This window comes from Nomascus leucogenys, chromosome 20, assembly GCF_006542625.1.
Source record: "Nomascus leucogenys isolate Asia chromosome 20, Asia_NLE_v1, whole genome shotgun sequence".
In the NCBI taxonomy this organism is placed as follows: domain Eukaryota; kingdom Metazoa; phylum Chordata; class Mammalia; order Primates; family Hylobatidae; genus Nomascus; species Nomascus leucogenys.
Window position 1 is genome coordinate 49,240,821 of NC_044400.1, and position 72,089 is coordinate 49,312,909.

Below are 72,089 nucleotides of genomic sequence, written 5' to 3' on the forward strand. Positions count from 1 at the left end.
CTCATTTATGTTATCAATCTATTCTTTGAACACTCTTTAGATCTTCCAGCCTTAACATCACTGCTTAGAAGACATCATTTAGCCAAGAGACTGGAGTCTGCAGTGTACTCAACGTCTCTTTCATGCTTCTATGCCTTTGTTAGATGCCATCTATCAAGTTATTGGTATTTTCCCTTCATTTATGGAAGGTGCACACGGTTCACAGTTATCATCTCTAAGTTCAATGCTGCCACCATCCTGAGTGAGCTCAACACATATGTGGAAACCTTACTTAATGTGCTGTCCTAGCTGATGTGTTATTCCTTTCAACTTTGACCTCTTCCAAATCTTCTTGCATGGTGGCCTCTGTGAAACAAACATTTTTTTCTTTTTTTTGAGACAGAGTCTTGCTCTGTCACCCAGGCTGGAGTGCAATGGCATGACCTTGGCTCACTGTAAATTTTGCCTCCGGGGTTCAAGCGATTCTCTTGCCTCAGCCTCCCAAGTAGCTGGGATTACAGACACATGCCACCACACCCTGCTAATTTTTGTATTTTTAGTAGAGATGGGGTTTTGCCAGCCTGGTCTTGAACTCTTGACCTCAGGTGATCTGCCCACCGTGGCCTCTCAAGGTGCTGGGATTACAGGCGTCAGCCATGGCGCCTGGCCTGTGCAACAAACTTTTTAACAGCCCCTTTCTTTAATTGTTCGACTATAAGCAATTTACCCTTCTTACTTTTGATCTCTTTATCCTCTGGAGCTTTTATTTTATCTTCTAAATTTTGAACATTTTTAAACTGATTATATTCTTCTTTCAGACCTTGTCTTGAGAATCTACAGCTGTTTGAAAACTTGTAGGTATGTGAAGTATAAATCATTGTCCACTTCAGGAAAGACACATTGGCATAAAATCCATGGCAAAAGATGGTGCCCCTCTGGATATGCCATATTAGAAAATTTTTTAGAAAGAGTTTGCATGCATTTTTTGAAACAGCTTTTGTAATGAACAAAAAACCATATTGTCTTAGGGCTTAAATTGGCTTTAAGTCAGAGTTATTTATCCCATTAGGCCTAATGACTGATCAATTCACAAATCTTTGTTGAACTTCTGCTATAGGCAAAATATTTTAGAGGATTCTATCATAAAGAAAAATATTTAGGAAATTTACATTCTAGTTGTTGAGAAGAGACTGACAAGTAAAATTTTGAAAAAAAATGCATATATTTAGTTTCATTTAAAAATGTCTTTTACTTCTTATTTCGAATTATATGGAAAAAAGCTATCTGGCTTTCATCAGTGTTTGAGTGTATCATGAAGGCCAGGGAAGATTAATCTCTTTGTAGTGATGTTTTCCATTTGCTTCTTTGTGTTGGTGTTTGTGTTTATGAAAGTAACTAGACACATGGATGGAACTGAAGATCATTATGTTAAATGAAATAATCCAGGCACAGAAAGACAAACATTGCATGTTCTCACTTATTTGTGGGATCTAAAAATCAAAACAATTGAACTCATAGACATAGGGAGCAGAAGGATCATTACCAGAGGCTGGAAAGAGTAGTGGGAGATTGAGAGGGAAGTGGGGTTTGTTAGTGGTACAAAAAAATAGAAAGAATGAATAAGACCTACTATTTGATAGCTCAGTGCGCTAACTATAACCAATAGTAACTTAATTGTACATTTAAAAATAACAAAAAGAGTGTAATTTAATTGTTTTGTAGCACAAAAGGTAAATGCATGAGGGGATGAATACCGCATTCTCCATAATGTGATTATTTCACGTTGCGTGCCTGTATCAGAACATCACATGTGCCTCAAAAATGTATAAACCCACTATGTACACACAAAAATAAAAAATGGAAAAAATAACTAGAAAGTAACACGTATATAATTGGAGACTAGTTTATGAAAAACATATTTTGGGAACGGATCTTTGGAAACATACGTAATGGTCATTTGACAGTAAATAATTGCAATGAGCTTGGGTTCATGGTATGTGTGAAATGTCCATTGTGCTGATATCTGGCAAATAGCAGAGGTGGTGATTTAGGTTCAACCTCTGATCACACAGATTTAGGGAAGAGACTGGTTTGCTTCTCTGTATTGAGCTATCATATCTCAATCTACCAAACAGCTTGTACTTGACAGAAGAGATGATGCCCATTTTTTTGGACTGAGAATTTCCTATTTTAAACTCACAAAAAGAATAATAAAAGCCTAACTTTTTAAGTGTCTGTGCTGTTACTAAACCAATACCAACTTTACTTCTATGTTTGAAAGGAAAAGAAAAATCTCTAAGACAACACGTTATACCTTATTCCAGAACGAAACAAATCCAAGCACTAACATGGATTAATTATGCCCCACTTTTGAGGCTTTATAATTGACAAATCTTTCATATGAGTTTCATTTTTTCTTGTGAATGTATACCAAACTACTGAATTCAGATTTGGCATAATCAAAATACTGACATGAGTATGCATGAATCAAACAGCTCCCTCATCCATAGAACTCTACATTCACCTATTGGAACCTGGTACCTGGCAACCTAGGGTGAGCTTTGGGATCATGACTTAAACTAACTCAATTTTAGAGAAACTGGAGACATCATTCAGGTCTAAACATGGGAGACTCTGAAGACTATAGAATATCTCAGATTGAGACCACGTATTGTAAGCTATAGCCCATGGGACCCTATATCCATAAAGACATATAATTGCTTATCTATGTTACTAAAATTTTTACCAATATTAAAAATCAGGATTTTTAACACAAAAATCTGAATTTTGGGGGTATCAGAGAAATTGGTAACATTTACCTAAGTGGGGCTATTTATTTTAGAAACTTTATTGTTATAAGCACATGCTTCTATACCTGGCCCTTGGTTGGAATCTATTTTCCAGCTTTATTGAGGTATGATTCAGATAAAATTGTGTGTGTGTGTGTGTATATATATATATATTCATTATGTATATGTATAGTGAAATGATTATAAGAATCAAGCTAATTAACATGTGATATGGTTTGGCTGTATCCCCACCCAAACGTCACCTTGAATTGTAACTCCCACAATTCCGACGTGTTATGGGAGGGACCCAGTGGGACGTAATTGAATCGTGGGGGCAGGTCTTTCCCATGCTGTTCTTGTAATAGTGAAAAAGTCTCATGAGATCTGATGGCTTTATAAATTATCAGGGGATAATTTATAATATATAATTTATAAATTATATATTATATTTAATTATATTATTATAATTAAATTATAATTTAAATATAATATATAACTTACAAATTATATAGATTAGATCTATATAGATATATAGATATTATATATCTAAGAAGTAATTAGCTTTCTTTTGATTTTACAGGCTCATAGGTGGAAGGGAGTTGCCTTGTCTCAAATGAGACTTTGGATTCTGGGCTTTTGAGTTAGTGTTGAAATGAGTTAAGACTTCAGGGGAGTGTGGGAAGGCATGATTAATTTTGAAATGTAAGGAGGTGAAATTTGGGAGGGGGCAGGGTGGAATGATATGGTTTGGCTGTGTCCCCACCCAAATTTGGTGAATTGTGGCTTCCACAATTCCCACATGTCATGGGAGGGACCCAGTGGGAGGTAATTGAATCGTGGGGGCAGGTCTTTCTTGTGCTGTTCTCATAATAGTGAATAAGCCTCATGAGATCTGATGGTTTTATAAAGAGGGATTCCCCTGCACAAGCTCTCTTCTCTTGTCTGCCACCATGTGAGAAGTGCCTTTCACCTTCTGCCGTTATTGTGAGGCCTCCTTAGCCATGTGGAACTGTGAGTCCATTAAACCTCTTTCTTTTGCAAATTGCCATCTGAGGTATGTCTTTATCAGCAGCGTAAAAACAGGCTAATACAGCATATCACACATATTTACACTTTTGTGTGTGTATGTGTGGTGAGAACACTTAAGATCTATACTCAGCAAATTTCAAATATATAATACATTATTAGACATACAGGGGCATTTAGAAATATGACCCCTGGCCTAGGGATGTGGGGTTGGGAACATGAATAACACTAATGTATAATGCTGTAGGAAAATTCATCCTGCCAATGTTTCAGTGGATTGAGCTGGTTCTCTAGGGAAGTTCCAGCTGTCTCAGAGTCCCCTAGTTATGAATTGCTGAGTCTCACTCTGAGAGATTCAAAGGCAGTAGATATATCTTGGATGGTAGCAACGGGGAGGAGAGAGATTGGGCAGGATCTGAATTGCTTAAAAATATTTCTGTGTATATCTAATCATTATTTATATTAGAAAACTACTGTGTGTTTAGCAATCTTAGCATCTTCTGATCCCTTAATGTGTACAAAGAGGACAAAGATTACAGAGAGATTCTGTACATAGAAATTGGACTCTATAGGCCTTAGGTCCTTATTTTCCATTTATTATTTATGAAACTTGGGCCAACCATAGAACCTAAATCTCAGTAATTACACCTGTAAAATGAAGTCAGGAACTTCAATGTGTTCTATAGTACTCCTAAAATTCCTATGGAAATAATAAAATTTAAAAATTGAATTAAAATACGTGAAAAGTTATCTATGAGATAAAAACCAATATTGAGAAGATTTGATAAAAAGTGACATTTTCTTGTTTTAAAATTCTCTCTAAAGTCATGAAACATAAATATCCCATTGAAAATGTTTTTTTCTAACTCACTCGCCTTAATGATTCTGGAACTGTATAGATTACTAAAAGGTCTGATATGACTTACAGCTCTTTCAACGTTATATCGGAAAACATGATCAAATTGTACTTCAGGAGATTAGCCTGGAAGCAAATACAAGGAAAGCGAAAGACAAGTGAAAGAACTGTCACCATGTTAAAATATATTTGAAAATAAACTACAGTGAGACACTTAAAAAAATCTCTAGAAAGATTCATAGGATCTGTGAAAATATGATTTGTTTAAATTAACCATAGACAATAGAAAGTCTTGAAGACTGGAAAATAGTTAAGCTACAAAAAAAAAAGGACCAAATCAGGGAGGATTAAAATGTATTAATCCTTACTTGCTAGCACTGCCAAGTGCAATGGTATAGAAAATTATCAGTCACCAAGGGATGTGGAGTCAGCTGGCAGAATAATTCAGTGTCCTTAATTCCCTCTCTTCTTTGGAATTGAGGATAGCTATATGTGGGGACACATACATGTGTCACATTACAGCTATTCCACTTAATTATCTAGATAATCCCCATTTTAATATGTTGTAATTACATTTAAAAATGACCAAACGCCAACAAACAATATATTTTTTAAAGCAAATGTTGAATGCAATAATTTGGCATCAGTTTATTCAAATGTAAATAAAATGAAATTTAACAAATACTTTATAAGGAATAATACACCTAAGATCAATGACAATGCTCTTAAATTATACATACCAAAGAAAACAGAAAAAAAAAGTAATTGCATTCAAGTCTCCTTGTGTTGGAAACAATATGAGGATGTGTTTTGAAGTTAAGAAGACATGAATTTACAATCCCAATCCTGATATTTATTAGGTATGTAAGTGTGGACATGATATTTAATCTTTCTGAGGCTCAGTGAAGATAAAATATTTTTGAGATGGGTTTACAAATGGGAACAAATAGAATTGGTGATAACCATATGTCTGAGCTTAAGAGTCAGAAATACGCTCTCAGCCTACTTTGAGCTGTGTTTTTCTCTTGTAGGGGCATAAAGGAAGTGATCTCTTTCCTCCCTATCATAAGGATCACAGCTGACACTCCTATAACAAAAGACAAATTAACAAGAGAAAAGCATAACAAATTTAATTATAGTTATATGTGTCATGGGAGCCTTAAAAATGGAGACTCAAAGATACAGTGACAACTGTCTATTTTTATGCTTAGATTTGATGAAGAATGAAAAACCGTGTAGAAATATGGTTGGATAAAAGGGTATGACCTGATGGGAATGGACTAATTGGGGAAACTCAGCATGGTCTGTCTGTTCAGATGCTTCTTGGCCTCTCGGTACAGCATTCCTTCCTCCGGGATATAGAGTGTTTTCTGGACTCAGGGGGTCTTATGACCTATAGTCAAACAAGTCAGGTCAGAGAATTTCTTTATGGCCATCTTTTACACAGAAAGGAGGGGGAAGGTTAGGGTACTGTTTTCAGGTTTTATGGCTGGCTTTGGGGAAAAGGGGTTCTGTTTCTATGACCCACCTTGGAAAGGAAGAATTCAAGTTTCTATGACTTGCATTGGGGGGAAGAATGAGCAGCAAGAGACAGGAGGGCAGAAGTTCAGAGAAACTTTGCTTCTGAGTCTACTTCTGAGGCCTTCACTTTGGGGTATAATTTTCTGAGCTCCAACACTCATAGTGGTTTTTGGACAGAACTTAAACATTTACTTATATACTGCATTTTTTTATGTGTGAGTAGTGAAAAATGGCATTCCCTTTTGTCTAAGAATATTAGTAATAAATAATTACAATTCTCCAACCTGGGCTCTAGTCCTTGTTTACAAATAACTATTTGTGGGATTTGAGAACATCACAGATAATCACACCATACATAATTTTGTACATTGTATTGATGATAAAAAATTTGGTGAGGACATTAATGGATGCAAAGAACATATTTAGTACCAACATAAAACTGGGAACTTTTATGGTCCTTCCAAGTGGTTTCTGTAGCCCACAAAATACCAGAAGCCAATAAGAAGATATTATTAGTAGATGGGATTTCTGAGAACCAAGATTGCTAAACTGGGCAAAAAATTTTAAAATACAGGGGCACATTTCTTCTCATTCATGATAATGTGAGCTGTTAGGGTAGAAACGAAATAGAATTGCGTACTTCTACTAAGAATATAAACTACATAAACCTTGGTCAAAATTAGTCCAAGGACTTGGGCTTGAGAAACTAACATTTCACACTGCCTGGAGGAATCAGAAGGCTAATAATTTTTTCAGAGGCCCTGTACTTTAGAATGCTTCCGGTAATTCTGTGTGATACTGTCATAAAGACTACTATTTGCCCCCATATATCTATTCTTCCATAGTAATAAAGCCCCTGAATTTTATCTGGGCTTTATTACTACCAGAATAAAGAAATCTCTCAGTCCGTGGAAAAGTTGTGACAGGTAAGTAGAAGTGTTTGGTAATTTCCAGTTGAGCCTCCTAAAAGACAGCTGGCACCTGTCCTTTGCTCCTTTCCTCTTAATCTTCCCTCTATTGTGCTTCTTGAAAGATGGAGCTCTAGATGTGTTCTGCATCATGACACTGTGGGCTATCAATGATGGAAACACGGGCTAGAATGTCCCAGGATTTCATGGAGCAGAGCCACTGCTCCCGTTATGTTAGTCTGCCTACTTCCAGATTTTTATGTGTGAGAAAGATAAGTTCCATTGTGTTTTAATTCCTACTATCTTGAGACTCTGTCCTTCAAAACCAAAATTTATCCTATCTGATTCAGGAACCTTGGGATTCCAGGTGGTGAAGGCACTGGAAGTACATGGTTGTTATTAATGGCAAGAGAAAGAGATGATTCACATAACACACCTAGTACAGTGCCAGGTATATAGTGGGCACTCAGAAAATAATAGTTCTTTCCACTATCTTAACACACAGTGGCTCATTCAAATCAACTCACTTCCAGGACATCACTAACGCCTTCATGTTTGTGTAGATTCTTAATAGTTTCTTCTTGGGTCTCATCACAAATTCTCAGCTCTTCCAAGTGGTTGGTATTTGCGAGGGTTTTAAAGATATGTTGGCATATTTGTTAATACTCTTTTTGAGCAGTAAGAGCTTAAATTTCCTACTCGTTTAGTGGCTGGATTTAGTAACTTGCCTCTGAGAAATAGAACATAGAAGAAATGATTGGGTATCACTTCCAATATTAGGTTATAAGAAGATTTTAACTTCCACTTTGTGTATATCTCTCTCACCTTCTCTCTCTTAGTTCCTTTATGCTGGGGATAACAAACTTAAATTTTGTGAGCGGCACTATGGAGAGGTCCATTTGGTGAGGAACTGAAGCCTGCAAGAAAAGCCACATGAGTGAGCTTGGAAGTAGATACCCTGGCCCCAGAAAATATTTGCGATGGCTAAAGCAGTCCTGGCCAGCAACCTGGCTGCAATATCTGAGAGAATCTGGGCCAAAATAGCACAGCTAAGATTCTCCCAGGTGCCTGACCCTCAGAAACTATGCAAGGAATAATTATAGTTTATTCTTGAGTTTTAAACTGCTGAATGAATTTTGAGGTAATTTGTCTATATATATAGCAATAGATGGTTAATGCAATATTCAAAATATGTTTGGTAAAGTTAATTATCTTATTCTGTTCTGTTAGAATTCCGAATGCTCTCTTTAGTTGATCTTGCTAATGCTTGTGACTCTTGTATTTATACTGTAATTATATCTCCAAATTTGTATATATATCCCAAACTTTATATCTAAATTCAAGCAACATATTTCAATCTACACGAAGCTGTCTTTCTTATCTCAGTGAATAATGTTACTCTTCATTTTGTATCCCAAATTAACATCCAGATAATCATCTTGTATTCCTTTATCTCCCTTTCTCCTTTTCTTATCCCTGTCAAATAAATAAATTTCATTCTTAGAATAAACTCTAACAGGCCTCCTGCTCCATTAGATTTGATTTATCTGTATTTTTTATTTTAGATTTTGGGTTTTAGTAGAAAGTCAGATTAGTCTGCACCTTTTCTGTCTGCGTCATCATTACGTGAATCCTAAGACATTTAAAGCAATATTCTTTATATAGAAATACTTGAATTTCTTGCCCTTTTTGGAGAGGCAGAGGGTGTTCCTTGACACTAAAAACATTTATTTTGTAGTTATTAGTTTATTCTCATATATAAGTAACTTTAATAATATATAATATCAAACAATTCAATCATTTTATCCAGGTTTCAAGTTTTCTATGTGATATTTATATATATTACTTTCTTATATTATACGTGTTATAGTAACTGTATCTTTCACCATATAATGACATTTCTTGTTCTTAAAAAAAAGTGCCACAAAATCTATCTATTCTATTAACTTTTCTAAAAAACCACTCTTGGTTTTATGTTTGAATTCAACTTTTTAATTAGATGTCTAACTCATTATATTTAAAGTTTATATTCATCAATTTATATGTCTCACAGATCAGATTTATTTTTTAGATATTTTTCAATGTGCTTGAGGTGAGTGCTTAGTTCATTTTTTTCTCCCAGGTTTTATTGCTCTGTAATAATACAACATTTATTGCTATGGATTTTCTTCTGAGAATGATCTTGGCAGTGTCCCATGGGTTTCAATATTCAGTTTTGTTATTTTCTAAGTGGATGAAATTGGTTTTAGTTTCTCTTTAGACTAAGAGTACTGTAACTTTTTTTTTAATTTATAAAGAAAAAGAAGTTTAATGGACTTACAATTCCACATGGCTGGGGAGGCCTCACAATCATGGCAGAAGGCGAATGGATTTTTTTGAAATTATTATTATAATACTTTAAGTTCTAGGATACATGTGCAGAATGTGCAGGTTTGTTACATAGGTATACATGTGCCATAGTGGTTTGCTGCACCCATCAACCCGTCAGCTACATTAGGTATTTCTCCTAATGCTATCCCTCCCCCCTTGGCCACCACCCCCTGACAGGCCCCAGTGTGTGATATTCCCCTCCCTGTGCCCATATGTTCTCATTGTTCAACTCTCACTTATGAGTGAGAACATGCAGTGTTTTATTTTCTGTTCCTGTGTTAGTTTGCTGAGAATGATGCTTTCCAGCTTCACCCATGTCCCTGCAAAGGACATGAACTCATTCTTCTTTATGGCTGCATAGTATGCCATGGCATATGTCCGCCACATTTTCTTTATCCAGTCTAACATTGATGGGCATTTGGGTTGGTTCCAAGTCTTTGCTATTGTGAACAGTGCTGCAGTAAACATACGTGTGCATGTGTCTTTATGGTAGAATGATTTGTAATCCTTTGGGTATGTACTCAGTAATGGGATGGCTGGGTCAAATGGTATTTTTAGCTCTAGATCCTTGAGGAATTGCCACATTGTGTTCCACAATGGTTGGACTAATTTACACTCCCACCAACAGCGTAAAAGTGTTCCTATTTTTCCACATCCTCTCCAGCATCTGTTGTTTCCTGACTTTTTAATGATCGCCGTTCTAACTGGTGTGAGATGATATCTCATTGTGGTTTTGATTTGCATTTCTTTAATGACCAGTGAAGATGAGCTTTTTTTCATATGTTTGTTGGTCACATAAATGTCTTCCTTTGAAAAGTGTCTTTTCATATCCTTCACCCACTTTTTGATGGGATTGTTTGTTTTTTCTTCTAAACTTGTTTAAGTTCCTTGTAGATTCTAGATATTAGCCCTTTGTCAGACAGGGATTGCAAAAATTTTCTCCCATTCTGTAGGTTGCCTGTTCACTCTGATGATAGTTTATTTTGCTGTGCAGAAGCTCTTTCATTAGATTTCATTTGTCAATTTTTGCTTTTGTTGCAATTGCTTTTGGTGTTTTAGTCATGAAGTCTTTGCCCATGCCTATGTTCTGAATGGTATTGCCTAGGCTTTCTTCTAGGGTTTTTATGGTTTTAGGTCTTACGTTTAAATCTTTAATCCATCTTGAATTAATTTTTGTATAAGGTGTAAGGAAGGGGTCCAGTTTCAGTTTTCTGAATACGGCTAGCCAGTTTTCCCAACACCATTTATTAAATAGGGAATTGTTTCCCCATTGCTTGTTTTTGTCAGGTTTGTCAAAGATCAGATGGTTGTAGATGTGTGGTGCTACTTCTGAGACCTCTGTTCTGTTCCCTTGGTCTATATATCTGTTTTGGTACCAGTACCATGCTGTTTTGGTTGGAAGTCAGGTAGTGTGATGCCTCCAGCTTTGTTCTTTTTGCTTAGGATTGTCTTGGCTGTACGAGCTCTTTTTTTTTTTGTTCCATATGAAATTTAAAGTAGTTTTTTTTTTCTAATTCTCTGAAGAAAGTCAATGGTAGCTTGATGGGAATAGCATTGAATCTATAAATTACTTTGGGCAGTATGGACATTTTCCCGATACTGATTCTTCCTATCCATGAGCATGGAATGTTCTTCCATTTGTTTGTGTCCTCTCTTACTTCCCTGAGCAATGGTTTGTAGTTGTCCTTGAAGAGGTCCTTCACATCCCTTGTAAGTTGTATTCCTAGGTATTTTATTCTCTTTGTAGCAATTGTGAATGGGAGTTTGCTCATGATTTGGCTCTCTGTCTATTATTGGTGTATAGGAATGCTTGTGATTTTTGCACATTGATTTTGTATCCTGAGACTTAGCTGAAGTTTCTTATCGGCTTAACAAGTTTTTGGGCTAAGACAATGGGGTGTTCTAAATATACAATCATGTAATCTGCAAACAGAGATAATTTGACTTCCTCTCTTCCTATTCGAATACCCTTTATTTCTTTCTCTTGCCTGATTGCCCTGGCCAGAACTTCCAATACTATGTAGAATAGGAGTGTAACATTTTGTTCACTATGAAAGTGTCTATGTTTTTGCACAACCTCTGCTTAACAAGGTGAGGTTCCTTCTTTCTTTCTCATGCATTCTCTGACCTTCCTTGACTCTCTCTCACCATGCCCTACCTCCCCTTCACCCCTTCACATCTGATGTCCTCCTAAATTTTTTATCTATGGCATATTTCTATTTCTTCCATTCTAATTTCTTTGTCAAATTCTATTTCTCTGTTATCTTCCTTGTAGTTTTTATATTACGATTATTTACATGTGTGTTCAAGACCTAACCTATTAACTCTTTTGGTGCAGAACAAATTTTGGTTTGCCTTGAATTTTCATAGTGTATAATACTATGCCTTGTACATAGTAAATACTTGGTAAACGCATAGAGACTGATCAAATGACAGTGTTTGAGTGGCAGAGAATACAAGGTAAAAAAACAGCTGAGCTGACCTAGGAAGTCAGTCAAAAGAAATCTCAAGTGGACAGTGGGCCCAGAAAGTAACCAATGCCAAATTGGAACTTGAATTTAGTAGGCTGCAAGGAGGTTCTCAGAAAGATGAATGGGCATTCCAATTAATAAACAGAATGACAAATGAGCAGGATTACAGTAGTGACACAGTGAAGAAAGCATATGCTTCTTCTCTCAATAAGGATAAATATAAATGCCTGGAAGACAAATATAAAGGAAAAATAACAGCTAACCCTGTCTATCAAGTTAGTGTCCAAGTGTGAGATACATTAAATAAGGCATGATTTTGAGCAAATATTGAAGTATAATTATGGAGAATCACTTGACCAGGATGCTTAGGATCATTACACGTTGATTGCTATGGGAGTGGGTGATATGGGAATAAAGTGAAGGAAATAGAATAGTAGCACATGAGTTGGTCGTTCATTGAATATTTATGTAGTCATTATACTGTAACTGCTGTTTACTAGTTTTCAGCTCTTAGAATACCTCCACAGAGATAGCATAAATATTTAATTATGATTGTAGAACAGAACATAAATGTTAATAGGCATTATAATGTAAAATTAGAGATGCTACTGATAGAAGGTGAGAAGTAGTAGTGGGGAGAGATAAAATGTGCATGAAGAGGTGAGGGCTTAATAGAAAGGAGTCAAGTGATTACATTTCTTGGAATAAAATGGAGGTTAAGTATACTACTTAATTCACAATAGTTATTGGGTTTGATTATTTGGGAAGCTATAACAAAATGCCATAAACTGGTAGCTTTTAAAGACAGAAATTTATTTATCACAATTCTGGAAGATGGGAAGATCAAGATCAAGGTGCCATCAATTCAGTGTCTGGTGAAAGCCACTTCCTCATAGATGGTGCCTTAACTGTGTCTCCAGATGGTGGAGGGAGTCAACTAACTCTCTGGGATCTCTTTTAAAAGGCACTGATTTCATTCACGAGTGCTCTACTTCCGTGATCTCATCACCTTCCAAAGACCCCTCCTCCTCACACCAACAGCCTGGGGGTTAGGATTTCAGCATATAAACTCTGAAGGTACATGAATCTCCACACCATAACAATTACCAAGATGAGAAATAAAAATTATAGAATTGTGTTTCCAAGGAAGCTCAACAAAGAGCACCTCTTTTCTTCACCTGGATTCGTAAACATTTGTGAAAAATAAGGAGTGGCGGGCAGAAGCCAAAGTGCCATTTTAGTTACTAGTAAGAGCTAAGTGTAGGATGTGTGAGGTCAAATAGGCTTGCTAAGTGAACCACGTGTTGGAAAGGTGATTAGTCCAGCCTGCAGTGCTGGATTATTATAGAACAGGTCTTTCCTCACTGCAGAAAGCAGCAGAGACCTGGAGAATTCCAATAAAAGAAGGGCAGGATTAGTAGAACTAGGCTGACATGGTTTGGATCTCTGTGCCTGTCCAAATCTCATGTTGAATTGTAATCCCCAATATTGGAAGTGGGGCCTGGTGGGAGGTGATTGGGTCCTGGGGGTGGTCCCTAAGGAATGGTTTAGCACCATCCCCCTAGTGCTGTTCTCATGATAGAGTTCTCAAGAGATCTGCTTGTTTAAAAGCGTGTACTCATGCCAGTAATCCCAGCACTTTGGGAGGCTGAGGTGGGTGGATCTCCTGAGGTCAGGAGTTTGAGACCAGCCTAGTGGTAAAACCCCATCTCTACTAAAAATACAAAAATTAGCCAGGTGTTGTGGTGGGGGCCTGTAATCCCAGCCACTGGGGAGGCTGAGGTAGGAGAATCACTTGAACCTGGGAGGTGGAGGTTGCAGTGAGCCGAGATAGCGCCATTGCCCTCCAGCCTGGGAAACAAGAGTGAAATTCGGAAATTCCGTCTCAAAAAGAAACAAAGTGTGTAGCATCTCCCCACTCTCCCTCTCCTCCTCATGCTCCAGCCATGCTCTCGCTTTGCCTTCTACCATGAATAAAAGCTCCCTGAGGCCTCCCCAGAAGCAGAAGCCGCTATGCTTCCTGTACAGCCTGCAGAACTGTGAGCCATTAAACCTCTTTGCTTAGTCAGTTACCCAGTCTCAAGTATTTCTTTACAGCAGTGTGAGAATGAACTAATACACAGGCCCAGTTAATTTTTTTCCAAATTTACCAGATATCTCTCTTTACCTCTTCTGGCATAAAATGAGTAAAGACGCAGACAATGACCCAGAGAGCCAGTGGAGCCTCAAGCACATGGAAGGAACAATCAAATACGAGAACAAAGGCCTGGCGTGGTGGCTGAGGCCTGTAATCCCAACCTTCTTGAGGCATAATTTACGCCCCATGAAGTTCATTCACCCACTTCAAGTGTATGGTGAGATCTGTTATGTTACAGATGACCTGTGAGTTGGGGGTGAATGTTCCAAAGCTTAATTAAATGGTCCAAACTCAAAGGGTTTGGGGGGAAACAGGCATGATTACAACTACCAAAAATATAACAACACAGATTCTAAATAGAATAAAATATAAAATTCACTGCTAATGCTGGAGTGAAATTTCAAACTTAACAATGCAGGTCCTATTAAACATTTGAATAAGTATCTAGGCTACAATTTTTATTTCCAATTAGGAGTCATCTGTTTTTTTAAGAGAGAGCAAATAAATCTCAGTTTACACAAGGGGCCAATTCCACTCTTAATTACGCACAGGAAAGCATAAGAAATGTACATGAATATCATTTCCATAGAATAACAATTATATTAAGATTTCTTTTATATTTTCCTACAGGCATAGACAATCACAAATTAGAGGAATAATATATTATGTAAATTTTCTGGTAAAGAGAGAAAATCTTTTGGCATATATTGATTCAGAAACAAGAGTAAATGAATCCCTTAGATGATTTTGAAAATCCTTCTTGAGAACTAAAACAAAATCTCCATAAAGAATAAGAGAATATCAACACTTAATGATCCCATACTGATTAGAACTATGTAAATGTACTGAGTGTATATATTGACTATTTTACTATTTAATGTTAAATAGTAGGTTTGGCTGGAGTTTTCTGGGTGAGATCACATGTACTATCTCCATTTTGAGAACTGATACTAACCCACAAATATCACAGAGTCTGCAGAACACTGATTTTTTTTTTTTTTTTTTTTTTGAGATGGAGTCTCACTCTGTCACCCAGGCTGGAGTGCAGTGGCACAATCTCAGCTCACTGCAAGCTCTGCCTCCCAGGTTCATGCCATTCTCCTGCCTCAGCCTCCTGAGCAGCTGGGACTACAGGGGCCTGCCACCTAGCCCGGCTAATTTTTTGTATTTTTAGTGGAGATGTGGTTTCACCATCTTAGCCAGGATGGTTTCGATCTTCTGACCTCGTGATCTGCCCACCTCGGCCTCCCAAAGTGCTGGGATTACAGGCATAAGACACTGCACCTGGCCCACTAATTTTTATGTAAACTAATTTCAGCATTTAGCATTATGTAATTTTGGCTGGACTGAATGCTAACTTGTGCTAGAAGGATAATTATCAAAGAGGTAATATGCTTTTTATATTTTCCAATACTTAAATTACATCAAAACCTAAATTTTGTCATGAGTGGCATATAATAAAGGTAATTATTTTAAGTACCAAGTGAGAAAATCTGAAAGACTTAACAAATTAGTAATAAAAAGAAAAAAATTTACCATTTTCAGTACTGTCCCTGAGAAGCACACGATGCTTTGCTTCATATATATCATCTAATTGTCACAGTAGCGCTGGAGTAATACTTTTTTTGTTTACATTTTACACTTGAGAAAAATGATTCTACATGGTGAATAAATAAACATCCCCAAGTTTACAGAACAATATGTGACAGCCAGGCAGTAAACAGATTTGTCAGCCTTGGAGACTATGCCCCTAATTCTTATGCCATTCTGCTTGGGTAAATCATGACGGGAATATTTGGAATTCTATTCAGGATTTTCTAACTTATGGTGCATGTTCTTTCTGCGCAAGAGTTACTACCTACATTTCTGGAAGATGTTTGGCAGCATTCTAATTTCCTTAGAAATTTGCATGTGATGGCAGTTAAAGAAATGTATCTTTAAAAATATACTTGGCTTGTGAACAATTGGATGCAAAAAGTAAATTTGAAGAGGCTCACTTTCCTCTCTGAGGAAGTTAGAGAATTACCCCAAGTTGTCAAATGTACTTTGCCAAAGTAGATCCTCGGATGCTCGGTGAAAATGGGACGTATATATACGTCTCACCTGGTGGCCACGTGTTTGGATGTCACCCTCCTAGTTTGTGAAATAAGTCGTGGAACTGTGGATCATCAGAGCAATTGTTAGATGAGGTGGTCAAAGAAAGGAATGTTTTCCAGAGAGCTGTTCTTCCATCAACCAAACCCCAAACCCCTCCCCAGCCCAGTTCTGCTCCTAGCTGGCTCTCTCCCTTTGATGTTGAAACCTGGATCTTGTCTTTTCCCCTGGGTTGTTCTGAGGATTAAAAGAGATCATCTGTGTGAAGTGATGACTCCAGTGCCTGACACATAATAAGAACTCAAGAGCTGTTAGCCATTTTCATAATTACTCATGCTTCTCAAACTGCTTTCATACTGTCTCTTTTAATCCTGATTATAATTCAGTGAGGTAAGCATTCTCATCCCCATTTATCAAATAAGGAACTTGAGGCTCAGCAAAGCTAGGTATAAACTATTAGGTTGGTGTAAAAGTAATTGCAGTTTTGAACCATGAATTTTAATTCATTATAACTAGGCTCAAATACATCTTTATTAATCAAAATAGGAACCATTACAATCAACACAGTTTTGCCAAGGAGAAATAAGTTTGTTTATTCCTGTAGCGTAAAAATCCATGCTTTGGGATCCGACAAACTCTTGGAAAGCATTTTCTGCATCCTGCTGGTTGTGGAAGCATTTTTCCTGCAAAAAGTTGTCGAGATGCTTGAAGAAGCGGTAGTTGGTTGGCAAGGGGTCAGGTGAATATGGTGGATAAAGCAAAAACTTCCTAGCCCAATTTGCTCAACTTTTGAAATACTGGTGGTGTGACGTGCAGTCGGGTGTTGTAGAGAATGGGGCCCTTTCTGTTGACTAATGCCAGCTGCAGGTGTTGCAGTTTTTGGCGCATCTCATTGATGTGCTGAGCGTACTTCTCAGAAGTAATGGTTTTACTGGGATTCAGAAAGCTGTAGTGAATCAGACCGGCAGCAGACCACCGAACAGGCACCATGACCTTTACTGGTGCAAGTCTGGCTTTGGGAAGAGCCTTGGAGCATCTTCTCGGCCCAACCACTGAGCTGGTCATTGCCGTTTATCATATAAAATCCTATTTTCCTTGCACATCAGAATCCGATTGAGAAATGGTTCGTTATTGTTTTGTAGAATAAGAGAAGAGGACACTTCAAAACGACAATTTTTTTTTTTATTTTTGGTCAGCTCATGAGACACCCACTTATCGAGCTTTTTCACCTTTCTGATTTGCTTCAAATGCTGAACAACCGTAGAATGCTCGACATTGACTCCTTCAGCAACTTTTCATGCAGTTGTAAGAGGATCAGCTTTGATGATTGCTCTCAGTTGGCCATTGTCAACTTCTGATGGCCGGGCACTATGCTCCTCATCTTCAAGGCTCTCGTCTCCTTTGCAAAACTTCTTGAACCACCACTGCATTGTACATTCATTAGCAGTTCCTGGGCCAAATGCATTGTTAATGATGTAAATTGTCTTCGCTGCTTTACCACCCATTTTGCACTCAAATAAGAAAGTCGCTAGAATTTGCTTTTTATCTAACATTATTTCCGTAGTCTAAAACAAACATAAAATAAACAGCAAGTAATGTCATTAGCGAAAATACAGAAAGTGAGAAATGCCCATGAAATGATGTATAACATAAGCACATTTAAGAATATATTCCAATATCAAATGGCAAATTCCAACAATGCAAAAACGACAATTACTTTTGCGCTCACCTAATAACTCAGCATAGCCAATCCTAAAACCACAGTCTTTGAGCAGAGTCTTCCATTTTTCCAACCACATCACAAATGTTCTCAAAGAGACACCAAGCCTTTTTTTCCGGTTAAACTCACAGATATGTTATGCTACAATATGCTTTGCTCCAGACCTCCTCCTTTCACTATGGCTTTGCTCTCTCTGCTGCCTGAATCCATATGAAAGTCTTGTTCCTCTGAGTTACTAAAAAATCCAAGCTGTGGCTTATCTTTATTGGGTTCTGACTGTATCTCTGTCCTTTTAATATCCTTTTTTTGGTTTTTAGAGACAGAGTCTTGCTCTGTTGCCCAGGCTGGAGTGCAGTGGCACGATCTTGGCTCACTGCAACCTCCATCTTCTGGGTTCAAGCAGTTCTCCTGCCTCAGACTCCTGAGTAGCTGGGATTACAGGCACCCACAACCACATCTGGCTAATTTTGTATTTTTAGTAGATATGGGGTTTCGCCATGTTGGCCAGGCTGGTCTCAAATTCCTGACCTCAAATGATCCTCTAGCCTTAGCCTCCCAAAGTGCTGGGATTACAGATGTGAGCCACCACACTTGGCCTTTTTTTTAAGCATTCTTATAACTTCATTTTTTCATATTTTCCAGTAAATCCCTCATTTCCTTATTTGTCTTTGAAATTTCCTCAGGTCAGTGACTATATCTAACAATTCTTTGATTCTCTCTCATACTTACTGATTCAGTCATTCAGTCATTCAACAAATATGCCTACTTGTCTGCTATAAGCCAAGGATATATTTCTAGATAAAGCAGACAAATTCTCTGCTCATATCCTAGCATTTGGGGGAGGATATTAAAAGTAAACAAAGGCACACGTGTGAATACATACATAAGTAAACTAGAAAAGTATCAGAGGTTTATAAGGGCTAAACCAAAAATTAAAATAAGATGCTGGGGTTGCGAATAACTGGGTGGCTGCCATAATCTGGGTGAAGGACCTTCTGAGGTATTGACATCTGATTTGCAAGAAGGAACTTGGGTCATACTCATTTTCATAAACTGAATAATAAATAGTCACAAAGTAATGGATTAGGCCTGAAGGAATTGACAATTATCTCTGGCTCAAGAGATAAAGAATATGTGAACAGTCTTCCTTCTGGCTCTTGTTAGAGGCAAGAAATTTCAGGAAAGTTTTCAAACATTAACCATTTGTTCACTCAAATCAATGTTCTGGAACCAAGGTGATACTTATAAAAGAATAAAGGTGAAAAGTGATGTTTCTATGTATTTATTACTTTAAAGATATTGTCAAAAGGACACACAGGGAAAGAACATACTTGACTTCAAGCAAATGAAAGCAATAGCTTCAACAATGAGTCTATTTTTCTCACTCAGTGAGAAGTCTAGAATTAAGCTAATGACGGGAGCAATAGCTCTGCAGTGTTATCAAGGATTTAGCCTCTTTCTAACTTTTTCTCCACCATCCTAAATGTGCAACTATTATCCTCATGGCTGCACCAAAACCAGATATTATACCTGCCTATCAAGCAGAAAGAAGTAAAAATAAAAAGCAAAAGAAGCTTTGCCTTTTTATTTCAAAAGGATGCCCTCCTTATGGGCAAGCATTGGCATCACATTGGTTAGAGAAATGAGTTTTCAGTGGGACACCTTGCTATCCCAATCAAAATCTAGGTTTCATTTATAAGGAATATGGGGAAATAGATACTGGATAGGTAATAACAGTGTAAGACACAACAGTATTCAAACTTGGCCCCCATACAGTTTACAGCCACACTCTGGGGATCTGATCATAACTGTAATCATTTTTTTGGTGGGGGAAGCTCTCAGAGTACTCACTTGTGTATTGCTCAAATATCTGATGCATACTAAACACGGCATAGGCACTGGGGGTACAAAGATTAATGTGATGCTGAAGGGTGAGTAGGCATTTTAATTAACATGTTGATTAAATTTTTCATAAATTTTATTCAATTGAATTACTTACTAAATTATAGTATACTATTAGCAACTGCTGGTTGGTGCCTAGCTTCCTATAAGAACACAACTTCAAATAATAAGTGAATATATTCAGTTCAGTATAACAAAGAAATATACAAGAGAGGTAACTATATTGAATATTATGTTTTCAACTAGATTTTGGGACATCATGAAATGCAGACTTTGTTTCTAAAATCTGATAGTCTTTGCCAGTTAGTTCTTGAAACACCACTGCTTTCCTGTACATGCCATGGAACACGAATGACTTTTCCTATTTGACATTTGGATGAATGGTCTCCAATACCTCATTTGTTTCTCCTTCTTAGTGATGTATTAGGCTGAGTCACTATTCAAAGACCACTTTCTGATTCAAACTATTTTGGCTGAAACTCTTTTGTAATGTGTGTCTCCAAATGAGACTGTCACATTTCAGTAGTACCTTTATGAGGCTGCAATCCATACACTCAATTTGGGAATGGAAGAGTCCTTCGGGAAATATAGAAGTAATAGAGGTTTTGGTTGGCAGGTGATTTGTTTCATGAGGGAAAATTGATGTTCACAATGGCCCTTAAGTTAAAACACTGCATTACCACAAGGGCAACATCTTAAACCTCCTGTAATCCAAAGGCTTAAATCACCTTCTTAGGGAATAGTTACATCATTTCCTTGAACCTTTATATAAATTTAGACTTGGTTTCTAATGGTCATAAATTTTAGAAAAACAATTGATCAAATAACATCTCCTCATTCTCTAGGGTAATATGAGAAAAAACCTAATTATTGATTACTCTTCCTGTAGTTACTGCTTTAATTCTGTTGGGTGATATATTTCATTTTGAAGCTGGAAATATACAATTTTCTAGCCTTCAAATAGTTCCTTATGTGCAATAAGAACAAAGCTGATGACTGTACATTGTATAAAGTGCTTGGAAACTCATGAAATCACCAAATGGGTTATTTTTGATGTTTGCCATTTTGCTTCCTGGAAGAACTTAAAAGTAAGTCACTTCTTGCATCCTAACCCTGGAAATTAAATCTTAAGGTTGGAATCTCTGGGTTCTATAAAGAGGTTGGGGACAGTGATTTAGCCACATCCATCATCTTTTTTAAATCTGGGGAAAACTGTTCTCCAATAGCCATCAGTAGAGCTAAATTATTCTGTGTTTTTCCTGAGATTATTAGAACTAAGCTTATTTCAGAAGGCTGTGGACTTGTATAATTGTCCTTATCCACAAGAGTCTTGCCTGGGTGTCTTCTACTCAGAGTATCTAAACTCCCCTGACCTCAAGTTCTCAGATATGGCCCTGGGGCCTTCAGCTTTTCTTAGGGATTTATTTATTGATCTGTGGCATTATTTTCAGAAATTATTCTAGATTAAACATGATTTATTAATACAAGCATTAGAGACTTGATTGCGATTAACAGGCCTGATATTCCTACTGTGCCATACACCAGTAGGTCTTACCTCCTGAATAATTTCTAAGACAATGGGAAACTCAACGAAGAGGAATTAAAGAAAGTTAAACCATACTATCCCTGGCTTTCTGCAATAAAGCTTGCTAGTTGCCTATTTAATGATCTTTTGTCCTTACAGAACAGGCTGCTAGATGGTTTCATACTTCTTGCCTGCTAGTTCTGATTCAAATGGGCTTTCTGTTGATCTCTCCTATTTATTTCCCAGTTCTGGAATATTCTTGTACTCCTCAGATCCAGTTGAATTCTTTCTTTCCTTTGATCCTATAAAAACTTGTTCATATTGTTCTTCCAACACCTTGTCTTCAATTATGCTGTTGGCTTGCACGGCTTGTATGTCCCATTTGACTGAGTCCTAAGAGCAGAAATACAGCCTACAATTTATTCCTGCAGTGTCTATGCCTTGACAAGTACTCCATATAATTGTGCTGAATCCACAATGGGCTTCCTTTTCTTCTCAATGATGTAGACATCTTTCTTTTCAATGAGACTGAACTGCAAGAAAGAAAAGTTTGAGACATTTCCTTATTTTTTCTGTTATAATGGAAAAGATGAATAAAATATACTTTGTAACCTAAAACATGCTTAATAGTGCTTAAAAAGGATATATTTTAAAATCCAACATTAACATAGAGGCAATCTTCTCTCTCCATTAGCAAGAATTGAAAACATATTCTATTCAGCAGTTCAAATAACCTCACAGGTACCAGTGTGTACGGTATTTGTACATCTAAAATAGTGACTTCATTATATGTTCATTTGCCATTTGTATTTGCAATATCTCAGGGAAACTTAAAAGAATAAAATCCCAGCCCTGGAAGAAACTTCAAGGAATGGTTAGTCAAATAACAGATATTTCTGTAGGTTCTCACGAACCAGACAGAGAGATTCCATAAAAGGGCAGAGCACCATAACTACACCATGGATCTTAGATGATCATGAGGTATCCCAGCTACTTGGGAGGCTGAGGCAGGAGAATCGATTGAATCTGGGAGGCGGAGGTTGCAGTGAGCTGAGATCGCACCATTGCACTCCAGCCTGGGTGATAAGAGTGAAACTCCATCTCAAAAAAAAAGAAGATCATGAGGTCATGAGGCAGACGGTAAATGTAGGAGGTGTGCAGCTCAGATCTTTCTTCAAGAAAGCCCTTACTCTCTAGTTGTGAGGAGTGCGGTTTGCTGACATCCTTCAGTTTTTGGCTTTTTTAGTTTGCTCTTCCCTCCATTTTTGAACCAAGGTAACACTCTTCTCATGGTGACCTTGGGCCAGAGACTGAACAAAGTGGTGGTATAATGGCATACTAATTTCCACCCATCATGGGACTCCTGTAATGAATAATCTTTGCTCTGGAGCTCCCTACTGGGCTAAGAGAGACTTTGTCAGCTCCACATGGTGGTCTGTTCCTCCTCTTGCGCAAGCCAGCTTCTGCCTCATTTCTCTCACAGATTTGATTCCCTAACGGATGTGTGCACTCCTAAGTAGGTCTCAGTGTCTGCCACATGGCAAAATTAACCTGCACCCCTAACTCTGTTTCAGTTTTTGTCTTTTGGAGAAACCAAGCTGCAGCATAGTGCAATTATACAACAGGACAAAAGACCAGCCTCCTCTTGGAGGTAGCTGGAAGCCAGTGATTGCTTGATGTGGACGGCACAAAGGTCTGGTCCAGCCCACTTGCCTTAATTAACATAACTCTGAAGAGTCATTCCAGCCCCAGAGCTCTCTTCCTTAGCTGAGTTATCTGTTGCCGCTGCATCAGACAGGGCTTTCTTCCCTTCTCTCACCTGTGGTTCTTGAGAATGCTCCACAATAGCCTCCTACATGGAATCTTAGGACTCAGGAGTGTTTCCTGGGGAACTGCAATATTAGGAAAATTCCTTTCAAATGTTAACCAATTACTCAAGGGTGTAGATTTATAGTAAGTTGTAGAAAAACACATATATCCTTCTGTCTGTACTGAATTATTTTAAATTACAAAAATATACCATTCCCCCTCTCTGGGACCCTCTTCCTGTCTGTGTACCTTCCTTCTCCATACAGACTCTATGCTGTACAATAGCCATATAGAACTTCTTGCAGATCCCCAAGGCACATGCCACTGCTTCTAGTTCATGCATTGGTTCATGCAGTTTTCTTTGTTTTTGGATGCATGTCTTAGTTCATCTGAGCTGCTATAACAAAATACCATAACCTGGATAGTTTATAAACAACACAAATTTATATTTAACAGTTCTGGAGGCTGGGAAGTTCAAGATCAAGGTGCTGGCAAATTTGGTGTCTGGTGAGGGCCCACTTCTTCACAGATGGCACCTTTTTGCTGTGTACTCACATAGTGGAAGGGACAAAGGGTTTCTCAGGGGCCTTTTTATAAAGGTGCTAATCCTATTCATTAGGAATCTGCCTTTATGACCTAAATACCTCCCAAAGGTCCCACTTTCTAATACAATCACCTTTGGAGGCAGGATTTTAACATATATATTTTGGGGAGACACAAGCATGCAGACCATAGCAATGCAACTTTCTGTTTACTTAGAGAATTCTTCTTCCTCTTCCTGCAAGGCGCAGTTCAACCAACTTCACTGAAAGCTTTCATTGATGCCCTCGGAATGATTTGATCATTTCTCTTTTTTGCCACAGTGTACCTAATACATGCTTCTGGATTTTTAATGATCACTCAAAAATAGGAACGTAAGATGGGAATAAAATATTGCAAGGGAGGCAGGCGGATCACTTGAGGTCAGGAGTTTAAGACCAGCCTGGTCAAGATGGCAAAACCCCATCTCTACTAAAAATACAAAAATTAGTCAGGTTTGGTGGCGCATGACTGTAATCCCAGCTACCCAGGAGACTGAGGCAGGAGAATCGCTTGAGCCCAGGAGGTGGAAGTTGCAGTGAGCCGAGATCGCGCCACCACACTTCAGCCTGGACGACAGAGTGAGACTCTGCCTCAATAATAATAATAATAACAATAATAATAATTGGAAGGGGAATGTCAAAAGTTTTTAAAGCATCTTCAATTTCAGAAGACATCTCGGCACATATGTTCAGAAAGCAGTTGAAAATGAGAATCTCAATATACATATTTGAGTATCATTGCTTGTTAGCACTTAGAGAAAATTATAGAAAGCATAATTGGAGTTCGATCCATAGTGAAATATATGCTGGAAGCAACAGCACTATGAATAGACTCTGGGCACAGTCCAATGATTAAGATAAACTGTAAGTTGGAAATATCTACTCCTGTTTTTTTAATCTAGATGAATTGCCTCAGAAACGGGAATCATGACTGACCTGACTAGGCCACTCTCCTTTGGGATTACTTTTAATAATTTGAACAAATTTCCAAGTGAGTTTCTCTGAGGAGGGGACAGTTGAGGTTGAGAAATTCTAAAACCACAAACCATTTCAGGCTAGGAATAGTTTAAAGATTCAACTTCATGATTTTGAATCAGTCAATAAAGTAATAAAATGGAGGCATGTGCTAACCACTTATTTCTCTCTCTCTCTCTCACTCTCTCAGTTCTGGAGGCTGAGAAATCCAAGATCAAGGTGCTGACAAATTTGGTGACTGGTGAGGGCCCACTTCCTCAGATGTCAACTTCTTGCTATGCCCTCACATGGTGGAAGGAACAAGGGGTCTCTCAGAGGCCTTTTTAAAGAAGTATTATTAAATGTATATATGTATACAATTAAATGTATATATGTATAAATACAAATGTGTATATATAATACATACATACATACATAGTCTATATATAATATATCTGTGTGTGTATATATATATATATATATTCTCATTCTATGTCCTACAAACCCATGAGGAAATGTAACCAGCTTATTGAATGAGGGCATCATGGTAGAAACAAGCAGAAAGCAATTTCATTCTATCTCCTGTCACTTCAGATTTGCTCTCTCTCTTCCTCTTTTAAAGGCTTGTGGAAGTGTAACAGATATAAATTAAATGGCATATATTTCAAGTGTTCAATTTGATGTTTTGGCATATGTCACACAACTGTGAAACTACCACTATGATGAAAATAGTGAGTGAATTTATCACTTCTAAAAGTGTCCTTGTGATTCTTTGCCATCCCTTTCCCCACCCTTTCTTGTCTTACACCATGCAACCACAAACCACATTCTGTCACAATAGATTAGCTTGCATTTTCTAGAATATTATGTAAATAAAATAAAATCATATGCCTTCTTTTTTTTACCTGGCTCACTTTATTCAAAATAGTTTGATATTTACTCAGGTAATTAGATGTATCAACAGTTCCTTCTTTTATATGGTTGAAAAACATTCTATTGCATAAATATTCCACATTTTTTAAATCCACTCACCTGTTGAGGAACATTTGGATTGCTTCTAGATTTCAGCTGTTTAAAATAAAGCTGCTATGAACATTTATATACAAATATTTGTTTGAACATATGCTTTTATCTCTCTTGCATAAACGCCCAGTGGAATAGCTGAGTCATAGGAAAGATATATATTTAACTTTCAAACAAATTAATAAACTATTTTCCAAAGTGGCTGTACCATATTTCATTACAAATAGCACTGTGTGAAAGTTCCAGTTGCTCCACAGCTTTGCCAACACTTCGATTAATCTTTTTAATTTTAAGCATTCTGATGGAAAAATAGTGGTATCTAATTGTGGTTTTAATTTTATCTCCCTAATTATAAATAATATCAAGTATCTTTTTATTCATTTATTTTCCATCCATGTATTTTCTCTAGTGAAGTAACTGCTTAAATTTCTTACCCAGGTTTTAGATTGAGTTCTCTGTGTTGATTTTGTTGTGTTTTGAGAGATTTTTGTATATTTTGGTCACAATTCCTTAATTGGTTACAATTCCAATATGTGATTTTCAAATATTTATTCCAGTCTTTGACTTGTTTGTTTATTCTCTTATCAATGTCTTCCAAGGAGGAGAAATGTTTAACAAAGATTAAGCCCAATTTTTTTTTCATTTTTTAATTTTATGGATTATTCTCTTCAAGTTACATCTAAGAAATCTTTGCTTAAACCTGGGTCATAAATATTTTCTCCTACAAGTCTTATATTTTAGTTTTGTATTTATTCTATGATCCATTTTGAGTTAATTTTTGTAAGGGTACAATATATGAATCAGGTTTCATTTTTTTTACATGTAAATATCTAACAATTTTAGAACCATTTGTTGAAAAGCCATTATTTTCCCCACTGAATTCCCTTGGTACCTTTGCGAAAATATCTTGACCATATAAGTGAAACTCTATTTTTGGACTTTATTTTCTCTTTTATTGATCTATTCATCTGCTTTTATGCCATTACCACTCTCTCTCTATCATAGCTTCGTAATATGTCTTGAAACTTAGGTGTTGCATGTGTTCAGACTTTCCTCTTTTTAAATCCATCTTGACTATTCTAGGTCCTTTGTTTTTATATGTAAACTTTGAATCAGCTTGCCAAGTTCTACAGCAAAGCCTGCTATTATTTTTATTGGGATTTACTTAAATCTAAAAACCAAACACCGCATGTTCTCACTCATAAGTGGGAACTGAACAATGAGAACACTTAGACACAGGAAGGGGAACATCACACACCAGGGCCTCCCACACCAGGGGGGAGGGATAGCACATCACACACCTATCCCTCCCACACCAGGGGGGAGGGATAGCATTAGGAGATATACCTAATGTAAATGATGAGTTAATGGGTGCAGCACACCAACATGGCACATGTATACATATATAACAAACCTGCACGTTGTGCACAGGTTCCCTAGAACTTAAAGTACAATAATAATAAAAAAAATAAAATAAGTCAGTTTGAAGAAAACCAACATCTTAATAATTTTTAGCTCTTCCAATCCATTAACACAATATCACTCTATTTATTCAGGTCTTTTTAAAATTTTCTCTCGGCAATTTTTGCAGTTTTGAGTGTACACACTTTAAAATATTATCAAAAAGTTTCTAAATATTTGATAAATTTGGTGCTGTTATGAATGACAATATTTAAAAAAATTATTTTTAGAATTTTTTTGGGTACATAGTAGGTGTACATATCCATGAGGTACATGAGGTGTTTTGATACAGGCATGCAACGTGAAATAAGCACATCATGAAGAATGGGGTATCCATCCCCTCAAGCATTTATCCTTTGAGTTAAAAACAATCCAATTATATTCTTTAAATTATTTTAAAATATACAATTAAGTTATTATTGACTATAATTACCTGATTGTGCTATTAGTTTGTCTTATTCATTTTTTTCTATATTTTTTAGTACCCATTAACCATCTCCACCTCTTGCCCTCACCCTACTCCCCTTCCCAGCCTCTGGTAACCATCTTTCAACTCTCTATGTCCATGAGATCAATTGATTTGATTTTTAGATTCTACAAATAAGTGAGAACATGTGATGTTGGCCTTTTTGTGCCTGGCTTATTTGTTATTTCACTTAACATTTTCCAGTTCCATTCATGTTGTTGCAAATGACAGGATCTCATTTTTTTTAATGGTTAAATAGTACGTCATTGTGTATATGTACTACATTTTATTTTTCCATTCATCCGTTGATGAACACTTAGGTTGCTTCTAAATCTTGCCTATAATCAATAGGGCTGCAACAAACATAAGAGTGCAGATACATCTTCAATATACGATTTTTGCTTCTTTTAGGTGTATACCCAGAAGTTGGACTGATGGATCATATGGTAGTTCAATTTTCAGTTTTTTGAGGAACCTCCAAACTCTTCTTCATCTTAGTTGTACTAATTTACATTCCCACCAACAGCGTACAAGGCCAAATCCTTTCCAGTATTTGTTATTGCCTGTCTATAACATTTTAACTGGAGTGAGATGATATCTCATTGTAGTTTTGATTTGCATTTCTCTGATGATCAATGATGTTGAACACCTTTTCAATGTCTGTTTGATATTTGTATGTTTTCTTCTGAGAAATAACTATTCAAATCTTTTGCCCATTTTTGATTGGATTATTAGATTTTTTTCCTGTGGAGTTGTCTGTGTTCCTCATATATTTTTGGACATTAGTCCCTTGTCAGAAGGGTAGCTTGCAAATATTTACTTCCATTCTGTGGGTTGTCTCCTCACTTTGTTGATTGTATCCTTTTCTGTCCAGAAGCTTTTTAACTTGATGTGATCCCATTTGTCCATGTTTGCTTTGGTTGCCTGTACTTGTGGGGTATTTTTCAAGAAATCTTTGCCCAGACCAATGGCTGGGGATTTTGCCCAATGTTTTCTTGTAGTAGTTTCATTGTTTGGTGACTTAGATTTAAGTCTTTAATTCATTTGGATTTTATTTTTTGTATATGGTGAGAGATAGGGGTCTGGTTTTACTCTTTTGCATATGAATATCCAGTTTTTCCAGCACCATTGATTGAAGAGACTCTTTTCCCCAGTGTATGTTCTTGGCATCTTTGTCAAAAACAAGTTTACTGCAGATGTGTAGATTTGTTTGTAGGCTTGCTATTGTGGGTCATTAGTCTATATGTCTGTTTTTGCCAGTACCATGCTGTTTTGGTTAATACAGCTCTGTAGTATAATTTGAAGGCAGTTAATATGATTCCTCCAGTTTTCTTATTTTTATTTAAGATAGCTTTGGCTATTCTGGGTCTTTTGTGGTTCCATATAAATTTTAGGATTTTTAGGACTTTTTTTTCTGGTTTTGATTTTTCTCTTTCTGGTTTTGATATCAGGGTAATACTGTCTTAGTAAAATAAGTATGGAAGTATTCCCTCTTCCTGTATTTTTCATGATAGTTGGAATAGGATTTGTATTAGTTCTTCTTTAAATACTTGGTGGAATTCAGCAGTGAAGTCATCAGATCCTGGGCTTTTCTCTACTAGCAGACTTTTTTTTTTTTCTTTTTTTGAGATGGAGTGCTCATTCTGTCACTCAGGCTGGAGTGCAGTGGCACGATCTCGGCTCACTGTAAGCTCCGCCTCCTGGGTTCATGCCATTCTCTTGACTCAGCCTCTCGAGTAGCTGGGACTACAGGCGCCTGCCACCAAGCCTAATTTTTTTTTTTTTTTTTTTTGTATTTTTAGTAGAGACAGGGTTTCACTGTGTTAGCCAGGATGGTCTCAATCTCCTGACCTCGTGATCTGCCCACCTCGGTCTCCCAAAGTGCTGGGATTACAGGTGTCAGCCACCGCACCCGGCCTCTACTAGTAGACTTTTTATTATGGCTTTGAACTCATTGTTTGTTTTTGATCTGTTCAGGTTTTGAATTTCTTCCTGGTTCAATCTTGATGGTATCTAGGAATTTTATCCATTTATCTAAAATTTTTCAATTTATTGGCTCATGGTAGCAATGATAATGTTTTAAAATTTCGTTTTCCAATTATTCATCACTAGTTTATAGAAACACAATAGATTTGTATGTTTCATTTCTTACTCTGCCATCTTGCTAAATTCACATATTGGATCTAGTAACATTTTAATAGACTCCATATAATGCTCTATATAGACAATTATGTCATCTGTAAATAGACTGTTTCATTTGCTCTTTTTCCATTCTGGAGGGCTTTTATTAATTTTTTTCTCACCTTATTTTACTGACTAGAACTTCTAGTGTAATGTTGAATATAAGTGCTGGCAGTGGACATCCTAGCCTTGTTTCCAATGGTAGAAGAAAGCATCTAGTCTTTTACCATTAATTGTGATGTTAGCTGTAGCTTTTCTTGTAGTTATGGTTATCAAGTTGAGAGGTTTCCCTTCTATTTCTAGTGTGCTCACAGTTTTCATTGAAAATAGATGTCAGATTTTGTTAAATGTGTTTTTATATGCATTGAGATGATTGCATATTTCTTTTTTAGTCTTAATATGGTGAATTTCACTGCTTTTCCTATGTTAAACTTACCTTAAACAACTGCCTATAAGTCTCTTCTGAAGGACAAACTTCTGCTATTTCATTAATTCATGTGCTATTTATTTCATACCTCCTGAGAATTATGCTCTATGCTGCATGCTGGGGATCCACAACTGAACAAAATCTCTGCTGTCAAGAAACCTATATTGCAGTTGGGTATCTTGGATAAACAGTCAATAAGCAAGTAAGCCAAGAGAAACTATCTCAAGTACAGAGTATTTCAATTAAGAAAAATATAGAGAGTAAAGGGATGAGGAAGTGAGGCTGGTGATGTGCCCCTTTTTGGAAGGTAGCCAGGAAAGAGCTGATGAGACATTTGAGCAAATACTTGGATAAAACAAGGGAGTAAGCCATTCAGACATCTGGAGGAAGAGAATTTCAGGCAGAAAGACAGTAAGTGCTAAGGTGGGAGATGGTGCTGTGCTTATGAAACTGCAAAGAGATCACTGTAGCTAAGTTGGCATGTGGAAACATACTCCTGCCTTATTGGTGTTGGTGAATACAAAGAAAATTTGAAGACAGAAGACAATTTACTTCTGTGTTAGAAAATTCAAAGATATACCATTTGTTGATATTTCAGTAAAATACTCAAATTGACAATACAAATATGTTGCTATGTGTTTAATCTTCCTAACATTGACATCATTCTTTATTAGTCTTATCTGGGACAAAAAAGCTGAGCATAACAGCATTAATATGTGCAAGTTTATCTCTTGACCAGTCTTGGTCACATATTACTACTTAGTCTCTAATAATGTTTTATTGTTAAATTTTTCCATGAGAACTTTTAGTTTTACTTGCTCTGATATTGTTTTGTTATTTAATAGATTTGATGCTTCAAATTTCAAGTGTGAAGGCTATTGTAAATATCTTTTAAAATAAAGATTCCAAATTGATGAGTTCATTCTCACACACTTTTTCTCAAGCAGGAGTTATTAAGTTTGTAAGGTGTTTTTAGAGAAAGCTTTCTGAGGACAAATAAGTACATGTAATGCTAGTAAAGAAATTGTTAATTATTTTTCTTAGTTGAAACTTTTTGATATTTATTAAATGCTAATGTAGACTGTGAATCTCCAAGAAGAGAATATCCCATTCACAACAGAAAACCTCCTAACACCCATAGGAAGTTGTCATCACCAGAACAAACCTTGAAAAAACTTTCCTGGAAAAGCAAGGACTCTATGTTCTGTTGAGTTCTTTAAGTTGTTGGGAACAGTGAACAGCTGGCATCTGGATAGTACATCATGGGATCACAATCAAAAGGTCAGAAATGGTACCATTAAAAATTATAAGCAGAAGCTTATAAATTTTTATTACTCACTGCTTTTGATTAACCTTTAAAAGCTATTCATGAACGAATGCATAGGTCTTGGCTTCTGAAGAGAGCAGGATTTAATACAGCTGTGTTGTCTAATGAGGACTGGTGGATGTCTCTCTTCTGCAGTGTGGCTATGACATTTCAATTTCAACAATGCCATATGTAAGGAACATGGCTGTGCTGCAGCCAAGCAGGCATAGGGCAGCAGGCATAGGCCAAGGTAAACAGCCTGGATGACTCAGTGAGTTTGTAGCACAGGCACATAGTCCCATGTCTTATATAATCATAGCCGTGTTGACCTAACATAGAAAAGCACCCAATCTGGCTCTCAGCCACTATTGTTTGTGTAGTGTATAAATGTAACACTGACCCTGAGAAGAGGCTTCTGAATAAAGACATGTCTCATTTACCTGCTGTCTCTCGAGTGTTCTTCCAGCTCCCTGCCCCATGTCCACCCACTCCCCTCAACCCTCAGCTGGGGCTGGAACCTGACCCTGAGCACGACACCATACCTAGTCAAAGTAGCACTAACTGAGCTTTAAAATCAGCAGTAGGCACAAAGATATTATTTTATACTCTTAGAAGTTTCATAATATTACTAATTTTTAGGATATAATTCCTGTAATCACAGCATCAGGCAGGCAGTCCAGTTCCAAACTTTGGTTAAGGCCTTCTATAAACATGTAGAATGATCTTCCATAATAAGTGCATAACTTGTCTTTGAGGAAAAAAATAATTTTTTAAAAAAGATAGTGTATTCATTTTCTTTTGTAGCATAACAAACTATCACAAGCATAGCAACTGAGAATAGCACCCATTTATTACCTAATTGTGCTTTGGGGCAGGAATTAAGGCACAAATTAAGGGGGGTCCTCTGCTTAGGGTCTTATAAAGCTGTAATCAAGCTGTCAGCTGGGCTGGGTTCTCATGTGGAGGCTCAACTAGAGAAGCATCCTCTTTCAAGCTCACTGACTTTGTTGGCAGAATTCATTTCCATGTGCCTCTAGGACTCAGAGCCCTGGCTTCTTGCTGGCAATTATCTGGAGACTATCTTGAGCTGAGGGCTGTCATATGGGCCTAAGGAGACAGTCTCCAGAATAATTCTGCTGGCAAGATGGAATCCTATATAATGTAATGTAATCACAGAAGTGACATGTATCATCTTTGCCATATTCTACTGGTTAGAAGCAAGTAACAGGTTCTGCCTCAACTCAAGCAGAAAAGATTTTACAAAGTCACAAACACCAGGAGGCAAGGATCATGGAGATAGGAGGAGGGGGACCGCTGCAGTGTATTTACCACAAAAAGTATTCAAATTAACAGATAATTGAGATCATTAGATGGACTATTAATATAGTACATTGAACAAATATGAGTTTTGAATCCAGGTAGGACCAGGATTGAAATCTGGCTTTAACACTAACAGGATATTTATTTTTGGGTAAGGCATTTACTACCTCAGTATCTTAGTTTCTTCACCTATAGAGTGCAGAGTTATTGAAAAAGTAAAATCAAATAAGATAACGTATATTAAGGGCTAATCATAATGTATGGCATGGAATGAATGTTCAATAGTAGTAGCTGCTTCTAAAAGTAATAGTATTGATGAAAATAATAAAACCCCACACATATTGATTGATAATGGAAGTCTTTTTTCTTTTCCCCTTTAGCAGATATTAAAATATATTTGATACATATTTTATATGTATTCTTTTGTATGTTCCAAATATAATACAAATTATAATTCCAAGATTCATCAATCTGCTTTGTACATTGGTAGTCAACTAATTTTTGTTTCTGTATACTATTCCAGTGACTGAACCATAGTATATTTATTCAACATGTACTTATACATTATTTGGTTAATGGACATTTAGACAGTTTCTGGGGGTTTTTAATTAAACTCTTATTAACAGTGTGTATTAGTCAGTTTTCATGCTGCTGATAAAGACATACCCAAGACTGGGAAATTTACAAAAGAAAGAAATTTATTGGACTTCTAGTTCCACATGGCAGAGGATTCTTCACAATCATGGCAGAAGGCAAGGAGCAGCCAGTCACGTCTTACGTGGATGGCAGCAGGCAAAAAGAGAGCTTGTGCAGGAAAACTCCCCCTTATAGTAACCATCAGATCCTGTGAGACTTACTTTCTATCACAAGAACAGCATGGGAAAGACCTGCCACCATGATTAAATTACCTCCCTCCAAGTCCCCCCCACAAAACATGGGAATTCAAGATGAGATTTGAGTGGAGACACAGACAAACCATATCATTCCGGCCTGGTCCCTCTCAAATATCACGTCCTCACATTTCAAAACCAATCATGCCTTCTCAACAGTTCCCCAAAGTCTTAACTCATTTCAGCATTAACTCAAAAGTCCACAGTCCAAAATCTCATCCAAGACAAGGAAAATCACTTCCACCTATGAGCCTATAAAATCAAACGCAAGTTAGTTACTTCCTAGATACAATGGGGGTACAGGCATTGGGTAAATACAGCCATCCAAAATGGGAGACATTGGCCAAAACAAAAGGGCTACAGGCCCCATGCAAGTCTGAAATCCTGCAGGGCAGTCAAATCTTAAAACTCCAAATGATCTCCTTTGACTCCATGTGTCACATGCAGGTCACGCTGATGCAAGAGGTGTGCTGCCATGGTCTTGGGCAGCTCCACCCCTGTGGCTTTGCAGGGTACAGCCTCCCTCCCAGCTGCTTTCACGGGCTGGCATTGAGTGTCTGTAGTGGATCTACCATTCTGAGGTCTGGAGGATGGTGGCCCTCTTCTCAAGCTCTGCTAGGCAGTGCCCCAGTAGGGACTCTGTGTTGGGACTCCAACCCCACATTTCCCTTCCACACTGCCATAGCAGAGGTTCTCCATGAGGGCCCCATCCCTGCAGCAAACTTTTGTCTGGGCATCCAAGCATTTCTATACCTCTTCTGAAATCTAGACAGAGGTTCCCAAACCTCAATTCCTGACTTCTGGGCACCCACAGGCTCAACACCACATGTAAGCTGCCAAGGCTTTGGGCTTCCATCCTCTGAAGCAACAGCTTGAGCTGTACCTTGGCCCCTGTTAGTCACGGCTGGAGTGGCCAGGATGCAGGCCACCAACTTCATAGATTGCACACAGCACAGGTACCCTGGGCCTGGCTCATGAAACCATTTTCTCCTAGGCCTCCTAGTCTGTGATGGGAGGGGCTGCCAAGAAGACCTCTGACATGCCCTGGAGACATTTTCTTTATTGTCTTGGGGATGAACATTAGGCTCCTCATTACTTACACAAATTTCTGCAGCCAGCTTCAATTTCTTCTCAGAAAATGGGCTTTTGTTTTCTATCACATTGTCAGGCTTCAAATTTTCTGATCTTTTATGCTCTGCTTCCCTTATAAAATTGAATGCCTTTAACAGTACCCAAGTCACCTCTTGAATGCTTTGCTGTTTAGAAATTTCTTTCACCAGATATAAATTATCTCTTTCATGTTCAAAGTTCCACAAATCTCTAAAGCAGGGGAAAAATGCCACCAGTGTGTTTGCTAAAACATAGCAAGAGTCACCTTTGCTCCAGTTCCCAAGAAGTTCCTCATCTCCTTAGACCACCTCAGCCTGGACCTTATTGTCCATATGGCTATCAGGATTTTGATCAAGAGCCATTCAACAAGTCTCCACAAAGTTCCAAACTTTCCCACATTTTCCTGTCTTCTTCTGAGCCCTCCAAACTGTTCCAACTTCTGCCTGTAACCCAGTTCCAAAGTTGCTTCCACATTTTCACATATCTTTTCAGCAGCACCTCACTCTACTTGTACCAATTTACTGTAATAGTCCTATTTTCATGATGCTGATAAAGACACAACTGAGACCAGGCAATTTACAAAAGAAAGAAGTTTATTGGACTTACAGTTCCACATGGCTGGCGAGGCTTCACAATCACGGTGGAAGGCAAGGAGCAGCCAGTCACGTCTTACATGGATGGCAGCACACAAAAAGAGAGCTTGTGCAGGAAAATTCCCCCTTATAATAACCATCAGATCTTGTGAGACTTACTCTCTATCATGAGAACAGCACAGGAAAGACATAGGAATTCAAGATAAGATTTGGGTGGGGACACAGCCAAACCATATCACAGTGCTACTATTAACAGGAAGGAAACAACCCATAAAATAAATGTGTTCATACCCCAAGAGCTATTTTAAGCCCTTTGAAAATAGAAAATCATTCACTGAATATTTATTAAGCATCAAGAAAGGTATTATATGCCAGGGACCAATGGGAGGACATTGCCTTCAAAGAACGTCAAAGCTTAATGGGGGAAATATATTTTAAACAAAAGTGACTAGACAGAAGGTCAGGTCCCATCCATGGTAGGGTGACCAACTATCCTGGTTTTCCCTGTCCCAGTTTTTGCATTGGAAGTCCTACATCCTCCAACCCATCAATCCCAGGCAAACTTGAAACCTGTAGTAGGAGACATTTATTTAAGGATGTCCACGATAATGTTGTTAGAATAGATACTGGTCAGTAAATAATAGATATCTAGTAGATGAAACTAGAGGTTAAATCACAAAAGGCTTCACAGAAAGAAATCTGTATATCAAAGAGATACCGGCACTAACATATTTATTGCAGCACTATTCACAATAGCAAAGATATAAAATCAACCTAAATGTCCATCAATGATGAATGGCTCACAAAAATCTGGCATATGTAAACAAAATGGAAAACTATTCAGCCATAAAATAGAATGAAGTAATGTTATTTGCAGCAACATCAAACTGGAATCATTATCTTAAATGAAATAAGCCAGATACAAAAAGGCAAATACTATATTTTCTCACTGATATGTGGGAGCTAAAAAGTTTGGTCACCTAAAAGTAGAGAGTAAAGACAGACAACAGAGAATGGGAAAGGTGAGTCAGGGAGACGGGGAAAGATGAAGAGAACTGGTTAAAGGGTACAAACATACAGTTAAATAGAAGGAATAAATTCAATGTTTGATAGCAGAGTGACTATAGTTAATAAAAACATATTGTACTGAGGTAATGGACACCCTGAATACCCTGACTTGAAATCACTCCATGCTATAAACACATAAAAAAATTCACATATACCCCATAAATTTGTACAAATTTTAAAAAGAAAAGAAAGGCTTCCCAGAAGATATATGTAAATAAGCAGCCTAGGAATACAGCTACTATTATCAAGGCGAAAAAGAGAGCCAGGAAATGGATTCTGGCCAAAGAATGTCACATGAGGCAAGGAAGTGTTAACTCGTATTCAGATTCGGGGAATTCAGTGGTTCAGTACTCTTGGAACCTAGATTGCATATAGGGAAGAGGCAAGAGTTGCAGCTAGAGTGGCTGGTAGCAGCCACAGTGATAGGACGTTTATGTCTTGCTAAGGATCTTGGAATGCTAAGCATAATTGAGCGACAGGATTGGAGCCTGAGATCAAATCTATCTAAGACATCTCACTCTAACAGAGTGGAAAGGGGACAGACTGGGTGACTGGTGTGTTATAGTTCTTTGTTCCCCCATAGATTTCCCGGACAGCTGAATAGGGCTTGAGTCAATAATTTTTTTTAAGAAGAAATTAAGCATAAAACCAAACCAAAACAAAACAAGAAAACAACAGTGGCAATAGGCATAGTGTTGTGCAGCAGATCTCTAGAACTAATTCATTCTGCTTAACTGAAATTTTGTACCCGTTGAATAGTAATTCCCAGTTACCCTCTCTTTTTAGTCCCTAGTAACCACCATTCTACTACCTGCATTTATGAGTTTTACTATTTTACATTCATCATATAAGAGAATCATACAGTATTGGTGTAAGGTTCTTGTATCAGTTCGAACCCCAAGAGCGGGCCAGCAGACAACACAAGGCAGTGTGGAGCAACATGCTTTTTTTTTTTTGGAGACGGAGTCTCGCTCTGCCACCCAGGCTGGAGTGCAGTGGCGGGATCTCCCCTCACTGCAAGCTCCGCCTCCCGAGTTCACGCCATTTTTCTGCCTCAGCCTCCCTAGTAGCTGGGACTACAGGCGCCCGACACCATGCCCGGCTAATTTTTTGTATTTTTAGTAGAGACAGGGTTTCACCTTGTTAGCGAGGATGGTCTAGATTTCCTGACCTCGTGATCCACCCGCCTACGCCTCCCAAAGTGCTGGGATTACAGGCTTGAGCCACCGCGCCGGGCAACATGCTGTTTTAATGAGCGCCTGGGTGCAGGCGGGCTGAGGCCTAATGGCATCAGCCCCAAGTGAGGAGGCGGCAAAGGTTTTATAGTCTCCTGGAAACAGGGCGTGTCCTATTCTGACATAACTGCTACGTTGTACCTGGATGGCCTCTTTCTCTATCTTCACGGGTACGTGTCTTCCTGCCAGGGTAAGTGTCTTCTTGCTGGCTCTCTTCCTGCTTCTTCTATCTTGCTGACGCACGCTGCTGACGCCAAGTGGCCTTGCGCCTTCGGACTGGGCCTCAGAAGGGAGGGGTTATTCATCTACTTAAGCTTTCAGGCCCCCGAGAGAATCTTACAACTGGCCCGTCTGTGTCTCATTTATTTAACTTAGTATAATGTCCTCCATGTTCCTTCATGTTGTTGCATTGCAGAATTTCCTTCTTTTAAAGGCTGAATAAAATTCCTTGTATGTATATACCACATTTTCTTTACACATTTATCCATCAGTGGACACTTAGGTTGTTTCCATATCTCGGCTGTTGTAAATAATGTTGCAATGAAAATAGGGGTGCAAATACTATCTCTTCAAAATTTGAATTTCAATTCTTTTGGATAAATACCAATTAGTGGGATTGCTGGATCATACAGCAGTTCTATTTTTAAGTTTTTGAGGAAACTCTATACTATTTTCCACAGTGGCAGCACTATGTTACCTTCCCACCAACAATGTACAAGGGTTCCAGTTTCTACATAACCTCACCAATATGTGTCTTTTTAATAATGTACTTATACTCATCAATGATACTCTATTGTACACTTAAAATTTAAGTGTTTTATATATATATGTTTTAAGTTTTATATATGTTTTAAGTTATATATATGTATTTATATTCATAATGTATTTATGAATATGCATACATAAATAATGTATTTATATTCATCAATGATACTCTATTGTACACTTAAAATTTGTTTTAAGTGTTATATATATGTTTTAAGTTTTATATATATAACTTTATATAAAACATATATATGTTTTAAGTGATATATATATATGTATATATATATATATACTGTTTCCAATTAGGTTTTGATAAAACCAGTTGATACTCTGGACTCACATTTAAAATGTTACTTTCATGATCACTCAGCATATTGTGGGATATAAAATCAGCAATTTCACCCACATAAGCACACACCTACATGTACATCCAAAATGGCCTTGGCTGTATTAACGTTTCAGTATCACCAAGATCTATCAACCTACTAGCCGTGGCCCTGTAGAAACCCTTAGATCAGATGCTGGTGTGGCTTACAGGAACTCTGGAACTTCCACTAACCACATGGCATCCACAGTGTCATAAATATCTGGCAAGGACCCTGGCAAGGCCCCTGGCAAGGTCTATGTCAGAGAAAACCTTACATAGATATCATGTCACATCATTTTAATTTCTTCTAGCGTTTTCTCCCAAGTTTTTCTCATCACCGTGACAATGCCTGTTGAAAAATTGAGTCAAAAGCAGGATTTCAAAAATGCATCTTTCCTGGGATTTTTATCTTATCCTGTGCCTTACAACTAGGTAGGCTGAACACAGCCTATGTCCCATAATGGCATCTTTCAGTTTTCTAGACTTTGCCTGCCAGACTAGTGAAACAATCTTCCCTTTTCCTTATCGGTATCCTGCTCACAGGGGTGGCTCAGGGTGGACAGAAAGATAAACACAGACCTACACACTGGTCTAAGTCACCTTTTAAAGTGATTATCTGGGAAGATATGAAGTCTTCTAGGTAGACATGTGGTCTCTTGGCTTCATGGAGAATGTGAATGGAAGCAAACTTCTACCATCTTAATTCGTTCTACTTCTGTTGAATATCAGGTTTTTGTAATACTAGCCTTCTGCAAACTTAACATTTTAATATCTTTTAAATGAGTTGAACTCTTGAGCTAAGAATAGAAAGTATCAGATGTCTTTGCAAATGTTTTACAAGAGTTTTATGCATAGGCTATACACAGTATTTTCAAAATGTGACCCTGAAGCAATGTGACTGTTTCCCAGGCATAGGAGCTGGGTTCCCTTCCAGGGAGCATTGCCTCCTGTGCAAGAGCCAGCTCTTCTCTGAGGATACTCCCATCAGGTGAGACTTATGCAGAACTCAACCACAGCACGTTCTGGAGCTGATGTCTGCATGTCTTCAATGGCAGCAAAGCTTAAGCTCTTACAGGCAGACTTGGCATTTGTAAACAACCAAAAGTCATTCATTTAGAGCCATTTTAATTGCAAGAGAGGTGACTGTGGAAAAGAAGGCTATGTGTGGTTGATATGGAGATGAGAGTCTGATGCAAAAATGGTTATCATATGTTGCCTCTAAACCGTCTCTGAAGACAATTTGCAAAGATGAACTGCATATAAATTTTATAAGTATGATAGTATAGAAATGAGCACAGTGTGTCTCTATGACTCTTTTTAGGATACAATACTTACGTTAGTGTAAAATCCAGGTATATATGGTAAAAGTATATTTTGCTTCTTTATAGATACTTTAATGCTATGTTGGCCATGGGGCTCTGTGATACTTTACGTGCTTGCTTTCTTATTAGGACCATCCAGCCATGGTCCTTTTTAATCAAGGAAACTAGACTCATATGTCCGAAGGTCAGGAAATGAATAGAATCAGTGTAAACTCGTTTTAAAGAGAATAAGCCAATTAGCATTTAATTGGATGATTTAGAATCTGAATCAGGGCTCATTAGATTAGTATTTATGAGCATGGGAGCTTTTGCATAATTGCTGTATAATTGTGATTCTTGCTTTCTAGGATGAAAGAAAAGTGAAAGATTTCATTATAGTCACCTTCAAGGAAAGAAACATTTTCTTTTCTCTTTTTTTTTTTTTGAGATAGAGATTCACTCAGTCGCTCAGGCTGGAGTGCAGTGGCGCGATCTCAGCTCACTGCAACCTCTACCTCCCAGGTTCAAGCGATTCTCCTGCCTCAACCTCCCAAGTAGGTGGGATTACAGGCACCCGCCATCATGCCCAGCTAATTTTTTGTATTTTTAGTAGAGACAAGGTTTCATCATGTTGGCCAGGCACAAAGCATTTGGCACTAAATTTTTAACAAAATATTCATACATTGTCATGTAAAAGTTACCAGAAGTCTTTCACATGATAATTCTTATTTTATCCTAACTATATTGGTACAATATTATTCTACTTTAACATGAGGAAAATAAAGCTTAAGGAAGTTCAATGCTTGCTGTAGGTCACAAGGGCAGTTAACGATAGAGCCCAGTTTAGAAATGGGTACAGTCCTTAATACTGGCTTGTTTCCCAGCATTGTCCGTAACTTCCATCCACATTCATAACAACTTCCTACCTTCTCATCTTGATTCTGAGCTCACAAATAAAAGACAATCCAAGCTTGACAGTTATTTTTTATTTATTCTCTGCTTTAGCCTAAAAAAAAAAATTGGTATGATTTTCAAAACATGTAAGGTAAAAAATAGAAATAAGCCATAAAATTGGGTAAAGGGAAAAGAAAGTTAGGAAAATTAAGATGATGCTACTGGTTCCATTGGTGTCAAATAGATGCGCTATAGCTGTGTTGCCTTGGGAGGTTCTAGCAGTCACTTAGAGGACGGAGTCACAGTGTTTTTCTCTTTTTTACAATTTCTAGCCTTAATAAGATGAAAACAAACCAGTAGTTGAGGAGAAGCACCAGTATCTCTGGTAGTAGAAACTAAGAATTTTCTGCTCTGTTGGATTCATGAGGAAACAAAAATGTGCCCTGCTTGCAATCAGTGATGGTTCTAACCAAAACCAAGCTGGATGCAGACATGGTCAGAGGAAATTTAGTGACGCTTCCAGTAACAACAGTGTTTCTAGCTAAACAAAGGCAAGGCTGTACTGCAACCGTAAAATGACTCACATCCCCTTTTCTAAGTGATCTCTGCTTCCTTACAATGACAATATGATTTTAGTTTTCATTGTCCCTGCTTCTGGGAGACATCATTGAGATACCCATTATTGAATTGCCTCTCTTCTCTGATAGCACCCAACTTACTTTCATAATCTGTTCTCAGAGCCCTCCAACGCTTGTCCAGAGTCCATAAGAAGCCCCTTCTAGTTTCACTTTACTAAGATGCTCCTAATAGTTCCCTGGGTATGTTCTCCATTGCCATAGCAAGCTAAATAAAAAAACTGTGTACGTTGTGTGATTATAGGTGTTTTTTGATATCGATTGGTGAGTTTTGGCAGATGTCAACAATACAAGACTAAGCCAGGTGTGGTGGCTCAAATCTGTAATCTCAGCACTTTGGGAGGTTAAAGCAGGAGGATTGTGTAAGGCTAGGAGTCCAAGACCAGCCTGGGTAACATAGCCAGGCCCCATGTCTACAAAAGTTAAAAAAAAACCCAAAAAACATAGTCCAGAGCAGTGGCATATGCCTGTAAGTCCTAGAGGCTGAGGCAGGAGGATTGCTTGAGCCCAGGACTCCAAGGTTACAATGAGCTATGATTTTGTCACTGCACTCCAGCCTGGGCAACAAGAACCACTCTGTCTCAAAAAAAAAAAAAAAAAAAAAAGACTATTTAATGGAGTTAATGGAGTCAGAAATACCCTCAACAATATGTCCAGAATAAATAAAATAAATTTCATATGCCAGTTTCTTATAAAGCTCCTTAATTTTGGCCAAAATCATTATACTCAAAATCATAATTAACCAGCAATAATGTAAAACAAATTTCAGATAATGTTACTTAATCCAGGGAAGCATTTGATATCTATGTTTAAAAATGTTTTATAAGAAAACCTGAGGGAGCTTGATTTATATTACATTTGTGAAAAATACTTTTATGAAGGTGTATATATATATATATATATATACCTGTATATACATATATACAGGTTGAGCATCCAATCATAATCCAAAATCACAAAATCTAAAATTTTTTTGAGCCCTGACATGATGCCAGAAGTGGAGAATTCCATACCAAAGTGCTTAACACAAACTCTGTTTCATGTTTAATAAAGTTATGTAAAGTGTTTTATAAAATTACCTGCAGCCTATGTGTACAAGGTATGTATGAATCATAATGCATTTTGTGTTTATACTTGGGTCCCATCTTCAAGATATCTCCTTAGGTATATGCAAATATTCCAAAATGCAACCAAATCTGAACTCTGAAAACTTTTGGCTCCAAAAATTTCGGTCAAAGGATACTCAACCTATACTTTAAAATCTTGTTAGCCTTTGCAACATTCTCTTTATGACAAAGTAACTAACTTTGCTTGTAATCATAACTTGGTAAACATCATTTCACAATGAGCTTGAGTCACACTCAAATTTCCAGTATGCCTTGTGACTGGAGGACTTACTTCAAGGCCTTCGCTGAAATAAAACTATTTTTAGAGTCAGAAAAAACATTACCAGTATGCCTCGATCACAAAAATGGATTTGAAATGGGAGCCATTTGATTCATATCATAGGGGAAACAGCAATTCTAATACACTCACCCCAGAAAAATTCATGGAGAGATATTTGCTTTTTCAAAATTGTATGTAAGCCTGGTTTCCAATTTGAAGCTTATTTTTATTTTTTGAATGGTAAACCATAATATGTGCCGTCTTGTAGGTGCAATACTGTGAAGTATATATTTGGTGTTTAGTCTCCTGCCTCCGCCTCCTGAATAGCTGGGATTACAGGTGTGCACTACCACGCCTGGCTAACTTTTGCATTTTTAGTAGAGATGGGGTTTCACCGTATTGGCAAGGCTACTCCCGAACTCCTGACCTCAAGTGATCCATGTGCCTCGGCCTCCCAAAGTGCTGCGATTACAGATGTGAGCCACTGCGCCTGGCCCTGGCATACTGTCTAAGAGTGCCCTTAGTCATGCTAATGAGATGACTAGGTCTGGGAACCCCTAGGTAGCTTCAGGATTGGGGCTGGTGACCAGAAAGACCAGGGCATGATTAGACAGTTGGAACTTTGAGCCCCACATCTGAACCTTTGGGGAGGGGAGAGGAGCTAAAGGTTGAATTGATCGCCAGTGGCCAATGATTTTATCCATCATGCCTGTGTAATGAAGCCTTCATAAAAACTAAAAATATCTTGGTTTGGGGAGCTTCTGGGTAGCTGAATAAGTGGAGGTTCCTGGAGATGGCTTTGAAGCTCCATATCCCTTCTCCCATACCTCACCCTATACATCTCTTCAATCTGGCTGTTTATCTGTATCCTTTCCAATGTTCTTTATAATAAATGGGTAAACATAAGTATTTCTGTGACTTCTGTGATCCACTCTAGCAAATTAATCAAACATGAGGAAGGGGTCATAAGAACTCTGATTCATAGCTGAGTGGTTAGAAGTATAGGTGATACCCTACTACTGGCATTTGGCATCTGAAACGGCAGTCCTGTGGGACTGAGCCCTCAAACTGTGCTATCTCCAGGTAGATGAGTCAGAACTGAATGGAATCAAAGGACACCCAGCGTTCATGTTTGTTGAAGAAGTGATTGCTTTGGTGTGTGGTTTTGTGTTGAGTGGTGTAACAGGAAAAAATCCATTTATTTTTGCGTATTAAAGAATAGGAAAGGTAATATACCTAAAAAACAGCATAAGTCATTTAAAATGAATTTCTCTAACATCTAGAAATATTTCCTTTCCCTGCTAATGACTGAATTTCATTATCATTAGGTAATTAATGAGTTTTACCCCAAACCAAAAAGATTTTCTTACCTGAATTAGTCATCAATGACAAAGATGTTTACTTTAATACAAAAATACAACTCATATCATTGAATTAAACAGTTCGCTGATCTGTTTGGGGCAGTAAATGGAATGTGAAACCCTACAAAGTAAAAGAAACTCAGGAAAATGCAAAGGCTTGATAATTGCCCAGAGGCTAAAGTTGAAACTAAAGCAATGGTCATTTGGTTTTTACATTTTAAAAAATGATTCACATTTCTCAAACACACTCTCTGCTCTCTGTGAAGCACTTTTTAGCATTTTCCATCCACCTGTTCTTGTATCCATCTATGATGTTCTAAGTATGAATATGAATTTTCTGGCTTTAAAGAACAAGTTTTGATGTCAAAGCTATTTTCTACAAACACATTCAAACATAGTTCCTGTATCACGTTAGCACTATGTGAATATATGCAATTTCTTCAGAGAGAGTGTAACATAAATATGATATTCTCATTCCAAAAGTGAATTCTCAAGAATGTTCCTAAACTATTTGAGAGAGAAATCAATCCCTAAACAAATATTTTTTAAGTCAAGACTGAATACGCAAAGGTTGGGTATTATCTACAGCTTTCAGAAAATAGGGTGAAATTTTCTTATAGTATTAAGTCAGTTTTATAACCTGGGATCCAGAAATACCGAAATCCTGTACCTGACCATCCCCATGTTCCCTGACAAGGCCCTGGAAGAAAATGCATGAGCAAGAAACAATGAATGAAGAAAACCAAGGTAACACTTTATTAACTTCTGGATTGGAGGCACAAATTTTGGTGCAGTATATGTTAGTAACCCAGGGCATGTTATATGGAACATCCCTTTTTAAGCTAGCTAGTAACTGGTGGCATCTGTCAATATCAGAGAGAGATTACCAGAGAGAAAGGTAATACGTAATGAGAATATATTTGTTCGCAACGTCTGATACTGACCTCTGCTAGAAATAATTCTCCTGAAATGACCCAATCCTTGGTTGCTGTCACATGGGAAAAGAGAGAGCAAAGGGAGTGAGAGGAAAACCTCAAGCTCTTACCACTTCCGTTGGTTCTACCCATCAGTGAGAAGGCCCAGTTGGTGTCCTCGAATCTGACAAACCCCAGACAGCACATTCATGATTGGACTGGGAGGGAATAAGAAAGAAATGCAGAACATTGGATTTCTTTCTTGTTTTCCCTTTTCTTTTTAAGACACAGGATCTTACTCTGTTGTTCAGGCTGGTGTGCAGTGGTGTGATCATAGCTGACTGCGGACTCGAATTTCTGAGTCCAAGTGATCATCCTGCCTCAGCCTTCCTAGTAGCTGGGCCTGCATGTACACATCGCTGTGCCCTGCTAATTGTCTGTTTGTTTGTTTTATTTAGAGATATAGTCTTGCTGTGTTGCCCCAGCTGGGCCTGAATTCCTGGTCTCAAGTGTTCTTCCCACCTTGACCTCTCAAAGTGCTGGGATTACAGGCCTGAGCCACAATGCCTAGCCTTGGATTCCTTTCTTGAAGACAAAAATGATAAAACCTACAAAAGATTTACACTTGCACTCAGTTTGTAATTCCATAGCATTGTTTCTTTGTTGCTTTTTTATGAATTTAAGGATGATAATTAGCAGAAGAAAAACTTAAAAGATACCAAACAATAAAAATTGCATTCTGTCCTCATGCTACCTCAACAATGAAAATTGAGGCAATTATGCTGATTTAATTTTTTTTTAGTACATAGTTACATAATCTACATCAGTGACCCTTGCCTTTTTGGGGTCATGATATGCTTGAGAATCTTATGAAAGATACAGAGTTTTATCAAAGAAAATATGAGATTTTACTACAACCCAACAAATGTACTTTCTAGAAATGCATAGATTCATGCAGGTACTCTTTTGTGTCTAATTTGTTTTGCTTTGCATTATGTTACTGAGACTCTTCCATGGTAATGCATATGGCAATAATGCATTTGTTCTCATTGCTGGGCAGAACTTCATATTATGAATATATCACAACTAATTAGTTAATTTTTGGATGGACATTCATGTTATGTATTAATTTTCTATTGCTGTGTAACCAATTGCCACAAATATAGCAGCTAAAAATGACACTCATGTATTAGGTCACAGTTGCGTAGGTTAGGAGTCCAAGCACGGTGTCCTTTGTCCAGGGTGAGATCAAGTTGTGGCCAGAGCTATATTCTCATCAGATACTTGGAGTTCTCCTTGAAGTTTACACATAGTTGTTGGCAAAATTCAGTTCCTTGCAAGTTGTAGGAGTGAAGTCCTGTTTTCTTGCTGTATCTTTTTACTTTTAACTTTTTGAATTTATGTTTCTATAGTATATTTCTTCTTAGCAACATAGAGTTGTATTTTGTTTTCAATTCAACCTAACAAGTACTGTTGTTAAATAGAATCATTTAGTTCATGGCATTTAATGTAATTATTGGTATACTTGCTTTTATGTCTGTAGTCTTATTTTCTATTTGGCATACCTGCTTTATTTTGCTTTTTCTTTGTCTTGATTTCTTTTGAATTAATCAAATATGTTTGCTACATTTACTTAATTACTTCTTTTAATAGTCTTTTAGTGGTTATTAGACATTATAGCTGGCATCCTTCACTTACCCTAATTTAATGCAAATTACTATTTTCCACTTCTCTAATGTTAAAACCTTTGCACATTTTAACCCCATTTACCTCCTACCATCTTTCCATTTCTGCCACCATGGATTTTAATTCTATAAATATTTTAAGTTTCACAAAATATTATTGTCACTCTTTGTACTGTCAATATTACTTTACATTTACTAATGTATTTACATATTTTGTGTTTTTCATTCTTTTCCACATCTATGTGTTTCCATATGGGATCATTTTCTTCTGGTTGAACAATACCGTTTATTTAGTAAAGGTCTGCTGGTGACAAATTACCTCAGTATTTGTCAGAAAGTGTTGTGCCTTTATTTTACAGTTTAAAAAACGCTATTTTCAGCCAGGTGCGATGGCCCACGCCTGTAGAATTTGGGAGGCCCAGGCAAGCGGATCATCTGAGGTCAGGTGTTTGACACCAGCATAGCCAACATGGGGAAACCCTCTCTCTACTAAAAAAAAAAAAAAGTACATGGGGAAACCCCGTCTGTACTAAAGAAAAATACAAAAATTAGCCGGGCATGGTGGTGCACGCCTGTAATCCCAGCTACTCAGGAGGCTGATGCAGGAGAATCGCTTGCACCCGGGAGGAGGAGGTTGCAGTGAGACGAGATCGTGCCACTGCACTCTAGCCTGGGTGACAAAGCGATACTCTGTCTCACAAAAAAAAAAAAAAAAAAAAAAAAAAAAGGTAATGCTATTCTCACTGGGGATAGAATTCTAAGGCGGCCATCATTTTCTTTTAGTAGTTATATAATTGTGCTTTAAATTTCGTAATTTCTGTCAAGAGTAATAGCTCGGTCTTATTATTTCTTTGTAGTTAACATTTCTTTCTTTCTCTGAGTAAATTTAATATTTCCCTTTTTGTCCTTGGTTTTAAGTAGTTTTACTCTGCTGTGCCTAAATACAGTATGGTTTTCCTTCTGTGTATCACAGTTGGCTAATATCTTTTCGAATTTTGCTTTTGCGCTTCTTTCTGTTCTTTGTTTCTGTGATTCTAAGAAAATTTATATTTTGCCATTTCACTTTGTCCTGTACCCATCTTATAGTTTTCTCTGTTTTCTATTAGTTGTTTCCTCTTTCATGTCACCTGTTTTCTGGACCAGGTGCGGTGGCTCACGCCTGTAATCCCAGCACTTTGGGAGGCCAGAGTGGGAGGATTTCTTGAGTCAATAAGTTTAAGACCAGCCTGGGCAACATGCAGAAACCCTGTCTCTATCAAAATAACAACAAGAACAAAAAAAGTCATGTCATCTGTTTTCTATTGCTCTGTCTTCTAGTTTCAGAATTTCATCTTCTGTGTCTGATCTGCTCAGACCATATATTGAGTTCCTAATGTTAGTTACTATTATTTTTCAGTTTTAGAATTTACCTTCGTTTTTTAAAAAATAGATTCCAAAAGCTTTGGTAAATTTATATATATATATTCTTAAAGATATCAATCAAGGTTATTTTAAAGTAATTTACTAATAACTCCAATATTGGGATCACTCGTTAGTGTATTTCTATCATGTTATTTTTCTTGACTTTTATTTACACTCTCTCTTCTTTTGGTGAGCCTAGTAATGTTATAGACTCCAGATGATGTTATTTTCTTCCAGAAAGAATTTAGTCTTTTCTCTGCTTGGCTGACAATGTGGGCTTGATCACATTAATTCAAAGTGTGAGATGAGTCAATACTAGGTTTCAGTTTGGGTGTTTTTTTTCACCTCTCAGTCACCCTTGATCGTAGTATAAAGGCCTCCCAGGTTTCCAGCTGAGGTTCAGTGGTGTTTGTTGGGACCCCCTCCGTCTAGTAGGTTTTAAACTGTAATTCCTACATTACTGAGATTGTTGGAAAACCTACTCTGCTTTTCAGAGATTTTCTGCCCAACTTCTTGTTTCCTACCATGTACATATTTAGAATGCACCAAATGTCTTGAAAGAAAAACTTGCCATGTTTCAGGTTTAATCCTTCACCCACTGCCTGCCTGGATCCTGTCCCTTTATGTCTGCAATTTTGTCTCTCTAGCCTGACAAAACTGTTAAATGCTCTGCTGGTTTCTCTTATCTCCGCAGTGTCTCTTTGCCTGGGCGTAACCTAGATTCTAAGGCTGTTTCTCTATACGCAGACTCATTAAATTTCCCCAGGGAATTAATGGCTGAAACATGTTTTCCGACTTCTCTACCATTGTTTCTTCCAGTCTGGGTTACTTTAGCAGTTCTCTGATGTTTTAAACATTAAAAAAAAAAAAAGAGAGAGAGAGAGTGATCCAAATTTTTTTTTCTCAGCAAGAGCAATGGTCAGCTCCAAACTGCTCTAACTTGAAATTACAGTTTTCTTCAGCTTTTTAACCTATTATCATTTCTTTCTCTCTCTCGGCATTTTTTGTTTGTTTGTTAAAAATTGACCATTTTTCTATAGAATTTCTCCCATTCTTAGTTTTCTGACCACTTCTCTATGATTTTATTTAGCATAATTTACTGTTTCTCTTATTGTCTTGTGAAAGTTTGTAAGACCTATTGGCTTGAGCAGATTTAGGTTTGACATTTGGCAAGGATATTTTGTAGGTGATGCTAAATACTCCTACTGCATCATAACAGGAGACCCACAATGTTGGATTGCTTATTTTAATAATGCTTGGATTGATCAATGGATTTAGGTGTTTTCTCTATGTTCTATCCATTGTTATAATCGGCATTAGAATTTCCCGTAATAATTTTATTTTTACTTTTTAGAGATGGGGGGTCTTACTCTATTGTTCGGTTGGATTTGAACTCCTGGACTCAAGTGATCCTCCTGCCTCAGCCTCCAGAGTAGCTGAGATGACTGGCACCTGCCACTGTGCCTGGCTCCACCTAATTATTTTAGCAACCACAATGATAATTGATTAAATTTATTTTTTCAGGAGGGGTTTAAAATAGTGATATTATAATTCCATCATGCTTTTCTGTATTTCTTAGGTGTAATTTTTCTAAAATAATTTTCCACAACTATTCAATTACCTCAAGTTATAGTATATTCAGAACTGGGGGGAAATATGCTGTACTTTTCATTTTATTTATCAGTTTTCAGAATAATGAGTTGGCTCCATAGCATCTCTCTGAGATGACCAGTTAGCTACATTTCAAGTATCATTTTGACCTCATGGAGTTTAACAAAGCTGATAGGTTTCAAATCACTGCAGTCATTATTTTAATTGATGCTCAGATTGTTCCATCTTTGGCCAGTATGACCCACCTTAATGGACTGCTTTTTGTTATGTCTTTTTGTTATGGCTGTATTATTCTTTGTTTATTCATTATTCTTTGATTTCTGGTATAAGATACTATTAAAGTACCGTTGCAATGAATAGCTGTGTGTCTACACCATTTCATATTTTTGTCAATGTATCGTTGGAATAGGTTCCTAAAAGGAGAAACTCTGAGTCAGAGAACACATGCATGTGTGATTTTACTAGATATTACTAACCTTCTCTCCATAGTGGTTGAATAGTCCTGAAATCTTACCACCAACATGTAAGAGTATATGTTTCTCTATAGTTTCCCCCACAGAGATTTTCACTTTTATTTTGGTTAGCTCTAGTATAATACTGTATAATAAAATTCACTAGTTTAAATATATAATTTGATGAGCTTTGACAAATATAGACCGTGGTGTAACCATCACCACCATTACCGTATGTAAAATTTTAAACATACATTTGTGCCCCTTTGCAATTAATTCTGTCCTCCAAATGCCTAGACCCGGGCAAACACTGACCTGCTTTATATGACTATAGTTTCTGTTTTTTAAAGTCTGTTAAATAAATGAAATCTTATAACATGTAGTCTTTTGTTTCTAGTTTCTTTCACTTTGACATTTGTCCATGTTGTTGTTCTTACTGGCAGTATTTCCAATTTCTTTTCTTTTTCAAAGTTGTTTTGGCTGCATTAGGACATTTGGATTTCTACACCAATTTTAGATTCAGGTTTTCGATATCTACCAATCAGCCTACTTGGATTTTGCCTCGGTTTGCACTGAATTTGTGGTTAATGTACACACAATTGACATATTACAGTTCTTCCAACTCATGGAACTGATATATCTTTCCATCGATTTAGGTCTTACTTAATCTCTCGTAACAATGTATTGCAATTTTCACTGTATAGATCTTACACATTTTCATCAGATTTATCCCTAAGTATTTTACATTCTATGCTGCTAGTTTAAATACTTGTTTTTTAAGCTTCAATTTCTGAGATTTATGCGGGTATATACAAATACAATTAATTTTAATATACTAGTTTCAAATCTTTAGACTCTGAAAAACTGTTATTAGTTCTAGTAACTTTTATTATTCCGTTGACTTTTCAACACAGATGCTCATGTTGTTTGTGAATAAACAGTTTTTCTTCCAATATGGAAGCCTTTTATTTATTGTACTCAGCTTCATGCATTGGCTAGCACGTCTAATACGGCGTTGAATAGAAATCATGAGAGTGGGTATCCTTTTCTGGTTCCTGAACTTAGGGGAAAGCATTTAATTTTTCACTACTAAGTGTGCCAGCTGTAGGTTTTACCTACATGCCTTTTGTTAGGTTAGGGAAGTTCCCTTCTATTTTAAGCTTGCTGAGAGTTTTCAGTTTTAACTTAAATCAGGGATGGATGTTGGATATGTCAACTACTTTTCTGCATGTATTGGTAAGATATTATGTTTTTTTCTTCAGTCTATTATTATAATGAATTACATTAATTGATTCTTGAATCTTCAACTAAACTTGCATTCCTGGGATAGACCCCACTTTTATTTTTGTTACCTTTTTCTGTATCGTGGGATTCAACTTCCAGACACGTGCACGTCTATGTTCATTGCAGCACTATTCAAAGTAGTAAAGACAGGGAATCAACCTAAATGCCCATCAATGATGGACTGGATAAAGAAGATGTGGTACATATACACCATGGAATACTATACAGTCATAAAGAAAAACAAGATCATGTCTTTGCAGGGACATGGATGGAGCTGAAGGACATTATCTTTAACAAACTAATGCAGGAACAGAAAACCAAATGCCACACGTTCTTACTTATAACTGGGAGCTACGTGATGAGAACACATGGACACATAGAGGGGAGCAACACACACTGAGGCCTATTGGAGGGTGGAAGGTGGGAGGAGGGAGAGGATCAGGAAAAATAACTAATGGGTACTAGGCTTAATACCTGGGTGGTGAAGTAATCTATACAATGAAACCCCATGACACAAGTTTACCTATGTAACAAACCTGCACATCCTTCACATATATCCCTGAACTTAAAATAATAGTTAAAATAAAGAGAGAAAAAGATATTGAAAGAAAGGGAAAGATGTAAAGGAGAACACTAGTTTCCATGTCCGTATGTATCCAGCTTTATTCTATCTCATGGTTTTCTTTGCTTGGGACACTTCAGGCTGAAAGTAAAACCAAGACAACATAAGTATTTATTATTTTTTATTGCGACTTACTTCAAATAAACTCTCAGGAGTAATAAAACAAGAAAGTTTTCCTCCATATTAAGGAATATTGGTCTGTAATTTTCTTCGAATGTCTTTACTTGGTAGCAGGGTTATGCTGGCCTTGTAAAATCAGTTGATATGAATTTCCTCTTCAATTTTTTTAGAAGTATTTGAATAGAATTAGTATTATTTCTCCACTAAATGCTTAGTCAAATTCCTCAGTAAAGACATGTGGGCCTTGAATTTTCTTTATGGGGAGGTTTAAAATTCAATTTCCCTAATAGATATCTCGTTATTCAGTTTATTATTTCTTGTTAAGTGACCTTCATTAGTTTGTGTCTTTTAAGAAATTTATATATTTCTTCTGAGTTGTCACATATTTTACATAATTTGCAAATAGAATTCTCTTATTTTTTTAAATGCCAACAGTTATCATAATTGTACCACCTCTCTCATTCTTTTCATAAGAAATTTGTGTCTTTTCTATTTTTTTCCTAATAAGTCTGGCTAGAGATTTAACAGTTCATTGAATGTCTCAGCAGAATCAGCTTTTGATTTCATTTTTTTCTTCATTGTTTTCCTGCTTTATATTTTATTGATTTCTACCCCAATGTTTAATATTCCCTTACTTTATTTCAGTTTTAATTTGTTTCTCTTTTTCTTAAGTAGAACCTGAGGCCATTGGCTTGCAATTTATCTTCTTTTATAATATTGACACTTAGGGCTATGCATTCCCATTTAAATACTACCCTAGCTACTTCTCAAGGATTTTGAGATGTTTTAATTTTCATCCAGATGAATTTGCTTTCTTATTTTATTTCATTTATGATTTCTTCTTTGATGCATAAAATACTAAGACTTGTGTATTTAGTTTCAAAATATTTGAGAGATTTTCTAGATATTGTTCTAGAATCCTAATTTAATTCTATTATAGTCAGAGAAAATAATTCATATGAATTATACCATTAAAAATGTATTGTGACTTTTTTAATCCTCTAGAATATGGTCTGTCTTAGTTAACGCTCATTTCATACTTAATATTTAGAATTTTAACCATTTCTAAGTGTACAGTTCAGTGTCATTAAGTATGTTCTAATTAAGAGTTTTTTTTTTTTCTTTGAGATGGAGTTTTGCTCTTGCTGCCCAGGCTGGAGTGCAGTGGCACAATCTCAGCTCACTGTAACCATTGCCTCCCTGGTTCAAGCGATTCTCCTGACTCAGCCTCCTAAGGAGGTGGGATTATAGATGCGAGCCACCATGCCCAGCTAGTTTTTTTTGTATTTTTAGTAGAGATGGAGTTTCACCATTTTAGCCAGGCTGCTCTCGAACTCCTGGCCTTAGGTGATCCATCCGCTTCAGCATCCCAAAGTGCTGGGATTACAGGTGTGAGCCACTGTGCCTGGCCTCCTGTTCTGGTTAAGTTTTAATACTCTAGAATATGGCCTATCTTAGTTAATGCTCACTTCATAATTAATATTTAGAATTGTAACCATTTTTAAGTGTACAGTTCAATGTCATTAAGTATATTCACATTGTTGTGCAACCATCACCACCATCCATCTCCAGGATTTTTCTTCTTCCTATAGTGAAACTCTATACCCATTAAATGCTAACTCCCCATTTTCCCATTTCTCCAGCCCATTACAACTATCATTCTAATTTCTGTTTCTATAAATTTGATTATTCTAGAGACCTCATAGACCTGGAATAATAAATATTTGTCAATTTGTGATTGACTGATTTCACTTAGCATAATGTCTTCGAGGTTTATGTATGTTGTAACATGTATCAAAATGTCCTTTTTAAAAGCTGATTCAAGTTCCATTGTATGTATATCATACATTTGTTTATTTATTGACCTGTCAGTGGACACTTAGGTTGCTTCCACTTTTTGGCTATTGTGAATAATGCTGCTATAAACATAGGTGTACAAATATATGCTTGATTCTTTGCTTTCAGTTCTTTTTGGTATATACCCAGTAATGGAATTACTGGATCAATATGGTAATTCTATGTTTACTTTTTTGAGGAGCTGTCATACTGCCTTCCATAGGGACTATCATTTTACAGTGTTACATGTCTTCTTTTTTTCTTCTTTTTTTTTTATTGAGACTGAGTCTTGCTCTGTCCCCCAGGCTGGAATGCAGTGGCGCGATCTCAGCTCACTGCAACCTCCACCTCCCGGGTTCAAGCAATTCTCCTGCCTCAGCCTCCCTAGTAGCTGGGATTACACGAGCCAGTCTCACAACCCATGTCCATGTTCTCAAAAGAGAAAAATCACCAACCAAGTTGATCTCTAACATTCTTGCACATGCCTACCATTCTATTTGAAGGAAAAGACCGCTGTCTCTTTAACATTATTTGAGTTATAAAACAGATTTAAATAAAGACTGTTGAAATGGCCAAATTCATTCCAACAAAATTTAGGCTAAAAAGCATCCTGCAAATAAAGTACTAAAAAATGTTTTCAAGTTAGATTAATATATCTGGTAAACAGATTCATCTTATAAATCTGTGTGGAATTCTTTAGTTGCTAAGTGATCATTATGCTATTTAAAAAGCTATAATCCTTAACAGGGAGAAGACAAGAGCAAATCGTCTTAAAAAATCTTTGGAAAAGAAAATATAGGCCAGGCATGGTGGCTCACACCTGTAATCCCAGCACTTTGGGAGGCCCAGGCAGGTGGATCATGAGGTCAGGAGATCGAGACCATCCTGGCTAACACGGTGAAGCCCCATCTCTACTAACAGTACAAAAAAATAGCCAGGCGTGGTGGCGGGCACCTATAGTTCCAGCTACTTGGGAGGCTGAGGGAAGAGAATGGCATGAACCCGGGAGGCAGAGCTTGCAGTGAGCCGAGATCGTGCCACTGCACTCCAGCCTGGGTGACAGAGTGAGACTCTGTCTAAAAAAAAAAAATATATATATATATATATATATATATATACACACACACACACACACACATATATATAATAGTCTTCTGAATATCATGGCCAAGAACATCATTGAAAAATGGTCAGGAGTCACACATTGCCCAAATTCAGCTAGACTTGATAAGAAATGTTTCATGTCTCCAGAATGAAAAAATGCCCTACAAAGCCAAACTCATAATATGTGCACCTGGTAGATAAGTACATGTATGACTAGAAAAGCCCAATTTTGTGTGCTCATAGCCTGAACACTTGGATGACATTGTCCTTTGATCCTAGGACTCATTGAAGCCAAGGATAGAATAAATCTTAAAGATTCCCTTGTTTGGCCCATTTCAAATGTTTTACAGGAAAAGAACACTAACATCCAAAGAGATCTAATGAGGTACTGAGAGTCACACAATGCAATTGGTGTTTATTGTTATTTATCTCTATAGTGGATTGAATAATGTTCCCCCAAAATTCATGCCCATCCAGAACCTCAGAATGTGACCGTATTTTGAAGTAGTGTCTTTGCAGATGTAATTAGGTAAGATTTGAGATGAGATTTTACTGGACTAGAGTGGACCTTCAATCCAATGACTGGCATCTGTATAGGAAAAAGAGAAGCTGGAAGAAGCAAGAAAAGATCCTTCTCTAGAACCTTCAGAGGAAGCATGGCCCTGCTGACACCTTGATTTTAGATTTGTAGATTTAAGAATTGTGAGAGGATAAATTTCTCTTCTTTTAAGCCTCCCAGATTGTGGTAATTTGTTATGGCACCCACAGGAAACTAATTCAGCTGCCATTCATGTTATGTCTGTACATTTTTGTTTTTTTATCTTGATTTGTATGTTTGGTTAAGGGTTTTTAGGTTACTAGCTGGAAATCAACTATAGACAACACAAGAATAAAAGCAACTAAAAAATTGATATAGAAGCTAGGTCTTTTTTCCCATTTTTGGAACTCTGGGTGAAGGATTGCCTGAACAAAAACTCTAGATAAAAAAATAAATTCCCACTTTTCTTAAGTAGGTTTGTATATTCATCCATCTGCAACATAAAGCATAACAATTATAAAATTCAGAGTCGAGGCATCTTTCCCGATAGGGAAATCAGGAAGTGACTCTCAGGATAAGGGTGAATGGATAATGGGGAGGCAAAGCAACACTCATTGGAACAACCAGCTAGTTGAACCAGCTATGAAGAGAATTTATATCTCGTGACTCAATGATCGCTGCACTTTGCTGCCTTGATAACTTCCGAGAAAATTTTGTAAATTCTGAAAAAATTAGAGTATCTTATACAAGTACTTGACACATTTTCACATTTAATTTATCATTTCATGGGATCTAGGGTCATTGTAGAACCTCCAGAAAATTCATTAAGAATGTGATAATAACTGAAAACAACATACACATAAAATAGCTGGTTTTTCTATCTACCTTCTGAGTTTCTACCATGGAAAGAACGCTTTTGAGTTTGGAGTCACAGAGAATTACATATGTACAATTTCATATTGTTGCTTTGTTTTCTTTTTTAAAGAATGGCTACCTAAATTGTTTTAAATCCTTAGAAAGATCTCTGAAGCATCAGTAAATTCTGAGGGTTATTTTTCTTTTGTTGACATTTTAGAATACAGAAATTATTACTATAAGAGTCTACTACATAGCTTACTATTTATTGGGAAAATAAAAACTGTTTGAAGACATCCTGTGCAGGGAAGTGTTCAATGACATTCATTTTTTTTTCAAATCAGTTTGACTACCTTGCATAACTTGCTAATTGAATCTATCTAAATAAATGTTCTCTCAGAACTCAAAATGTCTGTCCATATAAGCAGAGCAAGTATTAGAGGAAGAGATGAAGATGACTATTAATATGCTCCTTGGCTTATTCTTGTTTAATGATGTTTAAGTGTATGTAGGTTGGGCATGTATTTACTATTTAAATGGGAAGGATTTGACAATTCTGTAGGGCTATGACTTAGATGTATAGTTCTTTGGACTTGCATAGATAGAAAGTCTTTGTATTGGCCTTTCTAGAGTTTTATTACTAGCTAGCTAATAAATTTTCCCCTTTTAACTTCCTTTTCAATATTCCTAACTATCAATTTATATTACCTCTATTCTGCTACTGATTGTAGTCTCTAATGTACAGTCATTTTATATTAACAGTTATATTTTCACACCAGGACATGACATTTATTGCCTTGAGAACACTGAGTAAACTGGAATGCAATTCTAGGATGTATAAAGGTACCTACAATAGCAAGATGACACAAATCTAAATAAATAAGAAATTACAAAGGTCAGCCAGAATGAAAGTCAGAGTTGGTAAATAGTAACAAAAGAATCTCCAGAAATAAAAGTAACAAAAGTAAGATTACAGTAATTTGCAATACAAATACAATTAATGGAAAATGCATATAATCTAGAGGTTGTTGATGAGGAGGAGTTAGAAACAAAATATTGGTGTGATTTAGACATTTTTTTTTTTTAGCAAGATTCAATGAATGCACCAGGTAGAATACAACTGTGTTGTTGAATTAACAAAAAATGGGGAAATAAAACAGATGTTTATTGTCAATTACAGTTACAATTCAGTTACTATGCTACTTAACTATATGTGAAAGTTAAATAATGCTAGATAACTTTATAAAATGTGGCAGCTAAAATAAAGCATGAATGTGAGGTAATTTGGAAAGACAACCAAAAAATCAATAAGACTAAGAGATGGATAAAAGTTAATAGCTGAATTCAAACATTGCTCTATATTATAAATGTGAAATGAAATTAAAATTTAAAAATGTAATTCAAAAGCGTGTGCCGAGAAAGCACATAAAATATAAGGAGTTAAAAGATTTAAGAGAAAACCAATATTCACCCATAAACACCAAAGAAAAGGACAGTTACAACGAAAAATAAAAGAAAGTCAAGGACATACAACTTGGATGCGGGAACTTCCATGTATAAAGCAAAATGGCAATGTTCAGAAAGTGGTGATACTATTGCAAGGTTGAATATATAAATTTACCAATGAACTAGTTCTGTGTCACTAAATCCAACGGCCGTTTTTTTCCCACCTTCATCTCACTTGACCTGTTATAGATTTTGACCAAATTGATTTCTCCCTCCCCTTTGATGCACTTTCTTCTCTTAGCTTTTGAAAAAAACCACACACATCCTTTGCTTTCCTTCTAACTCACTGGGTGCTCCTTTCCGGTTAATCTCCCTCTTCATCCTGACTTAAAGTTGTATTGCCAAGGCTCAGTCCTTGGTCCACACATGAACTCTCTTGTTGGAATCATCCAGGCCAGTGGCTTTGAATACCATCTCTCTGCTGGTGACTCTCAAATTTAAACCTCCACTCCAGACCTTTGCACTTGAACTTCAGATTCATATACATAACTGTCTAACATTTCTGCTTGAACGTATCCTAGACTGAACTCCTGATCTTCTTCCTGGAACCTTCTCCATTCAGTTTTCCTCATTTCAGTTGAGGAAATTCCATCTTTTGATTTGCACAGGCCAAAGTCATCCTCTATTCCCCGCTTTCTCATGTTTTCCTTATTAAATCCATCAAGAAGTTCTTTTTCTCTACCTTCAAACAATATCCAGAATTTAACTACTTTTAAGCACCTCTTACCCTGATCTGAGCCCCCATCTGTTGTCCCTGGATTACTGCAACCCTCTCCTAGTTGGTCACCTGCGTTTATCCTCGTCTCTCTATAGTCTGTACTCTATACAAAAATAGAATCATCCATTTGAAACTTACATCTCAGTGGACTGTTTCTCTGCTCAGAATTCTGCAATGGCTCTTCACTGTACTCAGCAGAAGCTAAAGTTCATACAATCACCATGTGTCAGGCTGTGTAAGACTGAGTGTGCTTCCTCATTACCTCTCTCACCTTATTTTCTACAACTCTTCCCTGCTTGCACTACCCTGGAGAGCTACGCTTATGTCCCTGGTCTTCCTTGAACACATCAGGCATGCTCTCACCTTTGGACTTTTGCTCTAGGTGTTGCCTCTGCCTGGAAAGCTCTTTCCCCAGCACCTGCTTGGCCAACTCTCTCAACTCCTGAAGCCTTTGTTTAAATCTCACCTTGTCAATGAGGCAGACTTTGATCATTTTTAATACTGCAACTTGGCAACAGCCCACACCACTACTATTCAAGATAACCCTTTACTTCGCCCTCTACTTTTTCTTTTGTTCCAAAACATTTGTAACCTTCTAACACACCACACCATTGTTTATCGTATCTATTATTTACTGGTGGTCTCCCTTGCTAGGATATAAGATCCATGAGTAAAATTTTTTGACTGTTTTTCCCTCCAATGTATCCAAAGTGCATTGAATTAAACTACCTGTTGAATTGAATTAACTTATTCTCATATAATAAACTTTCACAGTTACAAGCTATGTACACATTATTTTTTATGCCACTTGGAATGCCTCAACACACTCCTGAAAATAACATGCATATTCGGTATTCGTTCAGGGCTCATCACTGTCATATTTAAAAGTCTATTGGTACCAGGTTCTAATTAAAAGACCAACAACAGATACATGACATTAAATTTACAATTGTGTATTAGGTACTAAAAAATTTTAAAAACTGGGTTGTGAGAAATACGAGAATATAAAAACATAGTTTTCAAAATGTACCAGTCTAGTAGGGAAAAGTGAAATAATTTTTGTATTTATCTGACCAGTGAATTTTCTCCTAGCTGTAGTCCTCCACTGCCTTTTCTAAAGCTTTTTGGAATTGCAGTAAATGAAACATCTTGTTGCCAGGCTAACTCTTCTTTGGGTATTAATGGAACTGCAAGTTCACTTAATTCTGGCTTCTTCAGGAGTTCCCTGGAGGCCAAGCTAGATGCCTAGTTAAACCAATAGGCTTTCAGCATTACAATGTAGGTGCATACCTTTAAAAAATCACCATTGGAACCTCAAAATCTTTTAAAGTCAATGAAATATTACCAAAATATTACCACTACATTAATATATAATGTTGTATAGTGCTGGGATATTTTTTAAATGTTTGAATAATACTTGAAACAAAGTAATAAAGTACACAATCTGTCCCTGGTTGGCATGACTGAAACTATATCCATGGAAACAGAACTCAGTGACCGTGAATGCTAATCCATCTGCATTTTCACAAAGACGTACACAATGAAAATCTCAATTATAACTACATGTTTGGCAAATGCAATCTCCTGTTCAAATTTATAAGTGAGTGGCTTGCTATTTTAAAACATACAAGAAAAATGGTATCAAGATCCTATCCATTTCAATCTTTTAGAATTTGGGGATCGGCCTTACCTATAGTGAGTAGACAGCTAAGAATGATAGAATTTTGGCACTGGTTGAACACTTACATAATACTCCAATGCTCATGCATGTGGCATGAGGTTTGGTTTAAACAGCAACATATTTGCCCTATAACCCAAATAGCTGCCCACAACTGCCTGTCAGACTAAATGATTGATTTTATTCTTCATGCTGCTTTAAATTCCTTCATTCACAACATCCATTTCTTCCTCAAGTTGCTTTTAAAATAAATTACTAACAGTGTTTTCTGATAACTACAAGCTGAGTGCAGATAGCCTGCGAAAAGGAGAGCTTTGTTTCAGAAAAAGAGTAGGGAGAAGAGAATTCCTTATATAATATGATGTACAGTAATGATAACCTATACCTATACCTGCATCTAGGTCTGCACCTATGCCTGTATCTATCTACATTCTACTTAAAGAATACAGACGTTTTCATGAGACACAGGTTTTTTCATACTCAAGATGCAAATAGTTACACTGAGTCCCATGGGGGAAAGTATGTATTTTTACAAATTAGATGTCATATGTAATATAATGACCTATTTTATTGAATATAAGAATGCCAATGAGAAACGTGATATTATTTCTTGGCCACTTACATGTTAGCATGTTTAGGGCACATTTGAGAAGTAGTCATCTGGAACAGCTGTCTTATCTTTCAATCTGAAATCAGGTTTATAATAGATTAGGCAGGTGGAGTTACTTGACATTGATGCGTGAGATTGGACTGGGGTCTGGAGAGTACCATGAATGCTCCCAGAGTGGGGAGAAGCTCTAGAAGCTGGGGGATGGACAGTGAGAGGGAGGAGAGTCTCCAAAAAGAGCTCTCTCCTGTTTCATCGTCTTTCCAGGGTCCAAGTCTAAGACTTCACCCACATTCCTCTTGTTTTAATATGTAATCTTGATCTTACTTTTTTCCTCGTAAAATCACTTGATATATGGTTTATAATTTATATGTAGAAATGGAACCTTTTCTAAAGAGCAAAGTATATTTTACTTACCTTTCAAAAGATAATTACAAAATTTACCACTCATCTTTCATCTCAAAAATCATATTTAGAAATTAATGTTACTCTGTTATATTTTGCCACAGACAGCTAGCTAGAAAGTAGAGCATCTTACCTCATGAGATTTCAATGTCATACTCTGGGAAATGTTAGAAAGTAGGTAACAAAGGTTATTAGGGGTCAGTTTGCTGTTATATGTGTGATTTATTATTTTTAGTGTAATGAAGTCCTATAATTTTGATGAATTGGAAACGATGCTCATTTTTATTGACAAGTGGTTTGAAAGTATTCGTGAATAATCAATCATCTTGCTCAAGAAGAAAAAAGTGTTTGTGTTTTAATAAAATATTTTGTAATTGATATTTTAACAACCACAGCACTCTAATTGCTGGAACAAAGAGTATGATATGTGTTGTTGCTGACCCTCTCTGGTGTCAATTTTTTGTAGAAACCAAATGATTACAATGTAAAAACGTGTGGCTCACAAAGTGCTTATATTTTCAAATTGGTCCTCATGCCTCTATTTATCTATCTATCTATCTATCTATCTATCTATCTATCTATCTATCATCTATCTATCTATCATCTATCTATCATCCATCTATCCATCTAGCTATGTATTCATTCAGATGACACAGAAAAAATTGGTAGAGATTTAGGTACAGGCATAAAGGTATAAATATAGGTACAGGTCATTATTATCCTATACTATTCTATATGTACATGAATATAGCTAAGACTGCTTTCTCATTGTCTGGGTGTGGTGTAATAATAACTGAACATATTTATCAGTCACTTTTGCCTGCTCCATCCTGCAGAACTGTAGTGTAAGATCTTATAATTTGAAGTTCATATCTTTTAAAATTTGCAGTTTATTTTGGCCAAAGCTATCAATGTTTATTTATTCATTCACCAAACTCATGATGAGTGCTACTTTTACCAGACATTCTACCAAATGGTGAGAATACAGAAATAAAAGACCCAATCCCCATCTTTATGTATTGTCTGGTAGGGGAGATGGGCTAGTCAGCATAAAATTAAAACACAATGCGATACAAGCAAGGCACCATGGTAGGAAAATAAGCACTGTGAACCTAGAGCTGCTTTTACAGGTAGGCTCAGGTCTATCAAATGGTGGGGGCTGGAATATTTCTTGTGGCTTAAGCTTGATGTGTTAGGTGAGACCCTCAGTATTTGAGATTCAAGATTCACTTTTCTGAATTTGTTCAATGATTCATTTGCTGGATCTGAAGTTGGGTTCTGAATTCCAGCCTCCCTACCACTGATAGTAGTACCATTGATAGTACCCTCTCCCCAGGCAGTGAACAATGCTTCCCGAATCTAAGTATGGGTTGGGGATCTGAAAGACTACAAGCTTTAACAGGAAAAGGAAGTGTTTTGTTTTTTTGTTTCCCTCCTGAATTTGTAGAGTTAGCATAGAAGGGACTCATACACCATGAACCAGAGACACTTCTTTCACAGTGTAATCTCCAGAACAAATGAACGGTCCACTCCCGCCAGACTGGATGGTGACCCTAAGTTTAGTTATCTATGCCCCTTGGCCATGATGAGATAGCCTAAAAAACAGGGATTAAAATACTGACCTCCCAGGGATGTTTGTGAGGAGTGTAATCTGCCTGCCAAAGAATAGGCACAGTATTCACTGCGATGCCTTCCCCAATACCAATGCAGTCCCTCAACAATTTCTCTGCCTCATAAAGTCAACAGCAAAGTGTAATGTAAGAAAAAAAATAGTGGAAACACATATTAATTAATTTGCCTGTTATGGAGCTGATTTGGTAAAAGGTCAAGTAGGGGAAAATGTTCAAAATTATTATTAATAGCTCTGTTATTTATTTAAAAGATGATTGATATATTTTAACACAAATAATCTAAAGTCAGCTCACATTGCCAGAAGTGAGTTATAACTATCCCATAGCCAAAAATTCCATCGTGTTAAACTATCACTATGCTTTGAGACATTGTTTTTGCAAATTTTACAGTAAAGTTCTTTTTTATCCATATACCTAATCCATATTTGTAAGACCCAGTCGAGTCAATAAAATATCCCAAATAAGTTTTTGTAAATACATCAACTTCTTATGTTATGAGGACTTATCACAGTATAGTCTATTTTACAAATAATCATGGTTGGCAATTACCATGAGTAGATAGAGAATTCAGGTTTGCTTAATTTAGAACATTATGTTAATATCGTACTTTTAGTTGGATTTATTTTTTTGATTGACAAGAAAGGATTGTATATATTTATGGAAATGCTTTTGTATAAATTGTATATATTGTGGAATAGCTACATCAAAGTACTTAACATATGCATTACTTCATATACTTATTTTTTTCTGGTGAGGCCAGTTAAAATCTGCTCTTAGCAATTTTCAAGTATATGATGTATTATTATTAACTGTAGTCACCATGATGTACAAGAATTCCCTTGAACTTATTCCTCCTGTCTAACTAAAACTTTGTATTCTTTGACCAACATTTCCCTACTCCTCCCAATCACAGCCACTGGTTACAACCATTTTATTCTCCGTATCTATAAGTTTGGCTTTTTTTAGATTCCACATACAAGTGAGACCTTTCTCTGCCTGGCTTGTTTTATTTAACACAATTTCTTCCAAGTTCATCTATGTTGTTGCAAATGACAGAATTTCTTTATATATAAAAGCTGAATAATATTCCATTATGTATACATACTACATTTTCTTTATCCATTCATCAGTCAATGGACACTTAGGCTGATTCCATAACTTGGCTACTGTGATGGTTAATACTGTGTGTCAACTTGATTGGATTGAAGGATGCAATATTGATCCTGGGTGTGTCTGTGAGGGTGTTGCCAAAGGAGATTAACATTTGAGTCAGTGGGCTGGGGAAGGCAGACCCACCCTTAATCAGGTGGGCACCATCTAATCAGCCACCAGTGAATATAAAGCAGGCAGAAAAATGTGAAGGAGCACAATGGGCCTAGCCTCTCAGCCTACATCTTTCTCCTGTGCTGGATGCTTCCTATCCTCAACCATGGGACTCCAAGTTCTTCAGTTTTGAGGCTCAGACTGGCTCCCCTTGCTCAGATTGCAGACAACCTATTGTGGGACCTTGTGATTGTGTAAGTTAATAAACTCATATATATATTCCTGTTAGTTCTGTCCCTCTAAGAGAACCCTGACTAATACAGCTACTGTTAATCATTCAGTAAATGTGGGAGTGCAAGTATCTCTTCAGCATACTGATTTTATACCCTTTGGATATATACCCAGGATGGGATTTTTGGATCATATAGTAGTTCTATTTGTAATTTTTTGAGGAGCCACCATACTGTTTCCACAATGGCTGCACCAATTTGCATTCCCACAAACAGTGTACAAGGGTTCTCTTTTCCCTGGATCCTCGCCAACACTTGTTCTATTTCATCTTTTTGATAACAGTTATTGTAACAAGTGTGAGGTGATATCCCATTGTGGTTTTAATTTGCATTTTTTTCTGATAATAGTGTTCAATATTTTTCATATTCATATGTCTTCTTTTGAGAAATTTCTGTTCAGTCTTTTTTTTCATTTTTTAATAGGGTTATTTGTTCTCTTACAATTGAGTTGTTTGTGTATTTATTTGTTTGGCTTCTTTCTACCAACCTTTCCCTGGTCTAGGTTCCGTCTTTTCCCCAAATCAAAGAGATCTATATTCTCAGCCTAGTTATTTGAATTTCTTTTCCTGGGCTACGTGAGAGGTAGGTATAAGCCATTCTAATGCTTCACTACTATTGAATATTTAAAAAGTGTTTTCTACCTCTTAACAAAGTATCCCGGGTTACCTTGTTTCATGATTGTTTCTAGGCTCTGAAACCATTTCACTTCTATTTTATCCATTAACAACAAACTTTGAACAGTGAAGCCCTGGTTATTCAAGAGCCAATGCAGTGAAGTAGTTACAAGGACAGAAAGTTGTTTTATAAGGCATGGGTTTTGGTTGCAGTTCTACTACTTACTAGCTGTGTGATCTTGAGAAAAGTATTAAATCTTTCCAACACTTAGTTTTCTAGGCTGAAAAATGACAATAACAATTGTACCTACCACCTATAATTATTGTGAAAATTAAATGACTCAATAGTCATTAAGCAATTACAGTGGTACACAGTGGGTGCTATGTAAGTATTGGTTATTATTATTTATTCAGATATTGATTTTTAAACCTTATTGCTACTGTCACTATGATGATTAGTTTTATATATCAACTTGACTGGGTGATAGGTTGTCCAGACATCTGGTTAAACATTATTTCCAGGTGCATCTGTGAGCAGGTATTTGGAAGAGATTAGCATAAGTATTTGAATAGGTGGAAAGAGTAAAGAAAATAGTCCTCCCCAATGTGTGTGAGCATCATCCAATCTGTTGAGGGCCCAAGTCAAACAAAAAGGTGGAAGAAAATTGATTTCACTCTCAGCCTATTTGAATTGTGAAAGGAAAATAAATCTCAGGACCCAAAAATCATTAAACCAAAAAGGAAAAAGTCAAGCTGGGAACTGTGTCAGGCAAACCTGCCTCCCATTCTATTACTAAATAAAATGGCTACAAATATTTTTTTGAAAGGCGACATATCTCCTTCACAATCTGCCCACAAGGAAATTCCTTGTGAGCCTCAAGATCTTTACCCTCAAACAGTTCTGTTGAATTTCACTCTGGCAATGTAAATTGATAGCTTATCTTCACAGGTGTGGGACAAAGGACAGAACTCAAAGTCATCCCTCTGCCCATCTGAGAAAAATGCATATCTAGTTGCTTCTTCTGCCCTGTTGTTTATGTAAAAATGCAGATTCACTGAGCCAGACTAAGGGATAAGTGATTATTCCTCTATCCCCTTCTCACATGTAAATTGTGTATTCAGTGAAAGGCCAATCAAAGACTCAAAAGAATGCAAACATTTGTTTCTTATCTACCTATGACCCGGAAGTCCCTGCTTTGGGTTGTCCCACCTTACCAGACTGAACCAATTACATCTTACACATATTGATTGACTGTGTCATGCCTTCCTAAAGTGTATGAAACCAAGCTCTACCCTAACCACCTTGGGCACATGTCATCAGGATCTCCTGAGGCTGTGCCATGGGTGCATCCTTAACCTCGGAAAATAAATTTCTTAAGTAATTGAGACCTGTCTCAGATAATTTTGGTTCACAGAGCTGAGAAATCAATCTTCCCCTGCCCTCAGTGCCCCTGGTTTTCAGGCTTTCAGACTTGAACTGGAATTTATACCACCAGTTCTCCAGCTCTCAGATCTCTGAACTACACCATAAACTTTCCCGGATCTGCAGCTTGCAGATGGCAGAGCATGGGACTTCTCAGCCTCTATAATTGTGTGAGCCAATTCCTTAGAATAAATCCCTTATAATAAACCAATAAATCTTATTAGCTCTGTCTCTCTAGAAAGCCCTAATATAGCCCACTCTTCCAAAACAGATGTTACTACTCTACGTCTTGGAAAACTGAGGCCTAAATTCAAATTTGACTCGCATCCTAGGTTACCTGCACCGTGTTCATGGACTACACCAAGCAGGAACCAATCAATGGTTCCATGTATCAAAATGTCTTAGAGGCACCATCCTGAGCTTTTGCCAGAATTGCCATTTTAAACATTTTTTTCTCCTTTCCTCATAAATATATTTATGCTTGGTAGGAACCTCCTCTCAATCTTTATTTCAGGAAATATACCTATATTGAAGTAGATTAACCTAAGTATGAGATCATCATCAGCAAAGCTACTATCCTATCACTACCCTGGACAATTTTATCTTTGTGTTTTTTATGATAGTGTCAGGTTTTTCTGAGGATACTCAGAACTGGGGCCATTTGTGAGACAGCCCAAATTTACTCAAGACAGGTGTCTATAAGGAAACAATGGATTTAAAAAAAAATTAAAAGTATCAAATAATCAAGAATGTACATGATTTAATAACCTGAGTATTATGAGATTCATAATGAAAGATAGCCTTCTTCTGTCATATTTCTTTGTCTATAAAGCTCTATTATTAAACTTTTAAATGTCTCACATTGTATTCCTACATAATAAGCTTATAGTAATGTTTCTAGAGTTATCAATATCAGATTTTGTTGACTTTCTACTAGAAAGAAAAAAACTCAGCAATTTGCTTAGGTCTTCTAAAAGACCTTATTTCTTTAAAGCTGTAACTAAATAGGAAATCACACACATATCACTTAGTAAATATTTTTTTTGCCTGAGTGAACCCTCAATGATGCAGTGAAAGATTAAACTTTAAAGGCTAAGTGAGCTAAGGAGGCATATTTGATGGGCAGCACAGTGAAATCACCTAGAGATCTTTAAAAAATACCTATAGCTTACTCCCATTCCCAAAGATTATTATTCAAAACATCTGGAGTACGACTTGAAAACTGGAATTTATAAAAGCTACCCAGGTGATTCTAAATGCGCAGTAAATTATGGGAACCATCATTATCGGCAATTTCTTACTGGCCCTGAATTGTGCCTTCTTTAGGCTAAAGAAGAGGAGCCAAATCATCTGCTAATTAATGAGTAATCTCTGCTGGAGAGAAAGTTCCCTCCTATGCGGCTGCTGTGCTTAACCTGGTGTGTATTCCTGCTGTTTGACCCATACAGTTTGCTGCCAGTGTGCAGAGTCATGGGTCCATGTGACAGGACAGGATTACTCTGGCAGGGAGATCACACAGGAGGAGGCCTGGCATGTCAATGGTGGGCATGATATTGGCCACTGGGAAGCTCTAGCTGGCAAGCTGGGTGCTGCCAGCTGGAAGAATTTGAAATGCCTTGAAGGTGAACCAGGGGTGTGGGTAGGGCATAGGATAGCCTTCAGTGGTTCCAAGGAGGGAGAACCAGTGATGGAGCCCAGAAGGAGAGACTTCAGAAAATTGAAAGGTATTAGAACCCATTAATCTGAAAGGATATTGCTTTTTAAATTGGATCAAGGTCCCTAAGGATTCAACCAGTAATTCTTTAACTGCAGGATCATAGGAAAGGCCAAGCAGGTCCCTGAGAGGGCTATAACATTCAAGGACCTAGGGACTCCAAAGAGAGGGGCTCAGGGCAACAGCTGTTTACTAACCAGTGCAGGAATATTTCAACATTTCAATAAATTGCACAGCTGTCCTGATGAATATAGGATGGATGTCAGCTTTGTCTTAACATATTCATATATTGGCCTTTGAGTAGTTTATTTTGTGGCTACATTGGCTCCAACCTCATTGGAGGTAAATCTTTGGGCAGAATTTAAATCTGTATTTCAAAGATGATGTATTTTATTCATTTTTTTTACTAGGTCCAATTTATCACTATGAAGAAGTCAACAGGGAACTCTCATAAATAATAATGGGGTGTATGGGGGCACACTGCTTCCTAAAGGGTTGATAGGGATGGCTTCTCTGAAAATGAGATGTTTAAGATGAGACCTGGAAGTCAGTGGCAGCTGTGGGAAGAGTCAAGGGAATAGTGTTTCAGGCAGAGGGAATGGAAAATTCCATGTTTCTCAGACAGCAAAAAGCTTGCTATGTCCTAAAAACCAACAGAGGGACTGAAAATAAATAATACATTTTTCAAGATCAGGGTTCTGTGCAGCAATTGTATCACATATAAGAAGGTACATAGAACTATTCAGAATGAATTTGCGTAATCTAGATCAAAGACATTCAGGGGAATCTTTTATATAGGACATTAATGTGCTCTCATGAGTATGGCTGCCATGCACCTCCCGTTTTCCATGATATCTTTTATTTAAGATTTTTTTTCCACCGAATTGAAAACTTATGTCTACACAGAAACCTGTGCATGAATATTTAGAGCAGCTTTATTCATAATTGCTCAAATGGGGAAACAACCAAGATGACCTTTAATAGTGAATGGATAAACTGTGGTACATCCAGACAATGTAATATTATTCAGTGCTAAAAAGGAATGATCTATTAATCCATAAAAAGACATGAAGGAAACTTAAAAGGCATATTACTAAGTGAAAGGAGCCAATCATAAAAGACCTCATACTGTATGATTTCAACTATATGACATTATGGAAAGGGTAAAACTATCGGGATACTAAATGATTCAGTGGTTGCCAGTGGTGGTGGGAAGGGAAGGATGAATAGGCAGAGCAGGGGGGATTTTTAGGACAGGGAAACTATTCTCTATGGTTATGCAAGGGTGGATACATGTCATTGTACATTTGTCAAAACCCACAGAATGTACAACACCAAGAATGAACTCTGACAAACTATGGACTTTCTGTGATAATGATGTGTCAGCGCAGGTTCATTCATTTTAACAAATACCCCACCCTCGTGTATCCTGTTGATAGTGGCAGAGGCTACTTGTTTGGGGGAACTGTATTTTCTCCTCAATTTTGCTGTGATTTTAAAAGTGATCTGATATAGTCTATTTAAAAAACACATCTTTCCCTTTTTCTCCTTAATTATAACTTAGGCCATGTGCCATGAGTATTGCTTTAAACAAATGTTTCCTGTTTTTTTAGGTCAGACCTAAAATGAACTGGGTAAATTACAGTTAACATTGAATGAAGTTGCCTTTAGACATATCTTATCTTTAGACATTCTTTTGACAATCTATTTATGACTTATGGACATGTTTCTAAACTTCCTAGAGATAATTAAATCCTGCCATTCACAATTTTCATTTATAAGCATTTCAGACCCATGAAAGAAAGAAGGCAAAACATTCTTTAAGGAAAAAATGGTACATATGTGTGAGCACAATACATTCCTCCCTGGTCTATACTTTGCCCAAACAAATAGTTATCTATACATTCAGAAAAAGAAATTGTTGACACTGTGCATTTCAAATGGCTTCTTTGCTATTGCTTGATGTAGTTACAAGCAACGTGGAAGAGACAGGTTGAATTCTGACAAATGGAATACAATTCCTGAATGGGTGAAATAATGGTGTGGTTAGAACTTTGCCTTGAAGAACACTCATCATCAGTAACCGGTCCAAGTGATACTTGGTTTGAGAAGCATCAGCTGCCAAAAAACTGCATGTTCAACAATGGTGTCAGGGCACCCTGCCAAAATTTCCTCAGAAGTTAACTCATCAGATAAATCCTTTAATGAAAGCAAAGGTGTGTTGGTAAATTTGAAACAATCAGCTCTCTGGAGATAAGGTCCTGATTTTTTGTAGCATTTTACAATTTCCGCCATGCTCCCATCACTAAATACTTCAACCATGTTGACTTTCCACCTACAAACGTGACATCCCTGCATCACTGAACATGGAGCTGAGAAGTGATTTGCAGTTGGATTCCCACAGCTGGTAAATACTGGCCCCAGCACACCACTGAATGAAAGGTCCTTTGCATCAGCTCCAGAAATAGGAAGGGATAAATTAATTATTTTATTTTATGGAAACTTTTTTTTTTCTGGTTTTATGCACTGCAAATTCTTCTTTTTCTTGGGCTTAAAAGATGGATCTTTTTCATTACCTCTTCCTGTGGTTCTTCCCAGTAAATCCACAAACTGCCCTCCTTTGGATCCCCCATCACCTGTCAGTGCAACAACCTATGTAATTTTATGTCTTCTTTTAGTGCAGTTGTATAATTTAGCTGTCAGGTGGCTAATTAGAGCCAGTCTCATTGTAGAGGTGTTGTAGATATAACACTGAATGAAGGTTAGACCACTAATGATTCAGAAGATAGGGCAAAATTCCCTGATGAAATGGCAGTGTCTACATGATTCAATAGTATCTCATTGATTTACTGATTTGAATGGGAAAAAATAAAACAGCTTCTACAGTGTCATGAAGGCTATATGACTAACAGGGTAATTAATATCCATATTAATATGTATTGCAAGCACCTTGTATACTTTAGAGTACAGAAAAAGTAACTAATTTTTATGTTAAAAAATAGAGGTTTTCATCTTCATGCATATGCAAGAAGGTGTGAAAAATAATTAGTGAATACAGTTTCAGGTGAAGAGCAGATGAAATCAGCTGTGAATGGAAAATAAATCTTGGGGCCCCCAAATCACTAAGCAAAAGGGAAAATTCATGCTGGAAACTGCTTAGGGGAAAATTTCCTCCCATTCTGTTCAAAGTCACCCCTCTGCTCACTGAGCTAAATGCAAATTTGATTGCCTCCGTTGGAAAGGCTAATCAGAAACTCAGAATGCTAGCCAGAAACTCAAAAGGCTAGCCAGAGTGCAACCCTTTTTCTCTCACCTACCTGTGACCTGGAAGCCCCTCCCTGCTTCGAGTTGACTTGCCTTTCTGGTCTGAACCAATGTACATTTTAC

The 72,089-nt window shown here is 37.0% G+C and overlaps 1 long non-coding RNA gene across 1 annotated transcript; it reads right to left on the reverse strand.

The window, feature by feature from the left end:
• Window positions 1-19,443: 19,443 nt before the first annotated feature.
• On the reverse strand, window positions 19,444-37,981 carry LOC101179408. Its single transcript, XR_001114072.2, has 2 exons — window positions 37,864-37,981; window positions 19,444-21,831 (listed from the first exon to the last, which is right to left on the reverse strand). It is a non-coding gene; the product is annotated as an uncharacterized LOC101179408 (long non-coding RNA).
• Between the last annotated feature and the right edge of the window lie 34,108 nt (window positions 37,982-72,089).